The sequence below is a fragment of the Coregonus lavaretus genome (assembly GCF_964263955.1).
Source record: "Coregonus lavaretus genome assembly, chromosome: 18".
Classification (NCBI taxonomy): Eukaryota; Metazoa; Chordata; class Actinopteri; order Salmoniformes; family Salmonidae; genus Coregonus; species Coregonus lavaretus.
In genome coordinates this window covers 13,446,984-13,519,072 of record NC_140005.1, presented here as the reverse complement: position 1 = coordinate 13,519,072, position 72,089 = coordinate 13,446,984, and the positions used below count along the sequence as shown (strand labels likewise).

General features: G+C 44.3%; 2 protein-coding genes across 5 annotated transcripts; one reads left to right on the top strand and one right to left on the bottom strand.

The window, feature by feature from the left end:
- Positions 1–29,735: 29,735 nt before the first annotated feature.
- Positions 29,736–37,612, top strand: LOC311145941 (prepronociceptin-like; the record flags this gene model as incomplete). The annotated part of the gene is made up of 2 exons (XM_084182344.1): positions 29,736–29,861; positions 36,983–37,612. The coding sequence occupies 2 exons, from the start codon at positions 29,736–29,738 to the stop codon at positions 37,610–37,612; spliced, it is 756 nt and encodes a 251-aa protein (XP_084038470.1).
- Positions 37,613–39,332: 1,720 nt separating this feature from the next.
- Positions 39,333–53,848, bottom strand: LOC311145578 (zinc finger protein 395-like). 4 transcript variants are annotated; one of them, XM_084181849.1, is made up of 10 exons: positions 53,529–53,848; positions 47,688–47,944; positions 45,767–45,987; positions 45,517–45,623; positions 45,072–45,277; positions 44,816–44,916; positions 44,345–44,639; positions 44,005–44,103; positions 42,552–42,700; positions 39,333–42,300 (listed from the first exon to the last, which is right to left on the bottom strand). In XM_084181849.1, exons 2-10 carry the CDS (start codon positions 47,880–47,882, stop codon positions 42,189–42,191), a joined length of 1,485 nt encoding a protein of 494 aa, XP_084037975.1. In that variant the 5' UTR covers positions 47,883–47,944; positions 53,529–53,848; the 3' UTR covers positions 39,333–42,188. The 4 variants fall into 4 exon arrangements, with proteins under 4 accessions (XP_084037975.1, XP_084037977.1, XP_084037976.1 ...); XM_084181851.1 differs by having other exon boundaries at positions 42,552–42,670; XM_084181850.1 differs by having other exon boundaries at positions 45,072–45,274.
- Between the last annotated feature and the right edge of the window lie 18,241 nt (positions 53,849–72,089).

The window sequence follows — 72,089 nt, the reverse complement described above, 5'->3', positions numbered from 1 at the left end:
TGGCGGATATCGTCACTAGTGTAACCAGGAGGAGAGGCCTCATTTAACGCAGTAAATTAATCAGGCTTAAGCCATGTTTCAGTCAGGCCAATCACATCAAGTTTATGATCAGTGATTACTTCATTGACTATGACTGCCTTGGAAGTGAGGGATCTAATGTTAAGTAGTCCTATTTTGAGATGTGAGGTATAATCAAAATCTCTTAAAAAAATTATAGGAATGGAGGAGGTTTTTATTCCAGTGATATTGTTAATGCAAACACCGCCATGTTTAGTTTTGCCCGACATAGATCGAGGCACAGACACGTTCTCAATGGGGAAAACTGAGCTTGGTCACTCCTCAGCAGGCCAGGCTTGGTCCTGTTTGTGGGCAAGTCCCAGAAGAGGGCCAATTATCTACAAATTCAATATTTTGGGAGGGGCAGAAAACAGTTTTCAACCAGCAATTGAGTTGTGCGAGTCTGCTGTAGAGCTCATCACTTTCCCTTACTGGGAGGGGGCCAGAGACAATTATTCAATGCCAACACATCTTTCTGGCTAAGTCACACGCTGAACTATGTTGCGCTTGGTGACCTCTGACTGTTTCATCCTAACATTGTTGGTGCCTATAACAATATCCCTATACTCTCTACACTCGCCAGTTTTAGCCTCAGCCAGCACCGCCTTTACGTCGGTAGCCCGGCCCCCTGGTAAACAATGTATGATCACTGGATGAGTCTAATATTGCGGGTAATTGAGTTGCCAATGACTAAGGTTTTCAATTTGTCCAAGTTAATGGTGGGAGGCTTGGGCGGCTCGGTCTCTGACTCCGACTCGTTGCTTAGTAGGGAAAACTAGTTACTGGTGGCACAGACGCTGTTTCATCCTTTCCTACACTTACAATGCCCTTGCCTAACGATTGTGTCACCATAAGGCGATGTTCTCCTGCATATTATGAGTACAGCGAGTGCAATTAGAAGGCATAATGTTATTTAGCTTTTTTGGCTGGTGGAGGTCCTGTAGGTCCATGTCCAGATAATGCGTCCGGGCTGAAAAAATTGAATGAAAAAAATTGAGGACAAAACTAAGACGTTGGTAAACTTGTTAAATACAGTGTTTGATTAAACGGTTATTAAAAGTAAAAAGCGAAAAGTTTGGCAGGTAACCAAGTAGGAACAAATAGCACAGCAGCACGGAGACAATGCGGAAGTGTGACGGAAGTGTATATTTAGAATGTCATTCATTCTCTCTAAATAACTGTTTACCCAGCAGTCATTTCCCCCCGATGTGATGTTAATGACTTTCAACTTCCTAATGACTGTTTAATTAGCAACATTGATTAATTTAATAGAGGAAATTTTGCACTGCATGCCCTTAAAGCAAAGACGCTCTCTGACTGACACACACAAACACCCACACACACAGAAACACACACACACATCCACTACAACACACACACACACACACACAAAAACACCCAAACACACAGACATAATGCAGACACACTTGCACGCATGACGGCACACACGTATTCACGCACGTATGCAAGCGCAATCACACACACACACACACATTCCCCTTTTCATCATTTTATGGGCCTTTGCTAGAAGAGCAACTACAAGACCGTAAGGAAACGTTATTTCTTAGACCACCAAAATATCTGTGCTCAGGCCTTGTCAGAACTAATTAGAGTGTAAATAGCGGTTGCTGCCAGATTCACAAAGAGCGCTTATTGCTCATTTAGCGTTTTGTGTCTCTTCTGAGACCGCCAACATTCCAGAATGTGTCATCAGGCCAACAACAGTCAGATTAGTTAGGGAAAACATGACGGCGTGAAGTCGGCTAGGTTGTCACTTATCTTGGTTTAGATAGAATCAACTCTGAGTTAAAGAGTTACTGTCACGATCGTCAGGGTAAGGAGTAGACCAATGCGCAGCGTGATGAATGAACATGTTACTTTATTATATTACAGCACGAACAAAAACAATAAACGACTCGTGAAGTCCACGGTGACAATGACCGAACACGGAACAAGAACCCACAAACACAAAAGGAAAACAGACAGTATAAATATGGCTCCCAATCAGAGACAACCAGCCAACAGCTGACACTCGTTGCCTCTGATTGGGAGTCACTCAGGCCAACATAGAAATACACAACCTAGAACCCCCAACATAGAAATAGAACACATAGAATGAACACACCCTGGCTCAACATATAGAGTCCCAGAGCCAGGGTGTGACAGTACCCCCCCCTAAAGGCGCGGACTGCGACCGCGCCTCAATAAGAGCAAAACAGGGGAGGGCTGGGTGGGCATACCTCCTCGGCGGCGGTTCTGGCTCCGGCCTTGCCCACCACCCTCCAATAATCCCCCCATAGCGCCCCTGGTCCGGTCTGGCCCCGCTGGCAGGAGCTGACCTGAACGTAGCAGGAACGGCTAGCTTCAGCTCCGTTGTGGAGCAGTTGAGCGGTACCTGATTTGGCACCAATGACCCAGGCACGGGTTGTGCCGGACTGACGACGCGCACCCCTGGCTTGGTGCGTGAGGCCGGAACGGACCGGACCGGGCTGACGATGCGCACCCCTGGCTTGGTGCGTGGAGCAGCAACGGGCCGGACCGGGCTGACGATACGCACCCCTGGCTTGGTGCGTGGAGCCGGAACGGGCCTCACCGGACTGACGACTCGCACCCCTGGCTTGGTGCGTGGAGCAGCAACGGGCCGGACCGGGCTGACGATGCGCACCCCTGGCTTGGTGCGTGGAGCCGGAACGGGCTTTACAGGGCTGACGACTCGCACCCCTGGCTTGGTGCGAGTAGCAGGAACGGGCTGGACCAGGCTGACGACTCGCACCCCTGGCTTGGTGCGAGTAGCAGGAACGTTCTGGACCAGGCTGACGACTCGCACCCCTGGCTTGGTGCGAGTGGCAGGAACAGGCCGGGCCGGGCTGGCGACTCGCACCCCTGGCTTGGTGCGAGTGGCAGGAACAGGCCGGGCCGGGCTGGCGACGCGCACCGTAGGCTTGGTGCGAGTGGCAGGAACAGGCCGGGCCGGGCTGGCGACGCACACCGTAGGCTTGATGCGAGTGGCAGGAACAGGCCGGACTGGGCTGGCGACGCACCCCGTAGGCTTGGTGCGTGGAGCAGGGACAGGCCGGGCTGGGCTGGCGACGCACACCGTAGGCTTGGTGCGTGGAGCAGGGACAGGCCGGACTGGGCTGGCGACGCACACCGTAGGCTTGGTGCGTGGAGCAGGGATGGGCCGAACCGGGCTGTGGAGACGGATAGGAGACCTGGAGTGAAGAGCGGCCACAACCCGTCCTGGCTGAATGCCTACCCTCACACACTCTGTGTGAGGCATCCGCACAGGACGTACAGGGCTGTGTACCCGTACTGGCATAACAGCACGTGACACTGGAGCAGGATATCCGGGACCGCGGAGAGGCATTGGAGACCACGAGCGTTGAGCCGGCACACTCCGTCCTGGCTGCATACCCCCCTTCGCACGACACGTGCGGGGTGCTCGCACAGGACGTACAGGACTATGCCGGACCACTCGTGGCACAGTACGCCGCTCCGCATACCGCGGAACCTGCCCCGTCCCATGCTGCCATGCCTGAGTACGGGAAGTTGGTTCCGCTCTCCATCCAGGCTCCGCCAACCTGCCTTCTGGCCCCCCTAACCCGGTGGCCTCCTCTCCAAATCGCCCTGTGGCAGCCTCCTGCTGCCCAGCCGCCCATGCCGTGTGCCCCCCCCTAAAATTTTTTTGGGGTTGCCTCTCGTCCGTCCGACGATGGCACTGCTGACGCCGCTGCTCCTCTCTCGCCAGGGCCTTAATCCTAGCCCAAGGTCCCTTGCCCCCGAGCATGTCCTCCCAGGACCACGATTTGCCCACCTGGGCCATCGCCAACCTCTCCATCTCCTTACCCGGCGCTTCCTCCCATGTCCAGTCTGCCTGCTCCTGGACACGCTGCTTGGTCCTTTTATGGTGGGTTCTTCTGTCACGATCGTCAGGGTAAGGAGTAGACCAATGCGCAGCGTGATGAATGAACATGTTACTTTATTATATTACAGCACGAACAAAAACAATAAACGACTCGTGAAGTCCACGGTGACAATGACCGAACACGGAACAAGAACCCACAAACACAAAAGGAAAACAGACAGTATAAATATGGCTCCCAATCAGAGACAACCAGCCAACAGCTGACACTCGTTGCCTCTGATTGGGAGTCACTCAGGCCAACATAGAAATACACAACCTAGAACCCCCAACATAGAAATAGAACACATAGAATGAACACACCCTGGCTCAACATATAGAGTCCCAGAGCCAGGGTGTGACAGTTACCCTCTGCTTAAACCTTTTAAAACAACTATAGTAGCTGTTAGCTTTTTCCATAGGAAAACATGTCACAATTAATGTAGTTGCCTTGCTACCATGAGTCACGCCTGTGCAAACTGGAAGTTCGGTCTGCGAGTTTGGTCTGTTTAGTGACATTTGCTGATGATGCAACAGGCGGATCGCTTTACTTACAGTATGAAAAATGAATACCGTCCTTGACAAATGTACAGTAGGTGATATGCACAACTTGTAAAATCCAGCATTAAAGGGGATGTTCAGCATTTTACAACGTAATGTTACATGGATCCTGCAAATGTCTGGTTTGCATCACTTAATACCCTGTGTTACATATACGTAACAAACCTTCAAGTGACTATAATTCGCCAAAAATTACTCAGGCGTCTCTGGACATCATATGAGCATTTTGCATGCATTGAATTTCAGAAACTCACATTTTTGACAATGTTTGAGACACATTTTAGATTTTCAGTGCCAATCTCCGATAATGGAGTCACAAAGATCGGCCACCAGATGGTCCCAAAGTGTTTATTGGGACCTCTTCTTGAAGATAGTGGTTTCCAATTATGTATTGATTGTGTACAGACACTTTACCAGGTGTTTAGAGACAATTTTACATATATGTCACATTGGGCTTTAAGTATGCCACCGCTAACAATCAATGGGAGTGATAGGGGCAATTGTGCAAAGTTTTAATTTTTTTATGTCAAAATCAACTCAATGATTGTTTTGTTGTTACTTATAGGTAATTTATAAATGTTTATGTTTCCCAAACTATTTTCCACTGAGACACATAGAGTCGATTGACTTCGGGGTGACAGCACACAAGCATGCACGCACGGACGCACACACACACACAAACCACTTGAGGACCATAGTGATGATCTTGTTATAGCTCACTCCCACTTTGAGGGCTGGCAAAAGTAACAACTCTTCATTGCACAGGTGTGTGTGTGTGTGTCTGAGAGAGAGAAGGTTTTGAGTTAAAAACATGACTTCCATTCCATTTCAAATGGGTCATCGAGTCCCCACTCAGACATTTGCAAACCAACACACTATCACAGACACACTATCACATGAAATAGACACAAATTACTTATTTAAAATTTGTGACAGTCACCACACGATTTTCTTCATAACGCATTTGTGTCCAATACACAATTTCCTTGTTTTGGCTAACTTTAGCTAGGTTTGCTAGGTGGCTAACGTTAGCTAGGCTAGGGGTTAAGGTTAGGGTTAGGGGTAGGGTTAGGTAACATGCTAGCTAAGTAATTAAAGGGTTAAGGTTGGGGTAGCTAACATTCTAGCTAATCAGCTAAAATGCTGAAGTTGTCCATCATGTGATTTGAACACACAATGTTTGGGTAGCTTGACCTTCGCGTTATACGCCCACCCATCATCCCCTACCAACCTCCCTCCTATCCTTTATGACTAAAGTAACTTACTGCCTTTATCTGTAATTGAAATGCACTCTATACAAAATCATGTGGTGGACGTGAATTTTTGCATAAGTAATTCCTGTCTATTTCACGATAATTTGTGATAGTGGGTTGTGCACTGCAAACATAGCAACACATTATGCAACAAAAAATGCTTCATGCAAATTCTAGTTGTCATTCCGTATCTACATTATAAACTAAATGTATTCATTTCCCTTATGGCATGATAATTATTTTCATTATGGTTCCAGGCAACTCATGCCTTTGTATTGAATAATCAGAGTTAGACATAATATCAATAAAGTGGAAAGAATGATGTGGAACTGGCTTCGAGGTTCAGAGTTGAGTTTGATGGCACTAGTTGGTCCATCTGTTACACCAGAAGGGGTTAAGAAAGCTCCATGTTCCTGGACTGGTTGGCTAGGAGCTGTCCATTACGAAAGGTGCTGAATTATACTAATGGGCCCCATTCCAACACTTTCAAGATGCACCCTTCCTGCTGCCCCTTCCTTGAGGCAATCACTTATCTGGCTTGGTGCCCATTCTATGACTTTTCCATCATCCAACATGGTCAGTTTATTGAAGACTTCCATCAAGGAAGGGATAATTGAAGAGAGGAAAGAAGGTTTGGAATGTGTTTGAACGAGGCCATGGACTCTATTTCGCTTTGTTGTCTCCCCCCCCCCAGCACCACCTGAGCCAAAGTCTCACTCCAGGGAGAGGAAGGTAACACAATGATATCTGGTCTTCTTTGAAATATAACATGTTACACTGATACTGTACAGCCCTAGAACGATTTATTATACTGAAAGTGTAACGGTGAAATCTAGCAAAGCTTCTTTTGCTACACTGTAATTATGTGCCACGATTGGTGCATACATTGGCGTAGCCTGTACTTCTGTATCCTGATTGGTGTGCTTCATTCTGATTCTGGTGTGTTTCGTGGTTGCTGTTTGTCCTGCAATTGTCCTGTAATTACAAATCAATGGCCTTATGACTCACCCTCATCATCCACCATATCAGTAATTTAACTCAATTATATACGTCTTGTTTTGATGAATCCCCCTTCAAACCTTTGTCTTGTCTAAGTATCTGTCCTCGTAAAGGGCCAGGCCCTGTTCCCTCATTCATCTATCTGCCTAACGTGTGTGTGTGTGTGTGTGTGTGTGTGTCTTAGGCCTCCTCTGATGTCTATCTCATAATGAAGCGCAGATGGGCAGGGAGGGAGAGAGAGCGGAGATGGAGAGGAGAGAGAGAGGAGAGAGAGAGGAGAGAGAGAGAAGGGAGAGAGTGAGGAGAGAGAAAAGAGAGAGAGGGGAGAGAGAAGGGAGAGAGGGGAGAGGCAGAAGGGAGAGAGGGGAGAGAGAAGGGAGAGGGGAGAGAGAAAGGGGAGAGAGAGAAGGGAGAGAGGTGAGAGAGAGGAGAGAGAGAAGGGAGAGAAGGGAGAGAGAGGAGAGAGAGGAGGGGAGAGAGAGGGGAGAGAGAAGAGAGAAGAGGAGAGAGAGAGGGGAGAGAGAGGGGAGAGAGGGGAGAGAGTGGGGAGAGAGAGGGGAGAGAGGAGGGAGAGAGGTGAGAGAGGGGAGAGAGAGGAGAGAGAGGAGAGAGTGGGGAGAAAGAGGGGAGAGTAGAGAGTGGAGAGAGAGTGGGGAGAGAGGAGAGAGAGGGGAGAGAGAGAGGAGAGAGAGGGGAGAGAGAGGGGAGAGAGGAGAGAGAGGAGAGAGAGAAGGGAGAGAGAGGGGAGAGAGAGGAGAGAGAGAAGGGAGAGAGGAGAGAGAGAGAAGGGAGAGGGGAGAGAGAAGGGAGAGGGGAGAGAGAGAGGAGAGAAAGAGAGGAGAGAGAGAGAGGCAGAGCTCTGTGGAGCAAACAAAGGGATACGACTTCTGGGTCGTATCTCTGCAGCCACCAGCAGCCCACAGACCAGGAGCCACCAGCTACCCACAGACCAGGTCGCTGCCTCTGTCCTCCACAACTACAGAGAAAAAAACTAACATTTACACAAACAAGACAAAATGGTGGAATACCTTCAACTGTGAGGACGTCTACACTGATTGTAGTGGATTTAACAGGTGACATCAATAAGGGATCATAGCTTTCACCTGGATTCACCTGGTCAGTCTATGTCATGGAAACACTCAGTGTATATCCCAATGAGAGGATCTGTTTGGGTCAAACGTAGGGAAATTAAAACTTCATATTCATCATCTCCAGCACCACCCCAACATCAATATATGTGAAAATGGCGCATTTTTATGTTTTGTAGTAAAAAAGATAGAGGAAGATGATGTGTTTCCAATGACATCATCAACCAATTAGTGGACAATGCCTACTCATAATTGGTTAAAATCACATGATGCACACCGATGATGTCATTGGAAACACTTATTCTACATTTTAGCAGACGCTCTTATCCAGAGTGACTTTTAATTTTTAAATTTTATACTGTCCCCCCGTGGGAATCGAACCCACAACCCTGGCATTGCAAGCACCATGCTCTACCAACTGAGCTACAGGGGACTACAGTTTTAGTAAACTAAGGAGCAGCAGCTTGACTCCAGCCCAGGGTTACAGACTGACTGAGCTACACGGCCCATCTTCCTCTTTCTTTTTTACTATGAAACATAGAAATGCACCATTTTCACATACAGTATGTTGATGGTGGGGAGGTGCTGGAGATAATGAATATGAAGTTGACATTTTAAAAAATGTCCCTTTAAAGGTTGTGAATCATTTTGGTTGGATTTTTGTTCTTTGGCTAGAATGATGAACCAATGCTACCTGTAAGTGAGTAGCTGCATCGATAAGGATGAGCGATTAATGGACTGGATCATTGATTCGGACCAGGGTTTAGAGATAACACAATGAGATGAAGAGAAAGGAAATTATTATGGCTTTGTCATCTCGAGAATAGACTCAATTAATATAATTATAAAAAGGTCAGTCTTACCAAGATTATTATATCTTGAAGTAGGAAAGCGCAGAGGCGTCATGCTCATAGGGGGCATATAACTAGCTACCAAGAAGCCATTTCAGGCTATCAATCAAGTTAGAGTAGCTAGCTTGTCTAACTATCTTAGCTGACAAGCCTGCTGGTAAGGTTGGTAGTCTTCAGAAAAACAAGCAATAACTAAATGTACTGAATAAGACACATTCCTTTCCCTCTTTTAGGCCAGATTTTAACAGAGATGCAGAGAAGCATATTTCGTTGCTTTAAAAAATGAACCACCAGTCAGGAGGATACAGACAGCTCAAGATGTATGCTTCGATATACAGACAAATATACATATATTTATATAGAATTAAGCATAATGATTATGGCTCTATAATGCAGGAAAAAGCTGTTACAGGTGTTAAAAAATGCAAAATGTGTTGGCTAGCTGAAGTAAGAGACTGCAGGTTATAGTCTGCATTGACACACTGATGTAAGTCTGCCTGTCCATCATATATAACAAGCCCCCCTACCTCCCTCCCTCCTCTCTCTCTCTCTCTCTCTCTCTCTCTCTCTCTCTCTCTCTCCCTCTCTCTCTCTCTCTCTCTCTCTCTCATCTCTCTCTCTCTCTCTCTCTCTCTCTCTCTCTCTCCCTCTTTCAAGTGTCCCCCTTCTCTCCCTCTCTCCAACCTCTCTCTCTCTCTCTCTCTCTCTCTCTCTCTCTCTCTCTCTCTCTCTCCCTCTTTCAAGTGTCCCCCTTTCTCTCCCTCTCTCCAACCCCCCTCTTCTCTCTCTCTCTCTCTCTCTCTCTCTCTCTCTCTCTCTCTCTCTCTCTCTCACTCTCTCTCTCTCTCCCTCTTTCAAGTGTCCCCCTTTCTCTCCCTCTCTCCATCCCCCCTCTCTCTCTCTCTCTCTCTCTCTCTCTCACCCTCTTTCAAGTGTCCCCCTTTCTCTCCCTCTCTCCATCTCTCCAACCCCTCTCTCAATCTCTATCTCTCTCTCTCACTAGCTCTCTGTCTCTAAGTCTCCAACCCCTCCCTCTCTCTTTCCTCTCTCTCCATCCCCCTCCTCTCTGTGATGAAAGTGAAAGGGGGATGCAGGGGCAAAGGGAGGGATGTGCCCCTCTATAAGAGGTCTGAGCAACAGCCTGTCTGTATAGATGAAATACACTGAGAAAGAAGACAGGACACTAACTAGAGCTACTGCACTGTAGACCTAAATCACCTAAAGGACCTGCGCCCAAACCCGTCTCTAGTACTCAGGTAAGACTGACCTTAGACCTTAAGGCTTTGGCTTAAGGTATGGGTGGGTGGGGGGGTGGGGGGGGGAACTCACCTGGCATGGTTTGAGCTGGGACATTTCCCAGACTGATACTGAAGGAGTTTGGGTTCAGTTTTAAACCTGAGAAATTGCCAACGGCTCAGTGCAGTTTGGCTTATCTTCTGGTGGCTAGTTCATTTATAAGGTGGCATGTGTAGGGCATTGGGTTGTTAGGGTTCGTTAGTTATGGGTTTGAGCAATGTAGCATTTCTCTCTGGGTTCTTGCTGATGTGAAATAACATGGCAATATATTAACCTGTTAGCGAATTCATTGTGCTGTACGGTATATAATTAATGGAGTTTTGCGATGTGTGCAAGAATAACTGCTGGTAGACACTCACTGCTTAAGCTGCTCATTTACTCTATCTCTCTCTCTCTCTGTTCTCTCTCTCACTCTCTCTGTACTCTGTCTCTTTCTGTGCTCTCTCTCTTTCTGAGCTCTCTCTCTTTCTGTGCTCTCTCTCTCTCTGTGCTCTCTCTCTCTCTGTGCTCTCTCTCTCTTTCTGTGCTCTCTCTCTCTTTCTGTGCTCTCTCTCGCTCTGTGCTCTCTCTCTCTTTCTGTGCTATCTCTTTCTGTGCTCTCTCTCTCTTTCTGTGCTCTCTCTCGCTCTGTGCTCTCTCTCTCTTTCCATGCTCTCTCTCTCTGTGCTCTCTCTCTCTTTCTGTGTTCTCTCTCTCTCTCTGTGCTCTCTCTCTCTTTCTGTGCTCTCTCTCTCTCTGTGCTCTCTCTCTTTCTGTGCTCTCTCTCTCTGTGCTCTCGCTCTCTTTCTGTGTTCTCTCTCTTGCTGTGCTCTCTCTCTCTTTCTGTGCTCTCTCTCTTTCTGTGCTCTCTCTCTCTGTGCTCTCTCTCTGTGCTCTCTCTCTCTCTCTCTCTCTGTGTGTTCTCTCTGTCTTTCTGTGATCTCTCTCTCTGCTCTCTCTCTCTTTCTGTGCTCTCTCTCTCTTTCTGTGCTCTATCTCGCTCTGTGCTCTCTCTCTCTCTGTGCTCTCTCTCTATGTGCTCTCTCTCTCTTTCTGTGCTATCTCTCTCTTTCTGTGCTCTCTCTCTCTGTGCTCTCTCTCTGTGCTCTCTCTGTTTCTGTGCTCTCTCTCTTTCTATGCTCTCTCTCTTTCTGTGCTCTCTCTCTCTTTCTGTGCTCTCTCTCTCTTTCTGTGCTCTCTCTCTCTCTTTCTGTGCTCTCTCTCTCTTTCCGTGCTCTCTCTCTCTTTCTGTGCTCTCTCTCTCTCTGTGCTCTCTCTCTTTCTGTGCTCTCTCTCTCTTTCTGTGTTCTCTCTCTCTCGCTCTGTGCTCTCTCTCTCTCTCTGTGCTCTCTCTCTCTCTTTCTGTGCTCTCTCTCTCCTTCTGTGCTCTCTCTTGCTCTGTGCTCTCTCTCTCTTTCTGTGCTCTCTCTCTCTTTCTGTGCTCTCTCTCTCTTTCTGTGCTCTTTCTCTCTCTTCTCTGTGCTTGTGGAACAGTTAAAGTCCTGACCCATGACAAGAGCATATTTCTCCCATCACTCTCATGATCATCCTATGTCTTCAAATCAATGCATCTCCACCAAGATGATGCAAGACTATTATTTTCCACAGCTAACACCCCAGAGAGAAGGTTAGATGTTAAATCTTTATGCTTTCGGTGCAAAATACTGGCTGCAAATAAATGTCCTGTTGATGAGCTGATGACGGCAGAGAACAAACCACATAGCTGCCCATGACTTAGGCCACGGGGCAGTTTTTGTTGCTTTTCCAGGACTCAGTTTGTGGTGTTCTGTCAATGGACCACCACCATCACTTAATGAGGGGCTATCTACAAACCGTAGTCCATAAAATTGTATGTTTTACAGTCGGAGAGAGTGGGGTAAGTTGAGCCCCTTTTATACATTCAGCATCACTCTGTCAAGGGAATATAGTATTAATTCTAACAAAGATCTACATATATTTCAGGATGTTGTGTATCCCTGGAAATAATCAGAATTCATGTAAACATTACAGTTTTGAAAACATAGCTTGTCAAAAAAAAGTGGTCTCTTGGCACAACTTAAGCCACGGGGACAGGGTAAGTTAAGCCGCCTACACATTTCTGTACTGAATGAAATATTACCACTACCTTTTTAAAACCATGTCTATCTTTATTTTCCAAACACAATTCAACACAATCACAATTGCTTTTTTTTGTCTTTTAATCATTTTTCTTAAGCATATTTTACCACAGGCTTAACACCTAACAAACACTTTGTATTTAGGCCAGGCCCCCATTGTTACCTCATATCTCAGCAATAATGCCTTGCATTTGCCTGGGAAGAAATACTTAAATTGGCTCAACTTACCCCAAGGTAAACATTTTGACTATATTAGCCCACACAGCTACAAGGATGCACTTTCATGCTAGTTTATGACCTCATATTGAAGCTTATATAGACCCCAACTGATGCATAGAACAATCTTAAATTGATCTACTTTAGTTTAGATACAAGCATCATGAAATCTCTAACACAATACATTCATTTGGGCCTAACTTGCTTACCACTTTTTTTCCATGTGGTTTCTTCCTTCACAGACTGATGACCTATTTTGAAATATTTTGTCAAATTATTAATTTTGTGTATGGTTTCCTAGAAACAAGGGTGGCTCAACTTACCCCATTTGGCTCAACTTACCCCACTCTCCCATACTAGAATGATATTTACTGCCTTGAGCTATTCTGGTGCTGTGAATGAGAGGAAAGCCCTAGACAGTTAGCGGTGCAGTGGGTTAACATACAAGCCTTACTGCACTATCCACCAACCCTAAACGAACCAAGCCAATATAAGAGTGCTAGGGAGGTGCTCAGGGTCCTACAGTCGTGGTCAAAGGTTTTGAGAATGACACAAATACAAATTTTCACAAAGTCTGCTGCCTCAGTTTTTATGATGGCAATTTGCATATACTCCAGAATGTCATGAAGAGTGATCAGATGAATTACAATTAATTGCAAAGTCCGTCTTTGCCATGAAAATGAACTTAATCCCCAAAAAACATTTCCACTGCATTTCAGCCCTGCCACAAAAGGACCCAGCTGCCATCATGTCAGTGATTCTCTCGTTAACACAGGTGAGAGTGTTGACGAGGACAGGCTGGAGATCACTCTGTTATGCTGATTGAGTTAGAATAACAGACTGGAAGCTTTAAAAGGAGGGTGGTGCTTGAAATCATTGTTCTTCCTCTGTTAACCATGGTTACCTGCAAGGAAACACGTGCCGTCATCATTGCTTTGCACAAAAAGGGCTTCACAGGCAAGGATATTGCTGCTAGTAAGATTGCACCTAAATCAAATATTTATCGGATCATCAAGAACTTCAAGGAGAGAGGTTCAATTGTTGTGAAGAAGGCGTCAGGGCGCCCAAGAAAGTCCAGCAAGCACCAGGACCATCTCCTAAAGTTGATTCAGCTGCGGGATTGGGGCACCACCAGTGCAGAGCTTGCTCAGGAATGGCAGCAGGCAGGTGTGAGTGCATCTGCATGCACAGTGAGACAAAGAATTTTGGAGGATGGCCTGGTGTCAAGAAGGGCAGCAAAGAAGCCACTTCTCTCCAGGAAAAACTTCAGGGACAGACTGATATTCTGCAAAAGGTACAGGGATTGGACTGCTGAGGACTGGGGTAAAGTCATTTTCTCTGATGAGTCCCCTTTCCGATTGTTTGGGGCATCCGGAAAACACCTTGTCCGGGGAGAAGACAAGGTGAGCGCTACCATCAGTCCTGTGTCATGCCAACAGTAAAGCATCCTGAGACCATTCATGTGTGGGGTTGCTTCTCAGCCAAGGGAGTGGGCTCACTCACAATTTTGCCTAATAACACAGCCATGAACAAAGAATGGTACCAACACATCCTCCGAGAGCAACTTCTCCCAACCATCCAAGAACAGTTTGGTGACGACCAATGCCTTTTCCAGCATGATGGAGCAACTTGCCATAAGGCAAAAGTGATAACTAAGTGGCTCGGGGAACAAAACATCGACATTTTGGGTCCTTGGCCAGGAAACTCCCCAGACCTTAATCCCATTGAGAACTTGTGGTTGATCCTCAAGAGGCAGGTGGACAAACAAAAACCCACAAATTCTGACAAACTCCAAGCATTGATTATGCAAGAATGGGCTGCCATCAGTCAGGATGTGACCCAGAAGTGAATTGACAGCATGCCAGGGCGGATTGCAGAGGTCTTGAAAAAGAAGGGTCAACACTGCAAATATTGACTCTTTGCATAAACTTAATGTAATTGTCAATAAAAGCCTTTGACACTTATGGAATGCTTGTAATTATACTTCAGTGTACCATAGCAACGTCTGACAAAAATATTTCATAACACTGAAGCAGCGAACTTTGTGAAGACCAATACTTGTGTCATTCTCAAAACTTTTGACCATGACTGTATACAGATGTAGGATCTTAATTTGATCACCCTGTTGCAGGATAACTTTCCTAGAATGCAGGAAATGTAAAACTTGTAGTGTATTTGAGGTTTAAAAACGGGTTCAAATTAAGATCCCACATCTGTAGTTCTTGTTCCTCTGTCATTGCTTTGATTTAGAATCTTATTCCGGATTGTCTGGGGTTAATCAGGGTCAGTTTAATTCCTGGCTTTTAATTTGCTTTGATTATAGACTTAATATATACTTGGTTACCTAGATTTAACAGTAGTTTGATGTAGGTGTTTTTCTTTGAATATAAGTCAATATCAATTTGGGTTTGTTCAAAGGAGTCAATCAGGATTAGCTTTCAACTGATTATAGGCTTAAACTGTACATGGGTAGCTGCCCTATGGGTGATAAAGGCTAATCGGGGGGTGAATACTGTGGTTTCCAGAGAGAGGTGAAGGCACAGAGGGACCCAGGAGGTCAGGTTGAAAGCTGCACATCGACTGGAGCTGCTGTCGGTCAAACTTCATTATAGATAGAGGTTTCAGAGCACAATGGGAATCTACTCAATCAAATTAGCCTTTTCTTTTTCTCAGAAGATACTCGTTATATATTCGCTGTGTTTCAAATTAGGCTTGCGTTAGCTCCCTTAGCAAATGCTTAGCCTTTAGCTCAGTGGGCTTTTACAGCTTTACGGTGCACAGACGACCCAGGGTGAAACCCAGTAGATCACACATGAGCTCTGTGACGGATAATATTGTCTCAAGGAAAATGTTTTTCTCCTCATACCCTGCGTCTTCTGATTAGACACAGAGAAAGAGAGAGAGAGAGAGAGAGAGAGAGAGAGAGAGAGAGAGAGAGAGAGAAAGAGAGAGAGAGAGAGAGAGAGAGAGAAAGAGAGAGAGAGAGAGAGAGAGAGAGAAAGAGAGAGAGAGAGAGAGTTTGTGTGTGACTAGCTCTCACAGTCTCACGTCAGAATTAGACGTTCATCCATGTTTCTCAAACGTCAAATTTCGAAGTGTTTAAGGTTAAGTTTACGCGTTAACTCTTAATTTTTAAGGTTAGGGTTAAGTTTAGGCATTAACTCCGAAATCTTAAGGTTAGGCATTAACTCCGAATGGTTAAGGTACGGGTTAAGGTTTGGGATAGGCTGAAAACAAAAATCTCATAAACAACTTTCTATCGCTGGATTCGAACTTGCGACCTTTGATATCAGAGGCAGATGCTTACAAAACCAAAACCGACTTAAAGGTAACAGCGCTCACTGTTGCCCCTAGTGCCCGGTTGCCATGTCATCTCCCAACGTCCTCAGACATGGATGGACGTCGAATACTGACTTGTATCACGGGTCACCTGGCTGGTGTGTGTGTGCATGTTTGCTTGTTTGATCGCCTGCGCGTGTGTGTGTATGTGTGCCTGCGTATTTGCTTGCCTGTGTGTGTGTGTGTAAACGAGAGAGAGAGAGGAGTGTGTAAATGGGATTTTAAAGGGATTCCAAGACAATTATACGCAGCCTCCTCAGACCTGGGGGCAAAATAATTCAAAGCTCTCCCCATCCGGCGCGACACAGATTTGAGGAAACTGTGAAATTAGCCCTTGATCGGCTCTCTGTTGTTCTTCTGTGCAACAGTTTGAATGAGCCTCAGCATCAGATAGAGGAGCAAGATACGCTCTACTCTGGAGTCATGTTAATGATATAGTTTATGTTACGCTAGTTTGTAATAGTTTAACAGTTGTTGGAAACCCTCAAGTATAGTTGTAGATCAGTTGTATAGTACTACTACTGGCAGTAGTAGGCAGCCACTTAGCTTGAGGAAAAAGAGCGCATTAAGGCAAAAGGCATCCATATTAGGAAGTCGTCAAACTGCATTCCTAATATGGATGCCATACTGAACACGTTTTACAAATTTCGGATGAATTGAGGGAGAAATAAAAAATGAATTCACTACGTTTTGCATATCCCTATAGTACGCAGACCCCCAATTGAGAACCCATTCCAACAAGTCATGTGTTCAATAGGCACGAAATAGAAGAAAACGTTTTGAAACACTGAAATGGGGACATGCAACATTAACTCATCCAATAAGAACGCTCATTTTCATTTTCACGGTGGTGGGTGAGGACTTTGTGTCTCTCCATTCTCCCTCAATTCCTGACAGGGGTGTTCTTTGTCTAGAGGTCAGAGGTCGTGTGTGTGGAGGTGAACACCTGGCGAGGACTGTCCTAAACTCATGGGATTAGAGTGTATGTTAATCCAACCATAATGCCACAACTCAGTGGGGCTCCCCTCTATCTTTGTGTGTCTCTGTCCCAATTAGTATCCCTCTCTACAGTCAGGGAATGCAATAATCATGCAATAAAATGCACATTAATTACTTAAAAATCATACAATGTGATTTTCTGGATTTACAGACCTCTACATGCTTTGTAAGTAGGAAAACCTGCAAAATCGGCAGCGTATCAAATACTTGTTCTCCCCACTGTATGTGCGCATGTGTGTTACACACCTCTTTAAACTATATCACCTCTACTCTTAACCTCCAGTCAAGTGAATTAATCTCAATCAGAAGAGATATTGATTTAGGTCCATGTGTAACATAAGCATGAACATCTTTTAATGCCTTCTCCATTAGATCAGCCTCTGCCACATCACAGGTGTCACATCACATCAACTCTGCAGCTGCCTCTCACAGCATCACTGCAGGTCTGAGTCAGGTGTGTCATGCTATTATGGATAAATACAGATGTATGATCTTAATTTGACCCAGTTTCCTACAGCAGGAAAATAATCCTGCAGCAACAGGAAATGTGAATTATTATGTGGATTATAATTAATGGACATTTTTGTAGGGGTTGATACATTTTTCGTGACGGAAATGCAAGTCTGAAATTTCGAAGTGGAAATGCCAAACTTCAGAAGCCTTTTTAAACCTCAAATACACTAGAAGTTTTACATTTCCTGAATTGCAGGAAAGTTTGCCTGCAACAGGGTGATCAAATGAAGATCCTACATCTGTATAAAACAGTGTATAATTATATAGCCTCTGCCGAGTCCCCAACAACTGGATGTTCCAGATTTCAGGGGAGATGGAAAAAGAGCCTGTGACGTGACTTCCGCTTTTGGGCGTTAACAAGGCGACACTGCATCTGCTCCTCCTCTACATTTACTGAATTGGTTAAACAGAGCAGAGGAGAACCTCCCCCGACAGTTTTTGTCCTTCTCCTCAAGACCAGTATGTAGGGGATCTAGTTTCAGGCGTTTCTTTTACGCCTGCTAAGTTAGGTTAATAATTATATTATAGCTTATTGATAGATATTCATATTAGGTTCACAATGTTCTCACCTTGGCATGGTCATTTGGAGTCAGTGTGACTCAAATATAAAGGAGAATTTTCCATATTTGTTGGTCCGTTCAGATTGTGGGTTCATCTTCATCGACTTTTAGTGGTGGATGAATTTTTGCACCCAGGGGGATCCCTGATGGTGTTAATGATGGTAGAATGATAGTGTCAATGATGGTGTTAATGATGGTAGAATGATGGTGTCAATGATGGTGAATGATGGTGAAATCATTATGTTATTATTACAAAAATTACCAAAAATACACACATCAATATCAATAAAAGCAGAAAGAAAAATACTGTCATAAAAAACAAACACATTCATCAGTAATAAGGTCCTCAATGAGCCTGCTGAATTGCCCTACCAAAACATCAAATTTAACAAAATGTTGAAGATTGTTCGAAAGATAAAGTGCAAGAAAACTGATTTACCTAACTCCGTAGAGACCAAAGGACTTTCCAGAGTTAACCATCCCTGAGACATTTACATTTTAGTCATTTAGCAGACGCTCTTATCCAGAGCGACTTACAGTTAGTGAGTGCATAATTTCAACAACAAAAAATTATATCTATTTTTTTTTTCATACTGGCCCCCCGTGGGAAACGAACCCACAACCCTGGCGTTGCAAACGCCATGCTCTACCAACTGAGCTAAATCCCTGCCGGCCATTCCCTCCCCTACCCTGGACCAATTGTGCACCGCCCCATGGGTCTCCCGGTCACAGCCGGCTACAACAGAGCCTGGATTCGAACCAGGATCTCTAGTGGCACAGCTAGCACTGCGATGCTGTGCCTTAGACCACTGCGCCACTCGGGAGACCAGGTGTGGTAACTCGTATGTCTAAAGTTTAGTAAAGATGTTAGGTACAGTGGAACTTTTTGTAAAAGGGCTTTATAAATGAAAACATAGCAATGTATCAACCTACGTGACATCAAAGAGGGCCAACCGACTTTCTGGCAGAGAATGCTGTGAAGAGTACTAAAACTGACGCCCATAATAAAGCGCAGTGCGCTGTGATAAACTGCATCTAAAGGCTTTAATGAAGTGGCTGCTGGGTTCATATAGATGATGTCACCATAGTTATTCTGTAATACAATGAAGGCAGACTGTAGTTCAGATAGAGCCTGGTCAACCGTGGGGGCAATAGCATACACAACAGTATCATCGGCATACAAGTGCAGGTTACATTTTTTTTTATAGACAAGTTGTTAATGTAAACAGTAAAAAATACAGGACCCAGAATTGACCCCTGCGGGACACCTTTCGTAATATCCAGGAAATCTGATTTAACACCATCAGTAGATACACATTGAGTTCTATCTGTCAAGTAATTTTTAAACCAGTTACATTCAGCCTGGTCTAGGCCAATTGAGGAAAGCCTCTGAATTAGCAGTGAGTGATCAACAGTATCGAAAGCCTTTGACATGTCAATGAAGAGGGCAGCACAATGTTGCCTTTTACCATACAATTAACCACATCATTTATAATTAGGGATTCAGCAGAGATAGGGCTATGACCTGGTCTAAAACCTGACTGATGTACATTTAGAATACATTTCAAAGATAAGAAAGATCTTAGCTGAGAATTAATCAAGGATTCTAATATTTTTGTTGGCAAGAAAGTTTAGAAATAGGGCGATAATTATTTGATGGTGGAATGATGGTGTCAATGATGGTGTCAATGATGGTGGATGATGGTGTCAATTATGGTGGAATGATGGTGTCAATGATGGTGTCAATGGTGGTGGAATGATGGTGGAATGATGTTGATTGATGAGTGGTTTGGCAACAGTGTGAATGGGGTGTGAGTGAATGATGTGGTGAGGTTTGTGATAGATCAGTGTTTCCCAAACCTCACCTCGAGTTTTCCATTCCACCTATTATATCTATACCTGTGCTTGTGGATTAGTTAAACAGTTGATTTGGTTTTCATATTGTGAAGAAGCTCAAAGTAAAACATGTAAAATGTATTTGCCAGTTGTAATGAATACATGGGTATTATTTGCCACAAGCTTTCACCACTGTGTGCTGTCCCTGTGTTGGCCTGTGGCTTGGTGACAAAGTTATAATCACATGTCACATTTGATCCATCAACAATGGTAGGCGAATATACACCCTAATAACCACTATAATACACTGCCCATAGCCAGCTGGGTGCCTGGACTGTGTACTGTCTCAACATGGTTTTCAATCTGATCAATGGGCCTAGTCACTGTCTCATGACTGATGTGTGCCCGCGTGTGTGTGTGTGCGCGTGTGTGTGTGTGTGTATGTATGTGTGTGTGTGTGTGTGTGTGTGTGTGTGTGTGTGTGTGTGTGTGTGTGTGTGTGTGTGTGTGTGTGTGTGTGTGTGTGTGTGTGTGTGTGTGTGTGTGTGTGTGTGTGTGTGTGTGTGTGTGTGTGTGTGTGTGTGTGTGTGTGTGTGTGTGTGTGTGTGTGCATTCGTACGTGTGTGAGCGGGCCTCGTGATCCTTAGTTACCTCTCTCTCCATTGATCTGACACATTTATTAGGGTTACTCCTGATGGGTTGAAACCCATTCATCGAGATGTATCCCTTGCTAGCTATAACCAGCCATTGATTACGTGGATGGTGAAAGCATTGGAGGGGATCTCTAAGTTAATATCAATCCATCTCTTTATTGATCTGTGGTGCTGTGGGACCAATATTGACGTGGGTTTACGGGGTGGAAGACATTTAAGGGACAGATAATATACTGTTTATGCCGATAGAAGAGGAGTAAGATAGTGATGTATTTTATTGATAGAGTTAGGGGTGTATAGTATTGTTACGGAGGCTAATGTGTGGTATATTGCTGTTTGTCACTTTTGCCCCCTTGGTCACCGATAATTATGTATTGTAATGTGTGAAGAACATTGTCGTGACTGTCATTCTCGGTTGTGGTTGTTCGTTTCCTCTTAGTACCATTCAGTACCATTCTATTCTACTATCTTTTCTTTCTTTTACCATTGAAGTCATGAGGTTGAAATGTTTTAGACACAGACCACAGTCACCAGAGTGGATGTAAAGTTGATGCAATGTGTTTACAATCTACTATTATTTTAAATCGTCAACATCATTAGAGACTAATCTACTCCATCAAACAATATACTGGTCCTATTACTATTCCAGTGAGCACAAGATGTTGAAAATACATATTTTCAAAGTATTTTCAACCCAAAATACATATTTTCAAAATCTTTTGCTCATAGGGATGACTGTAGTGTAAGGGTGGGCAACTCCACTCCTCAGGGGCCTGATTCGTGTCACACTTTTGACCCAGCCTCAGCTAACACACCTGACTCCAAGAATCCTGATCTTCAGTTTAGAATGCAATTAGTTTAATCAGCTATGTTTGCTAGGGATGCGGAAAAGGTGTGACACCACTCCGGCCCCCAAGGACTGGTGTTGCCCATCCCTGCTGTAATGGGTACAGACAGTCAGGAGAGACACAGACCCTGTGGAGGATTCCTAGACAATTATTAGCAGGTCTAGCAGTCAGATTCACCAGAGGACTTTGATTAATCAAATCAAATTAAGAAACAGTTGCTCACATGCGCCGAATACAACTGGTGTAGACTTTACAGCTAAATGCTTGCTTACAAGCCCTTCCCAACAATGCAGAGTTTAAAAAATATAGTAACACAAGGAATTAAATAAAATACAAAAGAATGGAGCTCTATACAGCTATTACCAGTATCAGATCAATGTGCAGAGGTACTTGAGGTAGATATGTAATGAAGGCAGGGTAAAGTGACTAGGCATCAGGACAGATAATAATAAGAATAAAGAACAGAGTAGCAGCAGCAAATGATGTGTAAAAGTGTGCACGTGTGTAATGTGTAATGTGTATGTATGTACAGTGGGGAGAACAAGTATTTGATATACTGCCGATTTTGCAGGTTTTCCTACTTACAAAGCATGTAGAGGTCTGTAAATTTTATCATAGGTACACTTCAACTGTGAGAGACGAAATCCAGAAAATCACATTGTATGATTTTTAAGTAAATAATTAGCATTTTATTGCATGACATAAGTATTTGATACATCAGAAAAGCAGAACTTAATATTTGGTACAGAAACCTTTGTTTGCAATTACAGATATCATACGTTTCCTGTAGGTCTTGACCAGGTTTGCACACACTGCAGCAGGGATTTTGGGCCACTCCTCCATACAGACCTTCTCCAGATCCTTCAGGTTTCGGGGCTGTAGCTGGGTAATACAGACTTTCAGCTCCCTCCAAAGATTTTCTATTGGGTTCAGGTCTGGAGACTGGCTAGGCCACTCCAGGACCTTGAGATGCTTCTTACGGAGCCACTCCTTAGTTGCCCTGGCTGTGTGTTTCGGGTCATTGTCATGCTGGAAGACCCAGCCACGACCCATCTTCAATGCTCCTACTGACGGAAGGAGGTTGTTGGCCAAGATCTCGCGATACATGGCCCCATCCATCCTCCCCTCAATACGGTGCAGTCGTCTTGTCCCCTTTGCAGAAAAGCATCCCCAAAGAATGCTGTTTCCACCTCCATGCTTCATGGTTGGGATGGTGTTCTTGGGGTTGTACTCATCCTTCTTCTTCCTCCAAACACGGCAAGTGGAGTTTAGACCAAAAAGCTCTATTTATGTCTCATCAGACCACATGACCTTCTCCCATTCCTCCTCTGGATCATCCAGATCGTCATTGGCAAACTTCATACGGGCCTGGACATGCGCTGGCTTGAGCAGGGGGACCTTGCGTGTGCTGCAGGATTTTAATCCATGACGGCGTAGTGTGTTACTAATGGTTTTCTTTGAGACTGTGGTCACAGCTCTCTTCAGGTCATTGACCAGGTCCTGCCGTGTAGTTCTGGGCTGATCCCTCACCTTCCTCATAATCATTGATGCCCCACGAGGTGAGATCTTGCATGGAGCCCCAGACCGAGGGTGATTGACCGTCATCTTGAACTTCTTCCATTTTCTAATAATTGCGCCAACAGTTGTTGCCTTCTCACCAAGCTGCTTGCCTATTGTCCTGTAGCCCATCCCAGCCTTGTGCAGGTCTACAATTTTATCCCTGATGTCCTTACACAGCTCTCTGGTCTTGGCCATTGTGGAGAGGTTGGAGTCTGTTTGATTGAGTGTGTGGTGTCTTTTATACAGGTAACGAGTTCAAACAGGTGCAGTTAATACAGGTAATGAGTGGAGAACAGGAGGGCTTCTTAAAGAAAAACTAACAGGTCTGTGAGAGCCGGAATTCTTACTGGTTGGTAGGTGATCAAATACTTATGTCATGCAATAAAATGCAAATGAATTACTTAAAAATCATACAATGTGATTTTCTGGATTTTTGTTTTAGATTCCGTCTCTCACAGTTGAAGTGTACCTATGATAAAATTTACAGACCTCTACATGCTTTGTAAGTAGGAAAACCTGCAAAATCGGCAGTGTATCAAATACTTGTCCTCCCCACTGTATGTTTGTGTTGTGTCGGTATGTAGTGTATGTGAATGTGTGTGGGTTTTGTGTGGGAGTGTCAATGTAGTGTGTGAGTGAGTGTGTATATGGTGTGCATATATGGTCTAGTGAGTGTGTGTAGGGTCAATGCAAGATAGAGTCAGTGCAGATAGTTTAGGTACCTTTAATTTACTATTTAGCAGTCTGGCTATTTAGCAGTCTTATGGCTTGACCCAATTACTGTGTTTAATTAAGTGATTTCCTCAGCAATAAGCCAGTTAATTAAACAATTATAACTGGGCTATCTGGAGAAGGGGACCTGGAGAGGAGGACCTGGAGAGGGGGATGTGGAGAGGGGGATTTGGAGAGAGGGACCTGGAGAGGGGGATGTGGAGAGGGGGACCTGGAGAGGGGGACCTGGAGAGGGGGCTGTGGAGAGGAGGACCTGGAGAGGGGGACCTGGAGAGGGGGCTGTGGAGAGGGGGATGTGGAGAGGAGGACCTGGAGAGGGGGATGTGGAGAGGGGGACCTGGAGAGGGGGACCTGGAGAGGGGGCTGTGGAGAGGAGGACCTGGAGAGGGGGACCTGGAGAGGGGGCTGTGGAGAGGACCTGCTGAGGGGGACCTGGAGAGGGGCTGCAGATGTGAAGGATGGAATGAGAGCGCCAGGACAAACTCTCCAGACACTGGGGAAAGAATAGACAATACAGTATTGTGCCTGGCAATATGCTGTCTGAATTTGGATGTCTAAGTAAAAAAACAGCCAAAATAATGTCTCTATCGCAAAGGTGTTGAATGGTATGCTGCTATGCGCCAACATTGGCAAACCGCAAATCCCTCCTTCACTCTCTCTCTCTGGCTCTAGTACTCCAACTTTAATTCCATTTCAGTTCTAGCTATGTGATTATGCTGTCTGTTCTGGTCTTGAACGTTCACCATGTCAGACACAAAATGCTTTTCCACAGAAGAATGTTCCGGACAAAGAATTTGAATTAGAATCCATTCTGATTCTATGGTTCCTGATTAGTCAGTGTTCTGGTGACGTCATCAGTCCACTATCTCTCTGTTGTTCTCGCAACACTTTTCTCATTACTGCAGTGTCCTCATCAAGGCTAGGAAATGTAAAACAAATGACTAATCTCAAGGAAAGTGTTAAATCTGGATTATTCACACATGGCTGATTTTTTTGTCTGTCTAGGCCTCTCTCTACTTTCAAGGCTAATAAGTGCAATGATAACACAATAAGTTGGACTAAAGTGCAAGTATTTCCTGTTTTTCTTTTCTCATAGTTTTCCTGTGTTTGTAGAGGACTTTTCTGACAGTTAGCTACAATACCTGAAATCCCTCTAAATATTTTTCCTTATCCATGACATTCATTTGGAGTGCATTTTTCGCTTGGCCACAACCACACCCTGTTGTGATGTCATAATGCATTATTAGAAACTGGGTAGTTTGGGTCCTGGATGCTGATTGGCTGAAAACTGTGGTATATTTAAGCAATAAGGCCCAAGGGGGTGTGGTGTATGGTCAATATACCATGACAAAGGGCTGTTCTTATGCACAACGCAACCTGGAAACAGCCCTTAGCCGTGGTATATTGGCCATATACCACAAACCCCCTAAGGTGCCTTATTGTTATTATAAACTGGTTACCAATGTAATTAGAGCAGTAAAAACAAATGCTTTGTCGTACCCGTGGTATACGGTCTGATATACCACGGCTGTCAGCCAATCAGCATTCAGGGCTCGAACCACCCAGTTTATAACAGACAATATATCAGGGGTATGGCGCAAAATTACTTGTTTATTGTTCAAATTATGTTGGTAACCAGTTTATAATTGCAATAAGGCTCCTCAAGGATGTGTGGTATAGGGCCAATATACCAAGGCTAAGGGCTGTATCCAGGCACTCCGTGTTGCGTCATGCATAAGAACAGCCCTTAGCCGTGGTACAGTGAGGGAAAAAAGTATTTGATCCCCTGCTGATTTTGTACGTTTGCCCACTGACAAAGAAATGATCAGTCTATAATTTTAATGGTAGTTTTATTTGAACAGTGAGAGACAGAATAACAACAAAAAAATCCAGGAAAACGCATGTCAAAAATGTTATAAATTGATTTGCATTTTAATGAGGGAAATAAGTATTTGACCCCCTCTCAATCAGAAAGATTTCTGGCTCCCAGGTGTCTTTTATACAGGTAACGAGCTGAGATTAGGAGCACACTCTTAAAGGGAGTGCTCCTAATCTCAGTTTGTTACCTGTATATCAGACACCTGTCCACAGAAGAAATCAATCAATCAGATTCCAAACTCTCCACCATGGCCAAGACCAAAGAGCTCTCCAAGGATGTCAGGGACAAGATTGTAGACCTACACAAGGCTGGAATGTGCTACAAGACCATCGCCAAGCAGCTTGGTGAGAAGTTGACAACAGTTGGTGCGATTATTCGTAAATGGAAGAAACACAAAATAACTGTCAATCTCCCTCGGCCTGGGGCTCCATGCAAGATCTCACCTCGTGGAGTTGCAATGATCATAAGAACGGTGAGGAATCAGCCCAGAACTACACGGGAGGATCTTGTCAATGATCTCAAGGCAGCTGGGACCATAGTCACCAAGAAAACAATTGGTAACACACTACTCTGTGAAGGACTGAAATCCTGCAGCGCCCGCAAGGTCCCCCTGCTGAAGAAAGCACATATAAATGCCCGTCTGAAGTTTACCAATGAACATCTGAATGATTCAGAGGAGAACTGGGTGAAAGTGTTGTGGTCAGATGAGACCAAAATGGAGCTCTTTGGCATCAATTCAACTCGCCGTGTTTGGAGGAGGAGGAATGCTGCCTGTGACCCCAAGAACACCATCCCCACCGTCAAACATGGAGGTGGAAACATTATGCTTTGGGGGTGTTTTTCTGCTAAGGGGACAGGACAATTTCACTGCATCAAAGGGACGATGGATGGGGCCATGTACCGTCAAATCTTGGGTGAGAACCTCCTTCCCTCAGCCAGGGCATTGAAAATGGGTTGTGGATGTGTATTCCAGCATGACAATAACCCAAAACACACGGCCAAGTCAACAAAGGGGTGGCTCAAGAAGAAGCACATTAAGGTCCTGGAGTGGCCTAGCCAGTCTCCAGACCTTAATCCCATAGAAAATCAGTGGAGGGAGCTGAAGGTTCGAGTTGCCAAACGTCAGCCTCGAAACCTTAATGACTTGGAGAAGATCTGCAAAGAGGAGTGGGACAAAATCCCTCCTGAGATGTGTGCAAACCTGGTGGCCAACTACAAGAAACGTCGGACCTCTGTGATTGCCAACAAGGGTTTTGCCACCAAGTACTAAGTTATGTTTTGCAGAGGGGTCAAATACTTATTTCCTTCATTAAAATGCAAATCAATTTATAACATTTTTGACATGCGTTTTTCTGGATTGTTTTGTTGTTATTCTGTCTCTCACTGTTCAAATAAACCTACCATTAAAATTATAGACTGATCATTTCTTTGCCAGTGGGCAAACGTACAAAATCAGCAAGGGATCAAATACTTTTTTCCCTCACTGTATATTGGCCATATACCACACCCCCTCGGGCCTTATTGCTTAAATATTCTCTTTCTACTCCATTTTCCTTCCTGATGATGCCTTCCTATCGATAGTGACATCGTCAGTCATTCTAAATGTGTGTTTCTCTGGGGAATACCCCTGGTCCCACCATACCACACACACACACACACACACACACACACACAAGTGCTCAATGAAGTTTGAGAACCTAATGGTGCTTTCAGCACACGACTCATTTGTCAATCCTATCAGTGGCTCAGACCCAGTGGTATTTACACTGGTACTGGTACTAGCTGCTTTAGTCTAGTAATGAGCTCTCATAGAGGGAGTCTCCCTATTTCTTATCAGTAATGTATCTGGATGAACTACCCCTACAACAAGTATACAATAAACAGTTTTAGTGACTAGGTAAGACCACTTGTTGTCGAGTGAAGAGTGAAAATCTCCAAAAACCTAAAATTGAATGATTTGGTGCCTCTAGGGCATTTCAGACAGCAGATTGTGGAAATGTTTTATGTAGATTGTGTTTGTTTTCTATGACTATGTTTTGTATCTCTGTTTTGCTTATCATATTGTATTGATGTGTATATTTTATAATTACAGGGCTCACCTGGAAAAGAGACCTTGGTCTTAACATGATTTCCTGTCAAAAGAAAGGTTAAATAAATAAATAAAAGAGTGCAGTGCTAACTCTGAGCCTTGGGCATCTCATATCTCATTTCAATCACATGTCCCCTTTTCTCACATCCAGACCTTGAGGCTAGAAGTACTTGAGATTTTCAGCCTTTCTTTCCTTTTTCGAGTGCCTTCACTAATTCAACGTGGTCCTTCGAGCCAGATAATCAGTGACTGATTCAGACCTGGGACACCAGTTGAGTGGACTTTCTGGCCAACCAGTGACATCAATCAATTAATTAATTACCAGGTAAAAAAGACAACCAGCAGGGCACTCCAGACCTCCAGGCTGGGTTATGATTACCGCTGCCATATACAGTCCATATACTGTACAGTCCTTTGTCTATCATACAGTCCATATACATCATGCTTCAGCCTCAATCTTATTACCTTCCCTTCAACCTGTCTTCCTATGTCCAGCCACGAGCCACGGGCCAAGCTAAAAATCAATAAGGTGGTTTTAAGAGCACACCATCGCCAAATCCTCCTTTGTCCGCCCTGCCAGATCCCCGCGTATCTTATTCTTCATTCACTCCCCTACTTTATGATCACTCGCCACCGCCAGACTATCTTTAGCTGTTCCACGGGACGGCATTAAATAAAAACTCCCTCAAGGCGGATCTTGATTCGGTGAGGAGTGGTGAAGGGGCTTTAGTTTCTTGACTGAGTTAGATTAGGGCCTTTAGGCAATACAGTGACAGAAAGAAGAAGAGATGTGAAAGACATGTATTTCTACTGTTTGTAGTAAAAGTGCTGATTCCACAATAGAGAGAGGAGCGTGGAAGTGTCCAGTTCACTGCAATGGGAAATAATAACCAGTAAACACTATAGATTTAAAAAATTTAAATTTTAGTCATTTAGCAGACGCTCTTATCCAGAGCGACTTACAGTTAGTGAGTGCATACATTTTTCATACTGATCAGGGCTCTCCAACCCTGTTCCTGGAGAGCTACCATCCTGTAGGTTTTCACTCTAACCCTAATCTAGCACACCTGATTTTAATAATTAGCTGGTTGGTAAACTGAATCAGGTTAGTTACAACTGGGTTGGAGCAAAAACCTAAAGGAGGGTAGCTCTCCAGGAACAGGGTTGGAGAACCCTGCTATAGATTGTTAATGAAATGCAGGCACTGTCTTGTACTGCACTCAACGGAATGACGTAATTAATAATGGACAACACAGTGTACTTTTTGATTCTTTTCAGCACTATTTCCCCTTGGGGTCGCAGGTGAATGGCCTGTGCTTCCTGGATATGTAATGTTCTCTCTCTGTGTATATCCATGTCTCATACAATATGAAAATGTATGCACTCACTAACTGTAAGTCGCTCTGGATAAGAGCGTCTGCTAAATGACTAAAATGTCAAATGTAAATACAGTAGACACCTTTGGTTATATGAAAAATAAATGGGAAAGTTTGTGATGCTGCATTGGGGCCTGCATCTCCCATTGACTCAATAAAGTACTTGAAAAGCTAAAAACACAGGGGAGAGACTACTGTCAAGATAACTACTTTTCCCTTTCCTTATCTGGGTTCATTCACACATGCTATTCTGCAATCACACTCATCCTTATCCAACTGCCATTTTTCTATAATAAACCAGTTTAAATTAGTTTAGGTATGCTGCTCTCAGGACATTAATGATAAAAGTGAATCATCGTTACCCCATTATTACTGCAAATTAATTAAAACTTTCAGTACAATTAAAATGTCCCTGCCAAACAAGTTTATGCTCTAATTATTTTAATTCCATAATAGATACACACCTATTAATTGCAGTTTTGGGCATAATGCCTTTGTGTGTGCCTCACTGAGATAAAGATGTGTGTGAATGTGTGTGTGTGTGTGCATTATTCCTTGTTCTCTGTCTGTTTCAAGTGCAACACAGCTTCAGATTCCTCTCTCTATATCTCTCCATATCGGCAATTGTGCTCCCTCTCATCATGCAAAAAGCACTAATTCAGACTTCAATTAAGGCGATGATGAGTCTGGTTAATGAGGTACAAATAGGTGTTGCTTTTCTTATGTCGTTGTTGTCGTGTGGGGCGGAGAGACAGAGAAACAGCCAGACAAACAAAGGCTTAAGTGTTTTTCACTTAACTTGTCGGGCGATCCTGTCTGTCTGGCTGTTTCTCTGTCTCTCTCTCTCACTTTCTCTCCCCTTCTCTCGCTCTCTCGCTCTCCCCCCCCCCCCCCCCCCCCCCTCCTCTCTTTCAGTCTGGCTGTTCACTGTAAATTATGACTGTACAGAAGACAGTGAATTGACCTCTGATCTCTCTCCCCTGTCATGTCCCAGGCTGTCCCTATCATCTCCATAGTTAGGATACTGAGGACCATGAAGACCCCTCTCTGGTCCCTGCTGCTGCTGTGTCTGTGTGTCCCGGGACACTGTAGTGAATGCCAGGGGGACTGCCTGGCCTGTGGCCACATCCTGCCGCAGGAGATCAACTTCAACACACTGGTGAGGGTCTCTACAGCCTCCTGTTGTCAACTCTCTCTCTCTCTGCCTCTGTCTCTGCCCCAGCCAACAGCCAGCTCTGGCCTATACACACTCTATCCTACAGCCTTCTGTCCCTCAATGTATTTATTCTCCATTCCTGTTCCTATCTCTGCCACAATCAGTTCCTGCCCACAGATATCAATGTCAATACAGTAAGAGACCTCCTTGACTCTATTGTGTCAACAGGGCCCTGACTGAATCACACAGTCCTTAAAAGGTTGTTTGTCTGTGGGGCAATAGAGCTAATTCACTCAGGAGATGTTGTTTTGACTTTAAATGTCTGTGGCAATCCAGTTAACTTATGAAACCCACACACAATAAACAGCAGCTGGTTGGCCCGCTGCCGCCGCCACCGGCAGAGATCGAGTAAGTCACAAAGAGGTTGCCTAAGAGAGAGTGAGCAGGACCCCCCATACAGAAACAGGCATGCACGCACAGACGCATCTACCATACCGCTTACTCTGCGTACCCCTCCTCCTCTCCTTCCTCCTCCACGTCTCCCACCCCCCGTCCTTCTCCCCAACTACCCTTCCCTCCTCAAACTACTCTTCCTTCCTCAAACTACCCTTCCCTCCTCTAACTACCCTTCCCTCCTCAAACTACCCTTCCCTCCTCTAACTACCCTTCCCTCCTCTAACTACCCTTCCCTCCTCAAACTACCCTTCCCTCCTCAAACTACCCTTCCCTCCTCAAACTACCCTTCCCTCCTCAAACTACCCTTCCTTCCTCTAACTACCCTTCCCTCCTCAAACTACCCTTCCCTCCTCTAACTACCCTTCCTTCCTCAAACTACCCTTCCCTCCTCAAACTACCCTTCCCTCCTCAAACTACCCTTCCCTCCTCTAACTACCCTTCCTTCCTCTAACTACCCTTCCCTCCTCAAACTACCCTTCCCTCCTCTAACTACCCTTCCTTCCTCAAACTACCCTTCCCTCCTCAAACTACCCTTCCCTCCTCAAACTACCCTTCCTTCCTCAAACTACCCTTCCTTCCTCAAACTACCCTTCCCTCCTCTAACTACCCTTCCTTCCTCAAACTACCCCCCCCTTTCTATCTCCCTCCTTCATCTCCTATACTGTCGATGATCTCTGACTCATAGTATTATGCCCTCCCAGCCTCCCGGCATCTGGATTTTAATTTGCATTGGCTAATTGATTCCTGAGGATAGACGTGAGTGTTCTGCCCTCTCTCCAGTCTCTTCATCTCAATGCTTGTGGTTTAGTACACCACCGACCCCCCTCTCTTTGTCTAGTGGCTTCAGTGTATTTTCGTATGTGCTGTGGGGTAAATATGTTCCCCTCACTATGATCCAGTAAGTCAACTCTCCTGTTAAAGTTAAGTATCTCCGATTTTGTCCTTGAAGTAAAACAATAGCTTTCTTCGATAAGAAAAACAATTAATGTATTATCAAAAAAATTAATGTGATATCCAATTCTATAATTCCAGGATCCATCAATCCCTCTTTGCTTCCAATCATATCGGGCAGGGTATATTTGTCTCTTTCTCTCTAGAGAAGTCATCTCTCTGCAAGGTATACTTGTCTCTTTCTCTCTAGAGAAGTCGTCTCTCTGCAGGGTATACTTGTCTCTTTCTCTCTAGAGAAGTCATCTCTCTGCAGGGTATACTTGTCTATTTCTCTCTAGAGAAGTCATCTCTCTGCAGGGTATACTTGTCTCTTTCTCTCTAGAGAAGTCGTCTCTATGCAGGGTATATTTGTCTCTTTCTCTCTAGAGAAGTCGTCTCTCTGCAGGGTATATTTGTCTCTTTCTCTCTAGAGAAGTCATCTCTCTGCAGGGTATACTTGTCTCTTTCTCTCTAGAGAAGTCATCTCTCTGCAGGGTATACTTGTCTCTTTCTCTCTAGAGAAGTCATCTCTCTGCAGGGTATACTTGTCTCTTTCTCTCTAGAGAAGTCATCTCTCTGCAGGGTATATTTGTCTCTTTCTCTCTAGAGAAGTCGTCTCTCTGCAGGGTTTATTTGTCTCTTTCTCTCTAGAGAAGTCATCTCTATGCAGGGTATACTTGTCTCTTTCTCTCTAGAGAAGTCGTCTCTCTGCAAGGTATACTGTACACCTCTCTCTTCAGTTTGTCCTTGAACCAGAACCATACTTAAGTCGAACTGAATGCATTTTGAGATGAGGATAATGTGTGTGTGGGTGTGCATGTGCGTGTGTGTGTGTGTGTGTGCGTTGATATCAGGTTCAGCTCAGACTTGGGGCATCTCCACTGAGAGACTCCAAGACGAGACTGTGATGCATTCAGAGAAACCCTCTGACGGATTCTAGATATACAAATCACATAGTAATCTCTTGCTCTGTTGGGACTGTGAGCCATATGGAAATATCTTGTTCTGTTCCACGGGGATGCTGGCCCATGTTGACTTCAATGCTTCCCACAGTTGTGCCAAGTTGGCTGGATGTCCTTTGGGTGGTGGACTATTCTTGATGCACATGGGAAACTAGAGCAACGCCCTATCATGGACAGCCCTCTTCCCATTTTAGCAACCATTGAGTCTATATTTTTTGACCATGACAGCTTGCTATCTAGGGTTACACCCAGCAGTTTAGTGTCCTTAACTTGCTCAATAACCACATTTTTCAATAATATATCTAAGCCAGGCTTAGCGTTGAGTGAGTAATTTGTCCCAAAATTATGCTTTTAGTTTTTGAGATATTTAGCACCAGCCTATTGCTAGTTGCCCATTCTAAAACTGACTGGAGCTCTATGTTAAGTGTCTCAGTTATTTATTTTACTGTTGCATCCGATGTGTATACTGTTGCGTCGTCATCGTACATAGACACACAGGGTTTATTCAAGGTCAGTGGAAGGTCATTAGTAAAAACAGAAAACAATAATGGCCCTAGCCGGCTGCCCTGCAGTACACCACACTCAACTGAATTTGCATGAGAGAGGCTTACATTAATGAAAACCCTTTGTGTTCTATTAGATAAGTAACTCTCAATCCATAATAAGGCAGAGGATACAAATCCATAACACCTAAGTCTTTTCAGCAATAGGTTATGATCAATGACATCAAAAGCTGCACCGAAGTCTAACAAAACAGCTCCACAATCTTCTAACTATCAATTTATTTCAGCCAATCATCAGTCATTTGTGTCAGTGCCGAGCATGTTGAGTGCCCTTCCCTATAAGCATGCTGAAAGTCTGTTGTTAATTTGTTTTCTGTAAAATAACTTTGTATTTGATAAAACACATTTTTTCCCCAAAGGTTTGCTAAGCACTTGTAACCATTAAACCATTAAAGGGTGCTCTGCTATTCTTTGGTAGCAGAATGACCTTTGACTCCCCATGTCTGAGGGCACACACCGTCTTCTTGGCTTAAATTGAAGATGTGGCAAACAGGAGTCACAATGTATTCAAATCAAATCAAATCAAATCAAATCAAATTTTATTGGTCACATGCGCCGAATACAACAGGTGCAGACATTACAGTGAAATGCTTACTTACAGCCCTTAACCAACAGTGCATTTATTTTAAACAAAAAAAGTAAGAATAAAACAACAACAAAAAAAGTGTTGAGAAAAAAAGAGCAGAAGTAAAAATAAAGTGACAGTAGGGAGGCTATATATAGGCTATATATACAATAGCCTCCGCTACCAAAATCAGCAATTTACCATCCAGTTTGTCAGAACCAGGTGGTTTGTCCTTATTTATAGATAGCAACAATTGTTTCACCTCTTCAACCTATTTACTATTCCCTTTGCCTCAACCCTCTCAAACATACAGTTTTTCCATTCATCATCTATCCACAGGGATTTGGCAGTTCTAACAGTCAGTTTCTTGATGGGCGCATGCCTATCAGTAACTGGAAGAAGCAGTTTCATAAATGATTAAAGTGCAGCGTCCGGATGTTCCTCATTACACACATCAGAACAACAATTATTTTTCACATCTTCAACATCCAAACCTCTTGTATGATCGTTTATACACCATTTTAGGTCCAGCCTTTGGAACTTTGGTTTTTCTAGATATGGCTATTATATTATGATCACTACATCTGATGGGTGTGGATACAGCTTTAGAGCAGATTTCTGCAACATTAGTAAAGATGTGATCAATACACGTGGATGATTTAGTTCCTGTTCTGTTTGTAAATGCCCTAGTAGGTTGACTGATGACTTGAACCAGATTGCAGGCACTGGTTACAGCTTGGAGCTTGTTTTTGAGTGTGCAGCTTGATGACAACCAGTCAATATTTAGGTCAACCAGAAAATATACCTCTCTGTTGATATCACATACATTATCCAACATTTCACACATAGACAAAATACTGACTTTTATCACTTGGTGGTCTATAGCAACTTCCTACGAGAATAGGCTTTAGGTGAGGCAGATGAACCTGTAGCCATTTTACTTCCACATCATCTGACATGAGATCCTCTCTCAGCCTAACAGGAATATTACTCTGGACATACATGGCAACCCCTCCTCTATTTGCATTTGTATCTTTCCTATATATTATTTAACCATGTATAGGTACTAATGCATCATCAAAGGAATTATCTGGAGTGTGTTTCAGAGATGGCCAGAATATGAATGTTTTCTGATGTTAAGAAGTTGTCAATTTCATGAACCTTGTTTCTCAGGCCATATGTTAATATGGGCTATTTTTAGTCCTTTTCTGGGTTGCTTGTTTGTTTTTAGTGCTATTCTGAGAGGCTGATCCGAGGTAGACATGTCAGTGCAAACAGTGGAATTCAAATCTATGTGCATATGATTATTGCAGACAATACCCTCGGAGCTAACAGTTAAAGGAACATAGATTTGGTTACTTACATGGACTGCACTTCTATTTCTCTGGGATATTATATGATTTCCATGTCCTCTGTTGCTTATTAGGGGGAGACAGGGAGGACTGGAGCGCTACCAAACCCAGGCCGTCAGTCTCTTAAGCCGTTCGCTATGTTGGAGATAATCCTGGAACCCCTGCGGTTAGGGTGAATCGCATCTTTTAAAGAGTGTTGGTTGCTCCCAGAACAAGTCAAAATTGTCACAAAAGGAGACATTCCTGTCTTTGCAGAGATTCTTCAGGAACTTGTTTAGGGCAGCAAGGTGGCTGTAATGTTCCGAACCCCTTCTATAGCACGGCAGGGGGCTAGAGATGACTGTTCTCTTCCCTGTGCAAACAAGGGTGTTCAAGAGAATGTTGTAGTCCTTCTGCAGTTCCTCAGATTGCCGAAAGCGAATGTCTTTAAATCCAACGTGAGTTACAATGGTGCCAATATTAGAGTAGTTGGCTAGAACTGTGGGCAGGAGGGAGTTGATGTCTTGGACACGGGCGCCTGGGTGACAGTGGAGCTTGGTCGGCCAACAGGCCGCAAGCAGGCCAAAATCTCTCACCATCGAGCTGCCCACGACGATGGTGGTCGTGATGGAATCCGATAGGGAAGGAAGAGGGGGAACAGAACGGGCCTGCCTCGGGCAGGGGGGAGGAGGTGTGCTTCGACTCATGCCAGCCTGACTCACCGCACATCTACCAGTAGCAGCGGATGGCGTCAGAATCCTCGGGGAGATGGAGGAGGGCCCAAGACCTTGTTTCCTCTGGTCAGCGACCGGCTGAGCTGTGGAGGGTGCCTCTGGAAGGCTGCTGGCTGTTGGTGTACTCCAAGGATCAGAGTTGACTCCCGGCGCCGGTATGTCCGCCTCCAGCGGGGCAAAGCTGTTTAATAGCTGGAACTGATCTTCTAGGATATATGGAGGCTGGCCAGACTGCCTCCCACCCGACCTCCTTCGCCTTGCCAGTGTCCAGTCTCCCACTGGCCGCGGCGTTGAGCTTACCATCTGTCCAGTGGATTGGAGCAGGTCAGTACTGCCTGACTCATCGACCCTTTGGCTGTAGGAGGCATTCAGAACTGAAATTATGTGTGCCTGGGCTGCATCAAAGTACTTAGAAAGCACATCTTGTTTTTCCCACAGCTGAGCTAGCAGCCGGAGAATATCTTCCCTAAACTGCTTGATGATGCTACATTTGTAACAGACAAATATTTTATGTTCATTTATCAGTTCCACCTTATTTTCCTCCTCTTGCGTAGCTATCATCTTGCACCTAGCGCATTTATGATCTATTGGATTGAGGTCTGGGGACTGGGCAGGCCGCTCAAGTAAACTGAACTTGCTGACATGTTCCAGGCAATGCTTTTCCACTGCTCAATTGTCCAGTGTTGGTGATCACATGTCCACTGGAGCCGCTTTTTCTTGTTTTTAACTGATAGGAGTGGTCGTCTGCTGCAATTGCCCATCTGTGACAAGGTTTGAGGAGTTGTGCGTTCCGAGATGCCGTTCTGCACACCACTGTGGTACTGCACCGTTATTTGTCTGTTTGTGGCCCTCTGTTAGCTTGCACGATTCTTGCCATTCTCCTTCAACCACTCTCATCAACGAGCTGTTTTCGCTCACAGGACTACCGCTGACTGGATGTTTTTTGTTTGTCGCACCATTCTCGGTAAACCCTAGACACTGTTGTGCGTGAAATGCCCAATAATCAATGAACAGCAGCGTAATGGTAGAAATAAATCAAACCAATTATCATTATAGCAGCAGCGTAGGTATGAGGGGTGTCTACGTGTTGGTGTAAGTGTGTGAGTGAAGGTTTATGTGAGAGTTTGTATGTGAGTATGTGTGTGCGTTTGAGTGAGTAACAGTGAAGTTGCCAGAGTGGATGGGCATAGAGTCAGAGTGGATGGGCAGAGAGTCATAGTGGATGGGCATAGAGTCAGAGTGGATGGGCAGAGAGTCAGAGTGGATGGGCATAGAGTCAGTGTGGATGGGCAGAGAGTCAGTGTGGATGGGCAGAGAGTCAGTGTGGATGGGCATAGAGTCAGAGTGGATGGGCAGAGAGTCAGAGTGGATGGACATAGAGTCAGAGTGGATGGACATAGAGTCAGAGTGGATGGGCAGTGAGTCAGTGTGGATGGGCATAGAGTCAGAGTGGATGGACATAGAGTCAGAGTGGATGGGCAGAGAGTCAGTGTGGATGGGCATAGAGTCAGAGTGGATAGTCTGTGGGATTGCTGCTCTCTAACGGCCATGTGCTCTGTGTTTCCCTCCCCCTCTCCTCTCAGGTGTGTCTGGTGGAGTGTGAGGGTAACGTCTCCCCTGCCTTCACTTGGGACCTGTGCCGCAAGGCCTCAGCGTCCCCACAGTTACCCTCCATGTCCATAGGGGGCGCTGCCATGCTGAAGCGGGCCCAGGAGGAGGTGGAGGCCATGCTGCCAGAGGAAGAAGAGCAGCAGGGGGATGGGGGGCTGATGTACCCAGTAGCCTTGCAGAGGTTTGACCACGTGGTCCGTGCTCTGGGCATAGACGAGCTGGGCAGTGACAGCTGGCTAACCGCTGATGCCTACAACTCCCAGCTGCCCCAGGAAATGCAGGAAAGGGATGAGGAAGTTGGGGATGAGGAAGAGAGGGAGAACGCGATGGAGAGAGAGCAGGACGGAGCGGCGGGGATAAGTCTGTCAAAGCGCTTCGGGGGGTTCCTGAAGGGAAGGCATGGCTACAGGAAGTTGATGGGCCCCGGGAGGCCCTTGCAGAAGCGCTATGGCGGGTTCATAGGCGTCCGGAAATCTGCCCGCAAGTGGAACAACCAGAAACGCTTCAGTGAGTTCCTGAAGCAGTACCTGGGCATGAGCACCCGAGCTAGCAAATCCTACAACAGCGTCTCCGCTGACATCACCCAACAGAACAAGGTGTAGCCACACACACGGCAACTGTATCCCTGGCAACGACGCACCTGTCATAACCTAGCAACCCCAGACCCCGCCCTACATATTCAAATCCGTCACCAAGGTGATGATTAAACTTCTGTTCCGAACACAACCCCTCATGAAAATCCACACTGGAGCATTATAGATTCAATCTTGTGTACTGCATTACCTCATTGATAACGAGAACAACGTATTATGAATAAAAGCTAAGAAAATAGTAAAAAAATACCATGTATATAGCTAAATGGTTTATCAGATAATCACATTGGATTAATTTAGACACACCAACACACTGTATTTGTTTTGATTTTCTATACTGTATCTGTAATGTAACTTTTGAAACCATGTTCGCCTTCATCAATCATGGCTATTATTATTACATAGATTAATTCAGTGGAAACTTCATGAATTTAAATAACTTACTAGTGAAGTTTCCATGGATTTCCTGAACCAGTACAGTACATGAGAGGGAGACCCGGGCATGCCACTCTTTATTATGCTCCCCTCTAGTGGCTAACCCCAAAATTACTTTCAGATATCCAATTGAAAATGCACTAGGATATGTTCATGACTATTTTATATAACACAATCTCAGTATTAGGTTTGTGGATGGCTTGTAACTATTCACATCTTCAGAACTATTCTCCAAACTTCAATCTCAACCCTGACAGTGTCTACTATAATTTGGAGCAAAACATCACAATTAACTGTTACTACTGTATAAGACTACAAGAAGCTATCCATGCTCATGTATCAATGATCTGTTGGCAAAACTAATGTTCTGACTTGAGAATTAACCTTGGCGTGTGTTTTTTGAAGCAGACACAGATGTAGCCTAGGCCTATTCAATCAGATCAAGTGTTAACTGGCGATAGCAGACAGCCGCATAGCGGATGTTTTGACGGTGTTGGAGATGGAACTGTGTTCTCCAGCAGTCAAATCGGTGAGCAGCTGCTCTTGCGATCATTGTCACCAAGCCACACCCGCCCCACTAGTGTTAGAAGTTCAGAAGGAGAAAGTGTAGGCCAGGGTTCCCCAACTGGCGGCCCGACAAAAAAATAAAAATGTGAACATAAAAGACAAAAAACATCAGCAAATCAGCTCCAAGTGGTTTTAAATTGAGGAAATCTGTTCCAAAGTATTCCCACACAGAGATATATGTGATCATGTACAAATGTCGGGCCGAGGCTAAATCAAGTTGATGATACCTGGTGTAGGCTATATATAAATAATTACGCTCAAATTCAAAATCATTAAACGATATGAGGATTTCTATCATCCTAATAGAGGTGTAGATTACATCTCACATTCCACTGCTAGAACTTGTAAACAAGGCTGCATGGGGTTTCTCTTAATGCAACTCGTACAGCCAATGGCAATGTCTGCTTTAGGTATAATGCCAGGAGCCGCTTGTGGATTTGACTGCTCTAATGCAGTTCCACTTCCAACACCACCAAAACAAACACTATGCAGACGTCGGCTAAAGCAGATCTGATTGAATAGAGCCCATACTGTGTGTGTGAACAGTGGTCTTTGAGTTATTACGTGAATCCATTTCGCTGTGCACTATAAAACCTGTAAATAGCAGAAATTTAACATATCAATAAAGATAGTAAACTATTTGTTTCGTGGCTTGTAATGCAGCAAATGATTCTGTGTCTTGAGGTGTTTTGTTGCAACGTTCTAGAAAGTTCACAAGACGATGACATCATCTTGTATGAATCCCACAATGCTCCATTTATTAAACAAAAAATGTCCACACCAATATTGTCTTGTATAATAACAATAATAAAAGTCCTCTCTTGAACAAATACAATCTCTGTATAGATGCAGGCTCACAACTCAACATGGAACGATGTATAACTATACATCTAACTTACAAGGCCCAGGACAAGATTTTAAAAAGGAGAATAAAAAAAATAGAAGACTACTAGAGACAGGGTTCATCTTTATCAAGCATATTTTAACACCAAAAAGACCAAAACATTTCAGATTCCATAGAAAAATAGTGCATCATTATAAAAAGAAATACTTTATTCAATGGTAATTTCTCTCTCCAGGTACAGTACATACAGGTAACTGCCAAAATAAAGAAAACACCAACATAAAGTGTCTTAAATAGGGTGTTGGCCACCACGAGCCGCCAGAACAGCTTCAATGCGCCTTGACATAGATTCTACATGTCTCTGGAACTCTATTGGAGAGATGCGGCACCATTCCATCATTTTGTGTTTTGTTGATGGTGGTGGAAAGCGCAGTCTCAGGCGACACTCCAGAATCTCCCATAAGTGTTCAATTGGGTTGAGATCTGGTGACAGACACACACACACACACACACACCCTTTAAACCCCCTATGCACCTTTAAGATCCCTCTTTCAAAGTCACTGAGATCTCTTCTTCTAGCCCTGGTAGCCAAAATAATGGGCAACTTTACACATGAACCTAAGTATGCGGGGATGTTAATTGTTTAACTCAGGAACCAGACCTGTGTGGAAGCACCTGATTTCAATATACTTTGTATCCCTCATTTTCTCAAGTGTTTCCATTATTTTGGCAGTTACCTGTACATAACACAATATATATTTATATATAAGTGCTTTTTGCTTCTGTGGATTCATTGGCTTACTGCAAGGAAACATGAGTTTCAATAAACAGTCATTCATTTATTTTATGCTGAACGATGTATGCATGTTAATTTACAATAGGTGTCAGGGTGACAAGGGTTTGGATTAGGGCCACAATGCCCTTGAGCAGCGTATCATTCTAGATAAGCCCTTAGCCATGTAAATGTTTTCAGACTCAATCCTGGCACCATAATTAAAGTTCTTATTATTGGCACCACGTGGCACATTCCACATCAAACCTCGATAACATCATTCAGTTAGTGTCTCAGCAGAACTGAGGCTGGTACTGGAGGGTTGGATATCCAAGTATATGGCAAATGTATGGAGATAGATTCCTGACAAAATGTATTTATACAAATGGCTCATTTTATTACAACGATGTGAGTATATAAGAGACCAAAGCTGCCAATGACTATGTTTTACAGGCACCCAATATTTTCATGTCCTATTCTGTCAGAGTCTCTTTAATTATAGACTACAGTGCTCTGAAATGATATCCGTTAGAGTAACCAAAGCCCGTTAAGAGGCTATATTATAGACAATTTCTGGTGTAACTCTAAGAAGACTTTAAGGCATAACTGAAAGGATAGCTACTGTAGCTGTTAACAACAAGGATGAGATACTGGGTCTTTAACAGTTGGTTGCGTCATGCTCAGAGAAGTGAAAATCAATGTGTATGACATCTGATTGGTCTAAAGTATGTAAATTGATTCCTATATCCCACAACATGGTCATTCTTGGCGGAACATTGTATTTAACACACCTTAGAAAAACGACAAGTTGCAAAATATAGACAACATTGCTGCATAATAACGAAACACACAATACAAATTAAAATAGTTGACATCGCCAAATAATATTTTTTTGTTCCCTTAAATCAAAATACATAAAAAAAGCTACATACAAGTTTGCAGGAATAAATGGCTTATAAACATCAGACAGGTTGGGCTAATGACTCCCAAATCTGCATTTTACTTCTCCTCCAATCACAACTCTCCAATCCATTCTCAATGTTTAGGACACAACTTCCTGGTTACCGATGATTGGTAGATCATGAGCAAATGTGGATTCTCCCAGCCAATCCGTGCACTATATGCAATTGACAAGAGCTGGTATAAATGAAACTCAATACTTATTAACAAATAAATGAGCAAGTTGATGGCTAGCAACTCTCCTCTCTGACATAAATCCTGTAATTAGCATGTTTGTTAGTAAGTATTTAGTGAAGCTTCACCTCGGTCACGTAGGGCGAGCTCCCTCCTAGTATCACTTTACATTCTTATCCTTGTCATCATTCTCCACTACACACACAGACAGTAAGCCAAAGCCTGATGGATTGGTTAACCTTTGTATCATATGGATCTGTTCTTGCCCAGGCGTTTGGAAGTTGGGTTAATTTACAGATCAGATATTCTGCTCAGCACCTGCCTGGCTCAGGCCCACAATTGGCAACAGGCTGCAAGCCTTCTTTCCAAGCCAAGTTATGGATGGCATGATGTCATAGATCTATAGACATCCCCTATATAGCTGCTGGGTATAGAAGAGCTGCTGTTTATAGGTTATAGCCAAAGATTTGGAAGGGAAGAGGATCACGGTCCACTTCCTTTATAGCCCCTCCCTGGGCAGGAAGACAGAGGAACTGAGATGCAGGACTATGCTGCTGGTAAAGGTCATAGGTTACCAGTCATAGGTCCTTTAGCTGCCCCCCCGCAGAGTTCACCGTGAGCACCAATGCACAAGAACCCAAAGTTGTCAAAGACATGAACAAAAGTTAGTAAAGTCATAAAAAGTACAAAAAGGTTTTTAAAAAGAAATAAATAAACACCAACGTACATGGTGCTCCACTGGTTGACCCCCAGATCTTTCGTCAGTCTTCACTTGAAGAGGTGACTGCTCCATCTTTCTTTCTCGCTCTTCATCCCCCTCTTCTGTGAGGGGTTCAGTCGAGGAAGCGCTGGCAGGCTTTCTTCCAGCGACAGGCGGTGCACCACTGGTCCCGGTGCTCGATGCCGTACACCTTACGGCACTTCTTCGCCTCGCCACGGATCCTCCTGTAGAGAGAGGGAGGGAGAAAGTCAATTGAGTTCATTTACAGTAAATGTAATGAATGGAAATGAAGAGAGAGACAAGTAAAGAGATGCATAGATAAGAGTGAGGATGATACAGAAAATCAGAGAGCGACAAGAAGGGAAATGACTAGACTCAGACTGACTGAGGCAGATATGAAGGACGATGTGCATTAAAATGTTAGCAATAGTGATACATTAGTAATAGTATACTAAAATATAGTATAGTATCTCACCTTGTGGACCAGTGGCTGCGTGGGGGAGAGGTGCTGACAGGGTGTGGCCTGATGGGGGGACTGTGCTGCTGCAGCCACTGTTCTCCCACACTGACTGACCTCACACGGAACGACTCACCCTGGTGGACGGAGGGGGAAACACAGGTGAGCTGCAGTACATAGAAAAACAACAGAACATACACATTATGACTGCCTTTGTTATGGGTGATGAAAAGCAGAATGCCAAATCCAATCCTTTCAAAAGGCTTCTTCTCCATGTCTCCTCTCCTTTACCTGCACTGATGGGAAAGGATCTGCAGATGAGGGGAGGAGACAAGGACAGCCACTATAAATAAGTGTAAACTCAGTTTTTTGGTAAGTGGTTAGTGACTACTAACTAATCTGTCTACTTTTATACAAATAACCCTCAACTGAATTGAACATAGATTTATAATTAGTAAATACAAATTAATTTCAATAATACCATACTACACATATTTACTGCAGATGGGAACTGAGCTGTGTAGATCAATCTGGTTCAATGCATTTGTTGTGCATGGTCATTGACAAATAAACTAATAAAATAAATGAGAACATATTGCATTTGATGTTGCCATCTCACAATGCTGCAAGGTCCAGCAAAACAACACTGATTAATTAGCAAGGAAAATCTTCATCCACTATTTTAGCATTCATGCAATGTGTATTTAGATTACAGTAAACTGAACGATCCATATTAACTCCTGAAAGGGCATCAGCTTTGATTTCTTTGTGTGCACTGCTGCAGACTACTGCAGTGGCTTGATCATGCCAGTGTCCATGTGTTGTTACATAAAAATGACCAGCAGTTCCTACTACAGATCGATAGGTGGCAGTGTTGTAGCATCAGTGAAGACAAAGGCAGGCAAGTTCAGCGATGGAAAGAAAATATGATCAAATCAACAAGGGGATTAGCTGGTAAATATCCATGACACTATTGGCAGTATAGAGCTGCTCTGGAGACAGGGTACTAAATCTAAGTGCTCTTTTTCCCTGATGGACTGACTTCTACTCCCCAAACACATACCGGCAAAGGCTCTGTAGGGGAAATGTTTCTGCAAATTGCACACTTAAAAGCAAGCATGTGATGAATTCAAAATGCTTGGAGATTCTGTGTTTAAAGGGCAAAAATGTAGAATTCCAGCAGTGAAAATAGCATATACCTGGACATACAGCATGAAACATGAACAGCAGTTGTGCTGTAGATTCTTTACTGAGTGTTTATAAATCAATTATCTACAGGAAATTTCCCTTGAGATTCTCCTATTGGATTCTACAGTTAGGGTTGCGTTGATTGTCATTTTATTGCTGTAGTCTGTTGTCCAGCTCCTTTACCAACACATTTCTCTCCATGCACATTTGTTTTAGCTCAGCCGGGGTGTCCTTTGGTCCAAAAGTGCAAACTCTACCCACCCAGTGCATCAGGCAAGCATACCTGTCTTGGATGGGAGGTTGAGGTGGGTGTGGTCAAACGGTAGGAGGTGGAGACAGAGACGGGTGGCGCCACCACCTGGACTGGAGCAGGAGCAGGAGCCTGCAGAGGTAAATAAAGTGATCAATGGTTGCGATCAGGTAGGATCACTGAATGCAAAATATGAAACAATAGGCTATATAACCACATTCAAAAATATATAGAGTTTGCAATAGGTGCTCATAGCATGCTTGTTATGTATTTAACTCAAGAAACACGTGTTTTCCCACTTTTCATGTCCAGAGTGCAGAACAGAGATAACGTAGACATGAATAGCAGGGAGGGCAGTTGTCCTAGTGCCTACCTGGTAGGAGTGCTCAGAGTGGACCTGCCAGAAGAAGCACGGGGTGGAGGGGGCAGACTGGCTGAGCTGGGGGCTCACTTCTGTGGGGGAGACTCCTCCAGCTCCAGCCCCTGGTCCTACGCCAGCGGGAGAGGGGCTGGATGGGGATGTGCAGGCCGGCCAGGGGGTGCTGGGGGTAGGGATGGGGGTGGGGACCCCTAGAGCTGGGGTGAGAGGCTGCGGCTCCCGCTGATGGATCTCTGTGTAGTAGAAGTCCTCCTCACTGCAGGAGCAACGCTCATGCTCACCGCTTTGGCTGAGGGAAAACACGTGGATATACAGTGCATAGATTAATGTAACAGTTGTTTTCTTGTGCCACTATTACTGCTAGTAGAAGCACTGTCACATCATCTGATAATAAAAGTTAAGACCTTATAATTTCAACCGCCGCCATGTTTGCACCAAAGATCAGTCGCATCCCTAGACACTTACCCCAGGTGCAGGGTACGGATGTGACGTTTAATCCCGACGACAGACTTCAGAATCTTCCCACAGTTGGGCCACAGACACCTGTAGGCCACCTTCACTGAGTTCTGAGAGGAAACAAGTTCACAGGTAAGCAAGGTTGATGGAACTGACTCAACTTTAAATTAAGAACAAGTAGCTGATGTGCTTGCCAGTAAATTCTTTCACATATTGCCACATTGGTCAATTTTAGCAAGGCTGTCTCCGTGACTACCCTACTCACCCTGCGTTTCCGTGGTGTTGGCTCGTCAAACAGCACCTGCTCCATGTCCAATCCCTCATCAGGGGGCATGGCCAGGCTGTGACCCTCTGTTTCTGTGATTGGTGGAGAGGGGGCCGGGCTTCCGTAGCCATGGTCACAGCTCCAGTAGCCACTACTGCTGCTGTCTGAGAGTTCCCCGCCTCCACACTCCATACCAGCAGAACCTGCTGTACACACACACACACACACGTCATTTATCCAGAGGTCACTTATAGTGCATACGTTTTCGTACTGGTCCCCCATGGGAATCGAACCTACAACCCTGGTGTTGCAAGCATTATGCTCTACCAACTCAGGCATACACACACACACACCTTACTAGAGCTGCAATGGTTGACAAAAAACTGGACAGGAAAAATATAACCAAGAGCTTATCACTCAATCAATTATTCTGTCATTGAATTACCTGTGACTGTGTCTCTCTGAGTTGGGCTCTGAACCAGAGGGCTGCAGGACAGGCTGGTCAGAACCAGGGCTGCCATCATCTCATCCATATCCACCGACTCTGGACTCCTGTAGCAGGGAGAAAGATAAGGTACATTGAGAGAGAGATAAGGTACAGACACACAGAGACAGACACACACACTGACAGGGGCATGCATACCCTGCTCCCATTAACACACAAATCCCCCCCCCCCACACAACATTACACTTACCTCCTGGGCACATCGATGCAGGAGGACACTTGGTGTGGTCTGCCTGTGCCCTGTGTCATAGTAGAAGGTGGAGGAGGGACTGTGGGGCAGGTCCATACATCCTCTAGTTTCCTCAGGACATGCTGTCCCAGAGCAGGCAGTAGGATGGCCACCTCATTATCCACATGGTTGTGTTGCTCCACTACCCCTGTGCACTCACGCCCTCCACACAACACATACACCTAAAGAGAGAGGGAGGGAGGGAGCGACAGAAGTGTAATTGAGGAGGGAGGAAAAAGGATGGAGGGAGCGAGACGGAGAGAGTCCTAAACAGAGAGTACACAGTGGCAGAATACCTGACCACTGTGACTGACCCAAAATTATGAAAATCCTTGAATATGTACAGACTCAGTGAGCATAGCCTTGCTATTGAGAGAGGCTTCCGTAGAGAAGACAGGATATGTGCCCACTGTCCACAAAATTGGTGGAAACTGAGCTGCACTTCCTGACCTGTATGACCACAGACACATATTTCCCTCAGATCACACAGACCCACAAATCATTTGAAAACAAATATGTGGTAACTTGACAAGGAATATCCACAAGCGTTTTAATGTTCATTGCAAACTAGAAAATAAAGGTGTACAGCCATTTACAAACGGTAGAAAACAGGAGAGCGATATACCCAACTCAACAGGAGGTAGTGTCACGTTAATAATGTACCGACTCTGGGTAAAGGTCACAGTCAACACTAACGTCCATAATAACAATGCTCCGATGAATAGTAATAATACTATACTGCAGTTAAGTACACCACATATTCAGTAGGAATTATTTGTAGTGTCCACACTATAACAAAATCCAACATTGATAAACTCCCATATTTGTTAGGTGAAATAACACAATGTGCAATCACAGCAGCAAGATTTGTGGCCCATTGCCATGAGAAAACGGCAACCAGAGGAGCACAAACATTGTAAATATCACCAATACTTATGTTTATCTTCTCCCACTATTCGTACTACATATATTTGCACATTGCTAAAACACTGTACATAGCTGATAATATAACACTTCAAATGTCTTTATCTTTGAAACCTTTGAGTTCAATGTTTACTGTTAATTTCTAATAGTTTTTTGTTGATGTTGTAAAACAAAAATCTCACTTTTGTTTATTTTACTTGCTTTGGCAATGTAAACATTTGTTTCCCATGCCAATAAAACCCCTTCGAGTTGAGAGAGAGCGAGAAAGAGACAGAGAGTGCGACAGAGAGAGAGTGTGCGGTATAACGACAGAGAGAGAGAGCTGTACAACGACAGAGAGAGAGAGATGTACAACGACAGAGAGAGAGAGAGAGCTGTACAACGACAGAGAGAGAGAGAGAGAGTGTGCTGTACAACGACAGAGAGAGAGAGAGTGTGCTGTACAACGACAGAGAGAGAGAGAGTGTGCTGTACAACGACAGAGAGAGAGAGAGATGTACAACAACAAGTCAAAAAGAACAAGTCAGGGTTAGTGTTAAGCTAGGGGGAGAGTAGAGGGAAAGGCCTAGTAAGAGAGAGACCGATATAAAAGTAAGAGAGAGAGAGAGATACCTCGAGGACAGATAGAGGGAATTCATTCAAACAATCAGAATTGGAATTTGAATTAGAGAGCGACAGACATATTGTCTGTGTTCTCTCAAGCATGACATAAAAATGCTACATTTAAAAAAGGTGTGTAGCTGGTCATGTAATCCTGAAAGCCCACAATGATTCCCAGTCATATCCTTTGAGGATAAAAAAATACTAGAATAAAGAGTTTCTTATGCTTTAAGTATGTGTTGTATGCATTTGGCTTCCTAGCACATTCCCTCATTCGCCCTCCAACTCTCCTCTCTTCCCCATCGTTGTCCCCCCTCCCTACATCACTTTCCCACCCCTCCCCTCCAGTCTCCCTCACCTTCTGTCCAGGAAGTAGTTTGTTGTTGAACCTGCTGAGATGCTGGGGCCCTGGTGATCCCATGGTTGGGCTCCCCACCCCCCCCTCAGGTTCCACGTGACCCCCTGTCTCCAGTGTGCTCTCCATGGAGGGGCATGAGGTACACACCAACGCCCCTAGTGGGGAACGCTTCCCCAGACGAGTCTTGGGTAACATGTTCGGCAGTAACACTGTCTGTAGACTCAGAAGATCTATTGAGAACGGACAGAGAGAGAGAGCTGAAAAAGAAGAAACAGGAGTAGAGTTTGGGTTTAGTTACTGTAGGAAGAGAGTACTGATTCTGCCTCAGAAATCATGGTGTGTTACGTTCTGGGAAATGTACTCTGGTTGTCATTGGTAACCATTTTTCCATTTCAAAAGATCTTAGAAGAGCGCATGTTTATGAACTTCAAGGTTTAGCTGTAGAACTACAATCCTGATTGAACTAATGAATCTCACGAGCCCTTTACCAATACTTTAAAAAATTTTAAATAACCTTAATCTCTTTTACAGTCAAATGCCAAACCTGGAGGGGCATGATGATTGAGAAATTGACCATCTGCTTTCAACACATCACATGACAGAAAAAATCTGCGCTCAGTTTGCTATTTTATTTCACGTTTCGAAGCTCTATAAAGTTGCCTTTATTGACATTGTCATATCCATCCAGATGCATGTGTGGATGACAGCTCATCCATTCTGCCATGAATGTTGATGGATTGATTAAGTGTGTGGGGAGGGCATTCTTGGTAGCTAATCAATTACATAATTGATCTTCATCAGCACTTGAATGAACACCCGTCTCAGACCAGAATCGACCCCCTCCCCACCTCCTCCCCTTAAACGTTCTAGGTTGAAATTGCTCCTGATATCGCATCGTACTGGTCCCCCGTGGGAATCATATCCACAACCCTGGTGTTGCAAGCGCCATGCTCTACCAACTGAGCCACAAGGTTTGCCTTGACCTTTACAGAGAGGGAGAGCTGGTTGCTGGTTAAACCTCCTCCACACAGAGCTAAAGTTAGCTGACATTCAACATCCCAATGGAATGTGTAGGCCTACTGTAGGTCTTAAGATTCTATTCACAGGCTACTGTTGTGTAATAGTATCTTCAAACCAGAGAATATATTAATTACAGTTATTACAAAAGAGTACCTTATGACTCTTCATTTGTTGAATTTGATGTGGTTCAAGTTACAATGCACATATTCAAAAATACACGATTACAGCTAAATGCTTTGTATTTACCCTGCTTAGGGGATAGGATGAAGGCAGTGCTCCAATAAAAGTCTCCAATAAGTTGAGGTGTGGGCTTCTCCAAAAACAGTCTCTCAATAGTGTATGCAAAGTGATTCTACCTCTAATCCCATTAACTCATTCTACCATCAATCACCCTGCCTGTCTCACGTCGCCAATAAAAACATTCAGATGGGAATCAGTATTTGGACGTCATCATGATAACTGATGCAATTCTGGAAACCAGATAGGAAGACAGACAGTGATTCACCCCTTCTAGAACAATGTACAGTTGGGAAAGATTTAGGGTGGGGAATGGGGAGGACCAGATTTGCTCTGTTGAGTGGTCACGGGCCATCATATCCTGTAATACCTATTTTTTTTTAAAAATCACATCAAAGAGAGAGGGGGGGGGGGGGAGTGTGTGTGTGTGTAAGCAACATCAACGCCACCAGAGAAGCCAAAGGCAGAGTATGAGAGAGAGAGAATGGTCTGGTAAGGTTTCTCGCCACCCCCTCCTTGATTCCAGTAATGGTTGACTCACTGGTGTAATGGTGAACCAACCTGATGGTAACAGAATTTCCTTTGATTTCACAACATTGGCCCGCTGTGTAACAGAGGCATACAGTAGCCACCAGCCACGTGCATACTGTAACTCTACCAGGAATACAGGGGAAAATAACACACGTCCTATAAGGGGAAAGGGGATACCTAGTCAGTTGCACAACTGAATGTATTAAACCAAAATGTGGTACTCTTGACAAAACTGAAAAGTCTGAGAAAGAAGCAAAATAAATGAACTAGCACACCCTCAAACTCTACTCCACCAGTTTGGTATTATACTTCATCAACGTTTACGTCACTCGATCAATATTTTCAAAATGGTTATGATGCATTGCATCTGCCAGGCACATTGAGCCACGGCTCAGTGTGGGAAAGAAATCATGCAACAAGTTATCACCGCCCGTTCCATTCTGTTGATTTACTCGGCGGATGTGATTAACAAGGAATGAGCAGCCTAATAACCCACATACTAGAATTGTTTGCCCACAAATGTCTGTCAGGAGGCATTTATGGTCTGTTACAATAAGGACTATTATACAGAAAATTGGTTTAAACCGGTATAAACTGTAATAATTATATGACAATATTTCTTACACCATTTCTGATACAGAGCATTCAGAAAGTATTCAGACCCCTTCCCTTTTGTTACGTTACAGACTTATTCTAAAAATGTTTTATATATTTTTTTACAAATCCTCAATCTACACACAGTACCCCATAATGACAAAGCTAAAACAGGTTTAGAACTTTTTGCTAATGTATTAAAAATAAACAGAAATAGCTTATTTACATAAGTATTCAGACCCTTTGAAGTTAGACTCGAAATTGAGCTCAGGTGCATCCTGTTTCCATTGATCATCCTTGAGATGTTTCTACAACTTGATTGGAGTCAACCTGTAGTAAATTCAATTGATTGGACATGATTTGGAAAGACAACTGTCTAGATAAGGTCCCACAGTTGACAGTGCATGTCAGAGCAAAAACCAAGCCATGAAGTCGAAGGAATTGTCCGTAGAGCTCAGAGACAGGATTGTGTCGAGGCACAGATCTGGGGAAGGGTACCAAAACCTTTCTGCAGCATTGAAGGTCCCCAAGACCTACAATGGCCTCCATCATTGTTAAAATGGAAGAAGTTTGGAACCACCGAGACTCTTCCTCTAGGCCAAACTGAGCAATCCAGAGTTCCTCTGTGGAGACGGAAGGACAACCATCTCTGCAGCACTCCACCAATCAGCCCTTTATGGTAGAGTGGCCAGACGGAAGCCACTCCTCAGTAAAAAAAAGGCACATGACAGCACGCTTGGAGTTTGCCAAAAGGCACATAAAGGACTCTCAGACCATGAGAAACAAGATTCTACATAAGTATTCAGACCCTTTACTCAGTACTTTGTTGAAGCTCCTTTGGCAGCGATTACAGCATTGAGTTCTTGGGTACGACCCTACAAGCTTGGCACACCTGTATTTGGGGAGTTTCTCCCATTCTTCTCTGCAGATCCTCTCAAACTCTGTCAGGTTGGATGGGGAGCGGTGCTGCACAACTATTTTCAGGCCTCTCCAGAGATGTTTGATCGGGTTCAATTCCGGGCTCTGGCTGTGCCACTCAAGAACATTCAGAGACCCGAAGCCACTCCTGCGTTGTCTTAGCTGTGTGCTTAAGGTCGTTGTCCTGTTGGAAGGTGAACCTTCGCCCCAGTCTGAGGTCCTGAGCGCTCTGGCGCAGGTTTTCATCAAGGATCTCTGTACTTTGCTCTGTTAATCTTTCCCTCTATCCTGACTAGTCTCCCAGTCCCTGCCGCTGAAAAACATCCTCACAGCATGATGCTGCCACCACCATGCTTCACCGTAGAGATGGTGCCAGGTTTCCTCCAGACATGACGCTTGGCATTCAGGCCAAAGAGTTCAATCTTGGTTTCATCAGACCAGAGAATCTTGTTTCTCATGGTCTGCGTCCTTTAGGTGCCTTTTGGCAAACTCCAAGCGGGCGGTCATGTGCCTTTTACTGAGGAGTGGCTTCCGTCTGGCCACTCTACCATAAAGGCCTGATTGGTGGAGTGCTGCAGAGATGGCTGTCCTTCTGGAAGGTTCTCCATCTCCAGAGGAACTCTGAAGCTCTGTCAGAGTGACCATCGGGTTCTTGGTCATCTCCCTGACCAAGGCCCTTCTCCCCAGATTGCTCAGTTTGGCCGGGCGGCCAGCTCTAGGAAGAGTCTTGGTGGTTCCAAACAGGATGCACCTGACCTCAATTTTGAGACTCATAGCAAAGCGTCTGAATACTTACGTAAATAAAGGTATGTCGTTTTTTTATACATTAGCAAACATTTCTAAAAACCTGTTTTTGGTTTGTCATTATGGGGTATTGTGTGTAGATTGATGAGAGAAATAATCAATTTTAGAATAAGGCTGTAACGTAAAATGTGGAAAAAGTCAAGGGGTCTGAATACTTTCCGAATGCACTATATATTACATACATGCCTTACTTTTATTTTCCTGCATAAGTAAAAGCAGGAGCTGCATCACCTATGCCTCTTTTGCCATTCATTCCCATAGAGCCCCACAGTGGAGGTGTCATAATACCCATAAAACCTAGCAGTCAAACAGGGAAGTGGTTCCAATCATTTTTCCACCATTCATTTTTCCCATAGGGGTATTTAGAAACAAAATAAGGACTGAGTTTCGTGTAGGCTTACCCTGGTGTGACGTTTTGATAACTCTCGGACAAGGTGACTTTTATCAATATATTCGGCTCTAGTTACTCTCAGATTCGAAAATGCTAATTAGCAGTAGATCATGCAAAACTACAAATCCCTGCACCTCATCTCTGGCTGACACCTTTGCTAACAGGTATTCTCAATTTAAAACTTGCACAAGACTTCACAGAATTGTCCATTTAAAGAAATGTATCCAATTTATTCATTACTACATTTAGCTAACATTAGATAGTTAATCCTGAGATTCTTACCTTTGCCTCGATTCGGCAGTCTCGTCCAGATCATCATGGCATTTGTAGTTCTTTATTATAGCCACATCAACAGCTAATTAGCACTTCATTTTTGGGGGTGAAATATAGGGAAATATTGATAAGTCACATTGTCCTAGAGATTTACACGGTTATCAAAACGGCAGGTCACGCCAGGGTAAGCCTACACGAAACAAGTTTCCAAAATCCCCTATGGGAAAAATGAATGGTGGAAAAACGATTGGAACCATTTCCCTGTTTGACCGCAAGGTTTTATGGGTATTATGACTCATACTGTGGTACTCTAAGACTGGTTTGGATTTCTCCCTGACCAAAATGGCTGCCATTCTCAGACCATTCTAGAACTTGAGGGTTTATGACATAGCTGTCCACCGCCCTATCGGTAGAAAGTAGCATGCCCGCACTAACTGTCCATTGTGTATTTCTCTTACCAAAACTAGCAAAAATAGACCATGAAAACACCCTCATCTTATCCTTATTGCAGCAAGATCATCACTACGACACTTTTAATGTAGATACTTTAGTATAATGCGTCATCTATTTTTAATTAGTTTTGTTTGCATGTTTACTGGTTTCACAATAATATAATAATCTTGGAAGTTGTTTTTAAAAGGAATACATTCTGTAAGGTTGTCACAAAGGATCTATGCACACATGAGATTTTAGGATGCAAAACATCACTTTTACACTAGCCTATATTCTGCAACTCATGTTTTGTAATAAAAATGTAATATAAGGCACTACTTAGCATTGCTTAATTGAACAATGAATGACAGCCCACAAATAACAAGCGTCTGTATTGACTGGGTCCTAATATGATTTGCCACTTGATAAACATGGCCATATAAAAAGCAGCCTCAATGCATTTTGCAGCGATCAGATCAACATGTTTTTTCCCCCCATGTTTACAATAAAAATATACACTAACAATCAAAACCTTATTCACTGCATAAGCAATCTACTAACATGTTGAAAAACATGCATCCTAAACAGCACTTTTCCTTGAGAAAACCAACCCACAGTTCCAATGGGTACAATGCACTTACCTTCGCCAATGTTCAATACACCAGCTTCCTTTAAGCTCGCTTTAACCGGCTGTAACTTGAAATGCTATTTTCCCTGCCTGAAAAATGGTTGTATGCTGGTTATATCCAAACCCGGTATGGATTTAGGGGCAAGATTGGAATGGAGCTTTTCTTCTGCGAAAACATTATCAAGTAAATACCATTCACTGTACTCGGACGTAAATAACCGTTTACTTTACATATTTGACTAAACGTAATAGATAAATCAGCGGCAGTGAAACAGTTTTAGCGTGAAAATATAGCTGTAGGTGTCGAGTTTTGTTAAGAAGGAACGAAATACACTTCCGGGTTTTCTTTCATCTGTTTTCAGCGCGTTTTCAGGTCTTGTAGTAAACAAGCTAACCATGTGTTAAGGATGTCAGCGTTCATTGGTCAAACCCTGTTTTTCTAGACACACGCCCCACAAAGCTCACTTGTTTACAGTAGCTTGGAGTTGGGCTTGCTTGAGTGGAGCTCACAATGGACATACAGTAACTAAACTAGGTTACATTGTTGTATCCCTGCTGCAGAAAGCAAATAGCTACATTGTAACATTGCTCTTAATTTCAGTGCAAGCTTAGACATTGTAACATTGCAAGTTTGTCATAGGCTACAATAGGGAATTTGGTGATGTTCGAAATGAATGAATATTATAATAAATATGTTATTTGTATTAGGACTATTATCAGCCCTGTTATTGTCATATCATACCCCTCTGCAACATTAACAATTTTGCTACTGTAATGTCACAGCTCCATTCTAATCTCACTATTAATCAGCGTTAAACGAGTCAGACGAGATTTGCTGTGTGATTTACACAGTAGCCTATGCAGTCCACTGCCTTTATTTACACTAATTATAAGGTGTTGGCTTTTCTTGAGGTGAAAAACATGTATATGGATGGCTTGTGTGGGCAGGGAGTCCCCTATATACAGTAGTTTACATCAGTGGTTCTCAAACATTTCCTCAGGGACCCCCTGATGTTTCACAATTGTATAGGTCAAATACATGGAACGGCTGGGGGTCCCCAAGGAGATGTTTGCGTACCACTGGTTTACATAAAAATAGATCAGTGGTTCTCAAACCTCTCCTCAGGGACCCAAAGCCATTCCCTGTATTTGATCTCTTCCAGAGCTAGCACACCTGATTCAACTTGCCAACTAATCATCAAGCCCTTGTCTAGGTGAATCAGGTGAGCTAGTTGAGGGCTACAACAGAGAGGAAGAAGCAAGAGGATTTACTCCCCCCAAAATCTGTTTGTGTGAGATAAGCCCATTTTGTATGGAGGTCTTTGAGAAAGTGTAGAGTTATGTTTTTTTTTTTTTTTTTTTTTTTTAGTCATTTAGCAGACGCTCTTATCCAGAGCGACTTATGTGGGGCTTATTTGATCTAATAGAAGTTTCTTAATGTTTAAGCTGTTACAAATTTAGACTACTGATATAAGCATTCCGGAAAATTCGAGAAAAACGACTTAGTTCTGCCTGCTCTTCAAACGCCTATCTGCCCTCTCATTGGATAGAATGGTCCCGCCTGATCTCGCCTCCTCCCGCCTGCCTTCCATTTTTGAGGACATGAATTTCTATTGTTAGAGCGGTCACTTGACTATCTTGTCAATATAATAGAAAATCTTAGGCTACAACAAAATTGTGAAAAGTCTGGTGGTCCCGAATGAGAGGTTTGAGAACCACATAGATGGACTGCAGCTATAAAGATACAGGGCCAGGGATGCTGTTTTAATGTATATATTATTATTATTTATTTTTTTACATTCCGTGAATGTATAGAGATGTGACGACGTTCCCATGCTGTTGCATTCATGGCGATTTTAGCCTAAGCCTTCTGGCTCGATTGATAGTAGTTCGTTATTTTGTAGCTCTTACTGCATGGGGAGCTCGTGCTCTACGTGCGCGTGAGCATCTGGTCGATCTGGCAGATATATGCACGCGCGCACGTGCGCACACATTGAAGAGCTGCACGTAGAGAGCGTACAACACGTCGTCCTTGGTGTGTGGCGCTCTAAAGAATGTTGTTTCGAAATAAGCCTACACTCTGGTCCACTGACCCACATACAGCAGAGTTAGTTTATAGTTAGTTACTCAGTCCATGGGCTCCCTTCTCGGCTTTCACACATGCATATAAATGTTTCCGCCTGGCAACTAATTTACCCCGTCTTAATCCTGTGAAAATAAGGGCAACGTTCCCTGTAAAAAATAAAATAAATTATACAAGCATAGGCTATTCACTGCAGCAAATCAGTTTGATTTTTTATCTCTCTCTCTCGCTCTCTCAAGTAAATTCAAAGGGCTTTATTGGCATGGGAAACATGTTTACATTGTCAAAGCAAGTTAAATAGATAAACAAAAGTGAAATATAATTAACAGTAAACATTACTCAGAAAAGTACCAAAAGAATAAAGACATTTCAAATGTCATATTATGTATATATACAGTGTTGTAACGATGTGCAAATAGTTAAAGTACAAACGCGAAAATTAATAAAATAAATATGGGTTGTATTTACGATGGTGTTTGTTCTTCATTGGTTGCCCTTTTCTTGTGGCAACAGGTCACAAATCTTGCTGTTGTGATGACACACTGTGGTATTTCACCCAATTGATATGGGAGTTTATAAAAATTGGATTTGTTTTTGAATTCTTTGTGGGTCTGTGTAATTTGAGGGAAATACAGTGAGGGAAAAAAGTATTTGATCCCCTGCTGATTTTGTACGTTTGCCCACTGACAAAGAAATGATCAGTCGATAATTTTAATGGTAGTTTGATTTAAACAGTGAGAGACAGAATAACAACAAAAAAATCCAGAAAAACAAGTCAAAAATGTTAAAATGTATTTGCATTTTAATGAGGGAAATAAGTATTTGACCCCCTCTCAATCAGATAGATTTCTGGCTCCCAGTTGTCTTTTATACAGGTAACGAGCTGAGATTAGGAGCACACTGTTAAAAGGAGTGCTCCTAATCTCAGTTTGTTACCTATATAAAAGACACCTGTCCACAGAAGCAATCAATCAATCAGATTCCAAACTCTCCACCATGGCCAATACCAAAGAGCTCTCCAAGGATGTCAGGGACAAGATTGTAGACCTACACAAGGCTGGAATGGGCTACAAGACCATCGCCAAGCAGCTTGGTGAGAAGGTGACAACAGTTGGTGTGATTATTCGCAAAAGGAAGAAACACAAAATAACTGTCAATCGCCCTCGGCCTGGGGCTTCATGCAAGATCTCACCTTGTGGAGTTGCAATGATCATGAGAACGGTGAGGAATCAGACCAGAACTACACGGGAGGATCTTGTCAATGATCTCAAGGCAGCTGGGACCGTAGTCACCAAGAAAACAATTGGTAACACACTATGCCGTGAAGGACTGAAATCCTGCAGCGCCCGTAAGGTCCCCCGGCTCAAGAAAGCACATATACAGGGCCGTCTGAAGTTTGCCAATGAACATCTGAATGATTCAGAGGAGAACTGGGTGAAAGTGTTGTGGTCAGATGAGACCAGAATCGAACTCTTTGGCATCAACTCAACTCGCTGTGTTTGGAGGAGGAGGAATGCTGCCTATGACCCCAAGAACACCATCCCCACTGTCAAACATGGAGGTGGAAACATTATGCTTTGTGGGTGTTTTTCTGCTAAGGGGACAGGACAACTTCACTGCATCAAAGGGACGATGGACGGGGCCATGTACCGTCAAATCTTGGGTGAGAACCTCCTTCCCTTAGCCAGGGCATTGAAAATGGGTCGTGGATGGGTATTCCAGCATGACAATGACCCAAAACACACGGCCAAGGAAACAAAGGAGTGGCTCAAGAAAAAGCACATTAAGGTCCTGGAGTGGCCTAGCCAGTCTCCAGACCTTAATCCCATAGAAAATCTGTGGAGGGAGCTGAAGGTTCGAGTTGCCAAACGTCAGCCTCGAAACCTTAATGACTTGGAGAAGATCTGCAAAGAGGAGTGGGACAAAATCCCTCCTGAGATGTGTGCAAACCTGGTGGCCAACTACAAGAAACGTCTGACCTCTGTGATTGCCAACAAGGGTTTTGCCACCAAGTAAAAAGTCATGTTTTGCAGAGGGGTCGAATACTTATTTCCCTCATTAAAATGCAAATAAATGTGTTTTTCTGGATTTTTTTGTTGTTATTCTGTCTCTCAATGTTCAAATAAACCTACCATTAAAATTATAGACTGATCATTTCTTTGTCAGTGGGCAAACGTACAAAATCAGCAGGCGATCAAATACTTTTTTCCCTCACTGTATGTGTCTCTAATATGGTCATACATTTGGCCGGAGGTTAGGAAGTGCAGCTCAGTTTCCACCTCATTTTGTGGGCAGTGTGTACATAGCCTGTCTTCTCTTGAGCGCCAGGTCTGTCTACCGTGGCCTTTCTCAATAGCAAGGCTATGCTCACTGAGTCTGTACATAGTCAAAGCTTTCCTTAATTTTGGGTCACTCACAGTGGTCAGGTATTATATCTCTGTGTACTCTCTGTTTAGTTCGAAATAGCATTCTAGTTTGCTCAGTTTTTTTGTCAATTCTTTCCAATGTGTCAGTAATTATATTTTTGTTTTCTCATGATTTGGTTGGGTCTAATTGTGTTGCTGTCCTGGGGCTCTGTGGGGTCTGTTTGTGTTTGTGAACAGAGACCCAGTACCAGCTTGCTTAGGGGACTCTTCTCCAGGTTCATCTCTCTGTAGTTGATGGCTTTGTTATGGAAGGTTTGGGAATCGCTTCCTTTTAGGTGGTTGTAGAATTTAACGGCTCTTTTCTGGATTTGGTTCTGGAAGTATTCTCATGGTGATTATTAGGTTGCATAAATATGATTAGTGCTTCCCCCCCACAATTTTGGCCTTCAAATTGGCATAAATAAAGAGGAAAGGTTGCTGCTTTGTTATTTGTTATTGTTGCATTGTCGAGAAGGAACCTGCAAGTAAGCTTTTTCGTTGGATGGTGTATGTCTATCCCGTATATACCACTAATAATATACTTAAAACTTGCTGTTGGTCAATGGTCAAAGTCTGACTGGGGAGAGAAACAGACTCGCTTGACCCTACTGCCTGAGGTTCATAGAAACAGCTTTCCTGAAGTTTGCTAGAGTGCATTTGGATGATCCAGAAGAGGATTGGGAGAATGTCATATGGTCAGATGAAACCAAAATATAACTTTTTGGTAAAAACTCAACTCGTCGTGTTTGGAGGACAAAGAATGCTGAGTTGCATCCAAAGAACACCATACCTACTGTGAAGCATGGGGGTGGAAACATCATGCTTTGGGGCTGTTTTTCTGCAAAGGGACCAGGACGACTGATCCGTGTAAAGGAAAGAATGAATGGGGCCATGTATCGTGAGATTTTGAGTGAAAACCTCCTTCCATCAGCAAGGGCATTGAAGATGAAACGTGGCTGGGTCTTTCAGCATGACAATGATCCCAAACACACCGCCCGGGCAACGAAGGAGTGGCTTCGTAAGAAGCATTTCAAGGTCCTGGAGTGGCCTAGCCAGTCTCCAGATCTCAACCCCATAGAAAATCTTTGGAGGGAGTTGAAAGTCCGTGTTGCCCAGCGACAGCCCCAAAACATCACTGCTCTAGAGGAGATCTGCATGGAGGAATGGGCCAAAATACCAGCAACAGTGTGTGAAAACCTTGTGAAGACTTACAGAAAACGTTTGACCTGTGTCATTGCCAACAAAGGGTATATAACAAAGTATTGAGAAACTTTTGTTATTGACCAAATACTTATTTTCCACCATAATTTGCAAATAAATTCATTAAAAATCCTACAATGTGATTTTCTGGATTATTTTTTCTCACTTTGTCTGTCATAGTTGACGTGTACCTATGATGAAAATTACAGGCCTCTCTCATCTTTTTAAGTGGGAGAACTTGCACAATTGGTGGCTGACTAAATACTTTTTTCCCCCACTGTATGTAGCCTACTATAAAATATATATTCTAAGATTTATAATACTACCAAAGAGCCCAATATAACCGATACCAATTTCCACTTGGTTTGAGAAATAGCACTTATACACAAAATGCACATTTCGTCACTTCACAATAGAAGCTTTCTCCATTTGAAAATAACTAATTTTCTATATAATTCTTATTAGTGGTCATAAAATTACCATGTTCAATTTGACAGTACTATTTTCTTTGTGCCAAGTTAACTCACAGATTTGAAGGTTTGTTAAGAAAAGAGAGGAGATATTGCGCGTCTCCTTAACAAGCTTTGCTAAAAAGAAAATCCCTCCGCAAACCACAGCTTCTGAGGACTGGGCCAAACCAAAATCATATTTAGAGGCGGGGATCCAATTGTAAAAATTTGGAAATAAGTAGCACTGTGTGATACTTCCGCCGAGGCTGCCTCCCCTCCTTGTTCGGGCAGGATCGGCATTCATCGTCACCGGCTTACTAGCTACTGCCGCTCCCATTCTCATCACTCCACTTGTCTTGTCTTGTCAATCACACACACCTGGTGTTCATCCCCTAATTATTCTGTGTATAAGTGTTCCCTCTGCCCCCTTGTCTTTGTGAGTGATTGTTCTATGTGGGAGGAGAGTAGCTCGGTTGATTTTCCCCTGTGTCATTACATTTATTGTATTTTCTGAGACTGTGTTTGGTCAGGGAGGATTGTTTCCCCTGTACCTGTTTCGATTGCCGTTGTAGGCGCATTGTATGTCTGGAAGGAATAAATCTGCATCCGGTTATTTTACTCCTGCGCCTGACTCCGTCCATCATTCACCACAGAATCACTCACCCGCTGATATGGAGTCAGCAGGAGAAGACCGCATGCCTGGAGTCGTGGCAAGGGTCCAGGAGCATTCCACGATGCTGGCCAGCTTGGGGGAAGCGATGGATCGGGTTCTTCAGGTCGTCCAACGCCTGGAGAGGAGAGGACCCGATCTGTCGAGACCAGCTGGCCAACCGGATCCAGCCACCTACACCCCAGCACTCGGAGGGATGCAGATATCCCGGCCACCGGCGTTTGATGGGATGGCAGCGCGCTGTAAAGGATTCCTTCTCCAACTGGAGCTGTATTTCTCCAGCATCAGGCCGGCACCATTGGAGAGGGAGAAGGTATCCGTCCTCGTTTCCTGCCTCTGTGGGAAAGCCCTGGAGTGGGCCAGCGCGGTGTGTGACGAAGGAGGAGCCGCGTTGGAGGACTACAGGGAGTTCGCTCACCTCTTTCGGGCGGTTTTCGATCACCCGCCCGAGGGTCGAGAGGCGGGCGAGTGGCTGGTCCAGCTGAGGCAGGGGACGAGGACCGCATAGGACTACGCGCTGGAGTTCCGGACGCTGGCAGCGGGGTCCGGGTGGAACGAGCAGGCCCTGATTGACCATTTCCGGTGCCACCTACGGGAGGATGTCCGACGGGAGCTAGCCTGCCGGGATGCCATGCTATCGTTCTCCCAACTGGTGGACGGCCATCCGGCTGGACAATCTGCTGGCAGCCAGAGGACGTCCTGGTAGGGGTCTGCCCGTTCCCACCCCGGACGACTCGGATCCCGAGCAGATGGAGCTGGGTGGAGCCGCCGGTCGAGAGAGCGGAGGAGGACAGCGACAGTGCCACTCTGGTGGCACAAAGGGACAATACACCTCACGTCGCAGTCAACGTTCTTTTGGGTCTGGAGGTGGTAGGCAGGGCACTCATGCATCACCCCAGGTATCGAACACCCACACTTGTTCAGAGCCCTTTGCGGCGCACTGTACCCTATCTATCTCCTTTCCCGATCACATGGTAGTTCCCCAGTAGTAACCCGGACCCTAATAGTCGATTCAGGCGCAGCTGGGAACTTTATGGACAGGGCATTTGCACGCCGTCAAGGCATTTCATTGGTTCCCCTATCCATTCCACTCCCCATCAGAGCCCTTGATAGTCGACTATTAGGGTCCGGGTTAGTTAAGGAGATTACTGTACCAGTCACCATGATCACCCAGGAGACTCATTTTGAGCAGATCACCTTTTTGATTATTGAATCTCCTGCATACCCTGTAGTATTAGGTATCCCGTGGTTAGCCCTTCACAACCCCAATTTCTCATGGCCGCAGAGGGTTCTTACGGAGTGGTCGCAAGAGTGTCTGGGTAGGTGTTAGGTGTTTCCGTTGGTGCAACCACGGTGGAAAGTCCAGACGGTACCCCCACCATGTGCATTCCCCACCGAATACCATGATCTGGCACTCGTGTTTTCCTAGACGCAGGTGACTAAATGACCACCTCATCAGGAGGGGGATTGCGTGATAAACCTTCGGGTAGACGCTGTACCTCCCAGGAGTCATGTGTATCCCCTGTCGCAGGCTGAAACTGAGGCTATGGAGACATACGTCACAGAGTCCCTGGGCCAGGGGTATATACGTCCCTCCACTTCACCTGCTTCCTCAAGGTTCTTCTTTGTGAAGAAGAAAGATGGCGGTTTACGCCCGTGCATTGATTATCGACCACTGAACAAGGTGACGATACGATGCATGAGGCCCACTTCTTCACCAAATTAGATCTCAGGAGTGCCTACAACCTGGTGCGTATTCGGGAAGGGGATGAGTGGAAAGCAGCATTCAGCACAACCTCGGGGCATTATGAATACCTGGTGATGCCCTACGGTTTGATGAATGCTCCATTCCTCTTCCAGTCCTTTGTGAATGAGGTGTTTCGGGACATGCTTGGTCGCGGTGTGGTGGTCTACATCGATGACATCCTGGTGTATTCTGCTACGCCTGCCAAGCATGTGTCCCTGGTTCGCAAGGTACTGGTACCACTGCTGGAGAATGACCTTTATGCCAAGGCAGAAAAGTGTGAGTTTTTCTAGCAGTCAGTCTCCTTCCTGGGATACCGCATTACTACCTCAGGTGTGGAGATGGAGGGAGATCGCATTTCAGCCGTGCATAATTGGCCGACTCCAACCACGGTTAAGGAGGTGCAGCGCTTCCTTGGCTTTGCCAACTACTATCGGAGGTTTATCCGGGGCTTTGGCAAGGTCGCAGCTCCCATTACCTCCTTGTTGAAGGGTGGGCTGTCCTCAGCCACGGTACTGGCCCACCCCGATCCATCACTACTGTTCGTAGTGGAGGTGGATGCGTCCGAGGTAGGGATAGGCGCTGTCCCACTCAAGCTCCGTCCCTGTGCGTTCTTTTCTAAGAAGCTCAGCTCGGCGGAGCAGAACTACGACGTTGGTGATCGGGAGCTGCTGGCTGTTGTCCAAGCTTTGACCGTGTGGAGGCATTGGCTCGAAGGGGCGAAACACCCTTTCCTCATCTGGACAGACCACCGTAACCTGGAGTACATCCGGGCAGTGAGGAGGCTGAATCCTCGCCAGGCCAGGTGGGCCCTATTCTTCACCCGGTTTGATTTCACACTATCATACATTCCGGGTACGAAGAACGTGAAGGCAGACACACTGTCTCGACTGTATGACACAGAGGAGAGGCCCAGAGACAACACCCCCATACTCCCGGCCTCCTGCATCGTGGCGCCGGTAGTGTGGGCGATGGACGCGGGCATTACGCACAGATCCATCTCCACCTCAGTGTCTAGCTGGGCTGTGGTACGTGCCTGCTCTTATCCGTAATCGTTTGATCTACTGGGCACACACGTCACCCTCCTCTGGTCACCCAGGTATCGGTCGTACAGTGCGCTGCCTGACCGATAAATACTGGTGTCCTACCTTGGCTAAGGACGTGAGGGTGTATGCCTCCTCCTGCTCAGTGTGCGCCCAGAGTAAGGCACCTAGGCACCTCTCAGCAGGTAAGCTGCAACCATTACCAGTTCCACAACGACCATGGTCTCATCTAAGTATTGATTTTCTTACTGATCTTCCCCTCTCCCAAGGTAACACCACCATCCTGGTTGTTGTGGACCGCTTTTCGAAGTCCTGCCACCTCCTTCCTCTGCCCGGTCTCCCCACGGCCCTACAAACGCCTTCTGTTGCAGGATTTCCACCGTCGCCATCCGGCGCGCCCTGCTCCGCGTCCTCCTGGCCGTCCACGAGGCCAGGGTTGGCGTGCTGCTGGAGCCGCGTGTCAAAGGGGGGGGTACTGTCTCGACTTCCGCTGAGGCTCATTACCCCGTCCCCCGCAAGTTACGCACCCTCTGGAAAAAGGGTGACAATAAAGTTAACCATTACAAGATAGGGCATGCAGGCCTGCTAGGCTGGTAGTGATGTTTGCCTGTTGTTTCTCTGTGTGTTTTGAGTTCACTGCAAGGATCTATCCCCTTAGCGCTACAGATCAAATCAAATCTAGATCTACGGTCTTTATTCCTATTCTATTATTATATACATTCAAATAATTGTTCTTCTATTTTCCTATAGCTGCTATAAGCGGCCTGTGGTTCCCTATAGCCAACAAAACATTCCTCCTATTGGTCTGCTCTATAGCCACTGGGGGTGTGGAACTATTAGCCTATCAGTGCCAAGTTGATGTTCTTTTTTTGTCAAGCTGATGACTGCTTGTTCATGGACAAACTATCATCTTGCAGAGCAAATGTAATAATGTTTATGTAATATGTGCTGTATATGTAAATCTGGTCATCCCCAAACCTTTTTTTAATGATTAAGGCGATGTACAGATTAGTGAATCTCTCTAACCCTTTGTCTCTAACCCTAGTAATCAAGTAGTCAAGGTTTTCTGGCCATGAGATAAATAGTATTTTAGGGCCCTGAGTTTTTCCTGACCACAGGACCTTGCCAGGGAAAAAACTCTGGGCCCATTTAAAGACTATATCCTGGACTTGTTAATGATTAGTTAAAGAATATAGCTACAGTGATAGCCAGGGAGAAACCCTGATCAGTTGATGTTGTGGTGTTCTCTCACCACCACCCTGATACAGTAGTCTCCAGTTAGCACACTCCCAAGACTCGTTCAACACTCGGCTGTTGGGAACAAAAGAGAGGGAAAAGCCTGGAATCGCAGCTACAGTAATCTTCTTCTCTCACGTGTAAAACTGATCAGTGATCCTCAGGGGTGCAACTTTGGTTTTAGAAGTTGGTGGGACATAATTATATTTTAGTTTTTTTAATGTATTTTTTTGTTGGATAAACACTCCAAACAGCCTACCTGACTGCTCGGAGGCGTCCGCATGATCCTTTGCCTCGTTTTGTATCACATTCCAATGATAAAACTGGGGGGGACAAAAATGCAATTTCAGAATGTGGGGGGGACATGTACCCACAAACTCCCCCCGTCCCCGTCCCCGTCCCCAGTGAAAGTTGCGCCGAGGGTGATCCTATTGATCATCCTGGACCTAATCTATTTAACTACCTAGCTGCTGTGTCAGGCAATAGAAGGCCTCTTAAGTTTAACTTGTAATGTGACCACAGTGGACTAAATGTCTAGCGGTAGCAATGTAAAGTCCCTAAAACGCATGCATAGGTGCACAAACACAGTCTCTCTCTCTCTCTCACTCACTCACTCACACACTCACACAGACTCAGACTCATACACACACACACTACTCCTTCACACACTGCTGACAAGTCACAAGACAAATTCCCCTTCTCACCATGTAATACTCTTGCCACTGATTGCAACAGATAATTGAACCGCTCCCAGTGAATTTCAGAATGTCAAGACAATGACCTCAATGCCAACAGGTGATAATGAGTAATGGTTGTTAAAGGCTGGTTATGACGTTAGATTAGTGTAATACTGTGGAAATCATCATTTCATGAAGTAATTCACATGTTTCTATTCAGAAAAGAAATGAGAGGCCTTACTTTACCTCAGCCCTTAATACGAAAGGCCTATGCCAGATGGCATGAATACTAATTATGACAATAACAATGGCAACAATGTAAAAAATTTATCAATTCGGCTGTTAAAAACTGACTTTAACTATCCTGTCAGGGCTTACCAAACAAAAATACAGATAGAGACTAAGTGGCCATTGTGAGAGATTACATAAAAAATATATATTCAGCGTTGTTGACTGTACTTTTCATGAACCCTTCAAAGTATACAAAAATGACTTAAGGCATTGACTAAATCTGAACCCCTTCTATGTGCATTAAACTATCGAATGTTATTTGAGTCATAATGCAAAGGCATTTGCCATCTCAATGCTTGGGGATATGCCCTTTGTCAGCCCCGCCCAACACACTATTCATAGAATGTAGCCTAATGTTTGATCCAAAGTCAAGGATACAGCTGCTGTATCTGCCTACCGGTATACAGTGAGGGAATTAAGTATTTGATCCCCTGCTGATTTTGTACATTTGCCCACTGACAAAGACATTATCAGTCTATAATTTTAATGGTAGGTTTATTTGAACAGTGAGAGACAGAATAACAACAACAAAAATCCAGAAAAACGCATGTCAAAAATGTTATAAATTGATTTGCATTTTAATGAGGGAAATAAATATTTGACCCCTCTGCAAAACATGACTTAGTACTTGGTGGCAAAACCCTTGTTGGCAATCACAGAGGTCCGACGTTTCTTGTAGTTGGCCACCAGGTTTGCACACATCTCAGGAGGGATTTTGTCCCACTCCTCTTTGCAGATCTTCTCCAAGTCATTAAGGTTTTGAGGCTGACGTTTGGCAACTCGGACCTTCAGCTCCTTCCACAGATTTTCTATGGGATTAAGGTCTGGAGACTGGCTAGGCCACTCCAGGACCTTAATATGCATCTTCTTGAGCCACTCCTTTGGCCGTGTATTTTGGGTCATTGTCATGCTGGAATACCCATCCACGACCCATTTTCAATGCCCTGGCTGAGGGAAGGAGGTTCTCACCCAAGATTTGACGGTACATGCCCCGTCCATCGTCCCTTTGATGCGGTGAAGTTGTCCTGTCCCCTTAGCAGAAAAACACCCCCAAAGCATAATGTTTCCACCTCAATGTTTGACGGTGGGGATGGTGTTCTTGGAGTCATAGGCAGCATTCCTCCTCCTCCAAACACGGCGAGATGAGTTGATGCCAAAGAGCTCGATTTTGGTCTCATCTGACCACAACACTTTCACCCAGTTCTCCTCTGAATCATTCAGATGTTCATTGGCAAACTTCAGACGGGCCTGTATATGTGCTTTCAGTCCTTCACGGCGTAGTGTGTTACCAATTGTTTTCTTGGTGACTATGGTCCCAGCTGCCTTGAGATCATTGACAAGATCCTCCCGTGTAGTTCTGGGCTGATTCCTCACCGTTTTCATGATCATTGCAACTCCACGAGGTGAGATCTTGCATGGAGCACAAGGCCGAGGGAGATTGACAGTTCTTTTGTGTTTCTTCCATTTCCGAATAATCGCACCAACTGTTGTCACCTTCTCACCAAGCTGCTTGGCGATGGTCTTGTAGCCCATTCCAGCCTTGTATAGGTCTACAATCTTGTCCTCTTTGGTCTTGGCCATGGTGGAGAGTTTGGAATCTGATTGATTGCTTCTGTGGACAGGTGTCTTTTATACAGGTAACAAGCTGAGTTTAGGAGCACTCCCTTTAAGAGTGTGCTCCTAATCTCAGCTCGTTACCTGTATAAAAGACACCTGGGAGCCAGAAATCTTTCTGATTACAGGGGGTCAAATATTTATTTCCCTAATTAAAATGCAAATCAATTTATAACATTTATTACATGCGTTTTTCTGGATTTTTCTGTTGGTATTCTGTCTCTCACTGTTCAAATAAACCTACCATTAACATTATAGACTGATCATTTCTTTGTCAGTGGGCAAACTTACAAAATCAGCAGGGGATCAAATACTTTTTTCCCTCACTGTACAGTTGCACTTCGCTACAGGGTGGACATATTAGCAGCTCAGGTTTAGCCAAAGACAGATCGAGAGATGAAGCTAGAGTACCCATGAGTGATTTGAGGTACTGGTGTCGGTATGGTTACAGCTCTGTGAGTCCCGCTGTCAATCTGCGAGGCAACTTGAGTGGAGAGTTACATAGGAGGCGTCAAAACACACCTGTAAATTAATAATCACCTATAACAAACACTTTTTATGGATACTTTGAATCAGTGATTTAGAGATGTTGTTTTTTGTTTGGTTTCTGTTTTTTCTTTTGATCTTTTTATTTTATTTTTATTTTATTTCACCTTTATTTAACCAGGTAAGCCAGTTGAGAACAAGTTCTCATTTACAACTGCAACCTGGCCAAGATAAAGCAAAGCAGTGTGATAAAAACAACAACAACACAGAGTTACATATGGAATAAACAAAAACGTACAGTCAATAACACAATAGAAAATTGAAAATCTATATACAGTGCGTGCAAATGTAGTAAGTTATGGAGGTAAGGCAATAAATAGGCCATAGTGCAAAATAATTACAATTTAGTATTAACACTGGAGTGATAGATGTGCAGAAGATGATGTGCAAATAGAGATACTGGGGTGCAAATGAGCAAAATAAATAACAATGTAAATAACAATATGGGGATGAGGTAGTTGGGTGGGCTAATTACAGATGGGCTGTGTACAGGTACAGTGATCGGTAAGCTGCTCTGACAACTGAAGCTTAAAGTTAATGAGGGAGATAAGTGTCTCCAGCTTCAGAGATTTTTGTAGTTCGTTCCAGTCATTTGCAGCAGAGAACTGGAAGGAATGGCGGCCAAAGGAGGTGTTGGCTTTAGGGATGACCAGTGAGATATACCTGCTGGAGCGCATACTACGGGTGGGTGTTGCTATGGTGACCAATGAGCTAAGATAAGGCGGGGATTTGCCTAGCAGTGATTTATAGATGACCTGGAGCCAGTGGGTTTGGCGACTAATATGTAGTGAGGGCCAGCCAACGAGAGTGTACAGGTCATAATGGTGGGTAGTATATGGGGCTTTGGTGACAAAACGGATGGCACTGTGATAGACTACATCCAATTTGCTGAGTTGAGTGTTGGAAGCTATTTTGTAAATGACATCGCCGAAGTCAAGGATCGGTAGGATAGTCCGTTTTACGAGGGCATGTTTAGCAGCATGAGTGAAGGAGGCTTTGTTGTGAAACAGGAAGCTGATTCTAGATTTAACTTTGGATTGGAGATGCTTAATGTGAGTCTGGAAGGAGAGTTTACGGTCTAACCAGACACCTAGGTATTTGTAGTTGTCCACATATTCTAAGTCAGACCTGCCGAGAGTAGTGATTCTAGTCGGGCGGGCGGGTGCAAGCAGCGTTTGATTGAAGAGCATGCATTTAGTTTTACTAGCGTTTAAGAGCAGTTGGAGGCCACAGAAGGAGTGTTGTATGGCATTGAAGCTCGTTTGGAGGTTTGTTAACACAGTGTCCAATGAAGGGCCAGATGTATACAAAATGGTGTCGTCTGCGTAGAGGTGGATCTGAGAGTCACCAGCAGCAAGAGCGACATCATTGATATACACAGAGAAAAGAGTCAGCCCAAGAATTGAACCCTGTGGCACCCCCATAGAGACTGCCATATGTCCAGACAACAGGCCCTCAGATTTGACACATTGAACTCTATCTGAAAAGTAGTTGGTGAACCAGGCGAGGCAGTCAGTTGAGAAACCAAGGTTATTTAGTCTGCCAATAAGAATGCGGTGATTGACAGAGTCAATGAAGTCGATGAAGAGGGCTGCACAGTACTGTCTTTTATCAATCGCCGTTATTATATAGTTTAGGACCTTGAGCGTGGCTGAGGTGCACCCATGACCAGCTCCGAAACCAGATTGCATAGCGGAGAAGGTACGGTGGGATTCGAAGTGGTCGGTGATCTGTTTGTTAACTTGGCCTTCAAATACTTTCGAAAGGCAGTGTAGGATGGATATAGGTCTGTAACAGTTTGGATCTAGAGTGTCACCCCCTTTGAAGAGGGGGATGACCGCGGCAGCTTTCCAATCTCTGGGGATCTCAGACGATACGAAAGAGAGGTTGAACAGGCTAGTAATAGGGGTTGCGACAATTTCGGCGGCTAATTTGAGAAAGAAAGGGTCCAGATTGTCTAGCCCAGCTGATTTGTAGGGGTCCAGATTTTGCAGCTCTTTCAGGACATCAGCTATCTGAATTTGGGTGAAGGAGAAGCGGGGGGGGGGGCATGGGCAAGTTGCAGCGGAGGGTGCAGAGCTGGTGGCCGGGTTAGGGGTAGCCAGGTGGAAAGCATGGCTAGCCGTAGCAAAATGCTTATTGAAATTCTCGATTATCGTAGATTTATCGGGGGTGACAGTGTTTCCTAGTCTCAGTGCAGTGGGTAGCTGGGAGGAGGTGCTTTTATTCTCCATGGACTTTACAGTGTCCCAAAACTTTTTGGAGTTAGTGCTACAGGATGCAAATTTCTGTTTGAAAAAGCTAGCCTTTGCTTTCCTAACTGATTGTGTATATTGGTTCCTGACTTCCCTGAAAAGTTGCATATAGCGGGGGCTGTTCGATGCTAATGCAGTACGCCACATGATGTTTTGTGCTGGTCAAGGGCAGTCAAGTCTGGGGTGAACCAGGGGCTATATCTGTTCTTAGTTCTGAAATGTTTGAATGGGGCATGCTTATTTAAGATGGAGAGGAAAGCACTTTTGAAGAACATCCAGGCATCCTCTACTGACGGAATGAGGTCAATTTCCATCCAGGATACCCGGGCCAGGTCAATTAGAAAGGCCTGCTCGATGAAGTGTTTTAGGGAGCGTTTGACAGTGATGACCCATTACGGACGCAGGCAATGAGGCAGTGATCGCTGAGATCCTGGTTGAAGACAGCGGAGGTGTATTTAGAGAGTAAATTAGTCAGGATGATATCTATGAGGGTGCCCATTTTTACGGATTTAGGGTTGTACCTGGTAGGTTCCTTGATAATTTGTGTGAGATTGAGGGCATCTAGTTTAGATTGTAGGACGGCCGAGGTGTTAAGCATATCTACTTGCCCAAATAAAGACAAGAAGGTTGTAGAATGTTGTAGACAAGAATGATGGTGTGTGTGCGTGTAATTGTGTGAAAGACAGAAAGACACACACATAGAGAAAGAGAAATAAAGACCTAGAGATACAGAGAGAGAGTTTTTTTTTTTTTTTTTTTTGTACTTGCCACAATAGAGACAAGAATGTTGAAGATATATATATATATAGTTGAAGTCGGAAGTTTACATACACCTTAGCCAAATACATTTCAACTCAGTTTTTCACAATTCCTGACATTTAATCCTAGTAAGAAGTCCCTGTTTTAGGTCAGTTAGGATCACCACTTTATTTTAAGAACGTGAAACGTCAGAATAATAGTAGAGAGAATGATTTATTTCAGCTTTTATTTCTTTCATCACATTCCCAGTGGGTCAGAAGTTTACATACACTCAATTAGTATTTGGTAGCATTGCCTTTAAATTGTTTAACTTCGGTCAAATGTTTCGGGTAGCCTTCCACAAGCTTCCAACAATAAGTTGGGTGAATTTTGGCCCATTCCTCCTGACAGAGCTGGTGTAACTGAGTCAGGTTTGTAGGCCTCCTTGCTCGCACACGCTTTTTCAGTTCTGCCCACACATTTTCTATAGGATTGAGGTCAGGGCTTTGTGATGGCCACTCCAATACCTTGACTTTGTTGTCCTTAAGCCTTTTTGCCACAACTTTGGAAGTATGCTTTGGGTCATTGTCCATTTGGAAGACCCATTTGCGACCAAGCTTTAACTTCCTGACTGATGTCTTGAGATGTTGCTTCAATATATCCACATCATTTCCTTCCTCATGATGCCATCTATTTTGTGAAGTGCACTAGACCCTCCTGCAGCAAAGCACCCCCACAGCATGATGTTGCCACCCCCGTGCTTCACGGTTGGGATGGTGTTCTTCGGCTTGCAAGTCACCCCGTTTTTCCTCCAAACATAACAATGGTCATTATGGCCAAACAGTTCTATTTATGTTTCATCAGACCAGAGGACATTTCTCCAAAAAGTATGATCTTTGTCCCCATGTGCAGTTGCAAACTGTCGTCTGGCTTTTTTATGGTGGTTTTGGAGCAGTGGCTTCTTCCTTGCTGAGCGGCTGTCGTGTATGAAGATTATGACTAGTCTTGAGGGACAAAGAAGAACTGTTTATCTTGGTTTGAATGTAGCAGTTGGAGGGTGACGCCCCAGGGGAGACCGGTGATTGGACGAAAAAGGGAGCAACCCATTTATTGCCATTGTTTATAAGTATGGGTTAGACAAAGGAAAAGTCAGGAGCATTCAGATTATTTTGGGACGGTGCTCCTCCAGACACCGCGGGTCTGTAACTTATGCTGTAACCTCGTGATTTTAATAAAAGCCTCTAAACACGGTGCAGCCTAAGCGGACTCCTTGTTGACAGCAATAGCCACGAACAACAGACACGACAGAATGGGGGCTCATCCGGGATATTGATTTCATCGTTCTTGGTTCCTTTCCTGAACTCGCGAGTTGACTACTGCCCAAGCTGGCTTTAAAGGTGAGATTACTCACAAAATTTGGGCATTGGTTATTCCGCTGATTCATGAGAGGGCATTGAAGGTGTACAGTTAAGAGTACTTGGGTCGTTGTTGATGTGGGCTGTTGTGGTCGACTGGGAGGCTGTAATAATATTCTAATAATATATTCCATTGGTAAACGGCAGATAATTGGAATTTTAGAGCATAAAACGGTAGGAATTAAGTATTGAAGGTGTACAATTAAGG

Coding starts and splice junctions, on each gene's coding strand:
- LOC311145578 (XM_084181849.1), bottom strand. CDS start 47,882: ATGTTACCCAAGACTCGTCTGGGGAAGCGTTCCCCACTAGGGGCGTTG. Junction 45,624..45,766: donor TGCATCGATGTGCCCAGGAG/GTAAGTGTAATG, acceptor TCCCTGCTACAG/GAGTCCAGAGTCGGTGGATA. Junction 42,301..42,551: donor CGCAGCCACTGGTCCACAAG/GTGAGATACTAT, acceptor CTCTCTCTACAG/GAGGATCCGTGGCGAGGCGA.